Source organism: Sarcophilus harrisii, chromosome 3 (genome assembly GCF_902635505.1).
Source record: "Sarcophilus harrisii chromosome 3, mSarHar1.11, whole genome shotgun sequence".
Classification (NCBI taxonomy): domain Eukaryota; kingdom Metazoa; phylum Chordata; class Mammalia; order Dasyuromorphia; family Dasyuridae; genus Sarcophilus; species Sarcophilus harrisii.
In genome coordinates this window covers 595421627-595487277 of record NC_045428.1, presented here as the reverse complement: position 1 = coordinate 595487277, position 65651 = coordinate 595421627, and the positions used below count along the sequence as shown (strand labels likewise).

General features: G+C 57.5%; 4 protein-coding genes and 1 long non-coding RNA gene across 10 annotated transcripts in view; 3 read left to right on the top strand and 2 right to left on the bottom strand.

Moving 5' to 3' along the window:
* Nucleotides 1–11753: 11753 nt before the first annotated feature.
* LYPD5 (LY6/PLAUR domain containing 5) lies at nt 11754–16051 on the top strand. Its single transcript, XM_012547196.2, has 5 exons — nt 11754–11869; nt 13128–13265; nt 14496–14672; nt 15231–15377; nt 15469–16051. The coding sequence occupies exons 1-5, from the start codon at nt 11800–11802 to the stop codon at nt 15723–15725; spliced, it is 789 nt and encodes a 262-aa protein (XP_012402650.2). The 5' UTR covers nt 11754–11799; the 3' UTR covers nt 15726–16051.
* LOC116422902 lies at nt 15777–18922 on the bottom strand. Its single transcript, XR_004233419.1, has 2 exons — nt 18581–18922; nt 15777–17265 (listed from the first exon to the last, which is right to left on the bottom strand). It is a non-coding gene; the product is annotated as an uncharacterized LOC116422902 (long non-coding RNA).
* A 3560-nt stretch (nt 18923–22482) lies between these two features.
* KCNN4 (potassium calcium-activated channel subfamily N member 4) lies at nt 22483–36053 on the top strand. 2 transcript variants are annotated; one of them, XM_031963280.1, is made up of 9 exons: nt 22493–23475; nt 28790–28885; nt 30259–30674; nt 31404–31539; nt 32004–32114; nt 32250–32368; nt 32537–32606; nt 33032–33196; nt 34103–36053. In XM_031963280.1, exons 1-8 carry the CDS (start codon nt 23323–23325, stop codon nt 33191–33193), a joined length of 1263 nt encoding a protein of 420 aa, XP_031819140.1. In that variant the 5' UTR covers nt 22493–23322; the 3' UTR covers nt 33194–33196; nt 34103–36053. The 2 variants fall into 2 exon arrangements, with proteins under 2 accessions (XP_031819141.1, XP_031819140.1); XM_031963281.1 differs by lacking the exon at nt 33032–33196 and having other exon boundaries at nt 22483–23475.
* A 2812-nt stretch (nt 36054–38865) lies between these two features.
* On the top strand, nt 38866–48277 carry SMG9 (SMG9 nonsense mediated mRNA decay factor). 5 transcript variants are annotated; one of them, XM_031963276.1, is made up of 14 exons: nt 38866–39074; nt 40570–40733; nt 42790–42864; nt 42954–43221; nt 44332–44429; nt 44680–44792; nt 45702–45813; nt 45991–46086; nt 46166–46251; nt 46558–46664; nt 46738–46845; nt 46925–47053; nt 47198–47342; nt 47758–47836. In XM_031963276.1, exons 2-14 carry the CDS (start codon nt 40578–40580, stop codon nt 47834–47836), a joined length of 1572 nt encoding a protein of 523 aa, XP_031819136.1. In that variant the 5' UTR covers nt 38866–39074; nt 40570–40577. The 5 variants fall into 5 exon arrangements, with proteins under 5 accessions (XP_031819136.1, XP_031819138.1, XP_031819139.1 ...); XM_031963278.1 differs by lacking the exon at nt 38866–39074 and adding an exon at nt 39162–39503; XM_031963279.1 differs by lacking the exon at nt 38866–39074 and adding an exon at nt 39912–40060.
* A 10904-nt stretch (nt 48278–59181) lies between these two features.
* LOC100919066 (interferon-inducible GTPase 5) overlaps nt 59182–65651 on the bottom strand; it is a 12615-nt gene continuing 6145 nt past the window's right edge. Inside the window, exons 2-3 of the mRNA XM_031963274.1 lie at nt 64492–65131; nt 59182–59930 (exon numbers count right to left, since the gene is read on the bottom strand). Of these exons, the coding sequence (XP_031819134.1) occupies nt 59314–59930; nt 64492–65089 (1215 nt within the window). The 5' untranslated portion in view covers nt 65090–65131 and the 3' untranslated portion in view covers nt 59182–59313. The remainder of the gene's footprint in view (nt 59931–64491; nt 65132–65651) is intronic.

The window sequence follows — 65651 nt, the reverse complement described above, 5'->3', positions numbered from 1 at the left end:
TCCCAGGGGGCCGCCCTCCCCTCGGCCTCGTTTCCCAGGCCCTGGTCCTGCTCCCTCTCCGCCGGCCTCTGCCCCTCGCCTCCCCACCCTAACCACCTTCCCGCCACCGTCCAGCCACTGTCTCTTCTTTGTCACGGCCGGACTTGGAGAGCATCTGTCCTCGCTCCCTCCCCTTCCTTCCTGCCCATCAGTCAAAGGGCATCTGTTAGCCACAGGTCAGGCCCTGTGCTTGCCAGGAGGGTCAGGAGCACAGCCCAAGGCTGTCAGTGCAGGGAAATACCGTCAGCAAGCCCGGGCTGCGACGGCAGGAGCGGCGAAGCGCTCGGTCACCCAGCGCCGGCCGCGTCCTTCACCACCACACGGGAAGGAGCGCAAGGACAGACGGGCTCCTCGGCCCCTCCGGGGTCAGAGGCCCTGACTCCCCTGGATGGGACCTCCTGGGCCTCGGGAGCTGAGGAGAGAGGCAGGGGACAGAGGTGTCCCCACGGGGGGACAGCCCGGGGTGCCTCGGCTCCCTCACAGGCCGCCCACTGAAAGTGCTTCTGCAGCCCCTCAGGGCCCGCTCCCCGTCCTGGCCCTCACTGACCGCTCTGCGGCACTGACCCCGGCAGTGTTCCCCCTCCTTTGGCACCTTGCCCAGGGCAGGAACACCCATCCCCCCAGCAGCGCTCCCCAAGTTCCCCTCTGTCCCTCAGCCAGTGCAGCCTCAGGTGCCCCGAGCGTGGACACTCCCTGTGGCTCTGTGATCAGAGCTGCTCTGCCCCATTCTCTCCCTCTCCATCTCCCTGGGATTTGTTACCGCCTCTGGCACTGACCAAGCCCAAAGCTGGCACCCAGTAGGCCCTCGGGAAGTGGACTGTGGCTGCCAGATCTCCCTCCCTCCCTCTGTGCCCCGTCTCTGGCTGCTGTGATGTCTGTGCCCACATCCTTCAGGGAGGACTGCTGACAAGGACGGAGGGGCCCCGGGGAGGCCAGGAGGCGGGTCAGCATTCTGGGAGTGACCCAGGAACCTCCGCCTCCACCCACCTCCATTTGCTTTATTCATTTGGGGGGATGGTCACGGGGCCCCAAGAGAGCAGCCTGGGTCTTTGTTCTTTTCTGTTCTAGGGCTGGGGAGCACGGTGCCCACTCAGGCACAAGCAGCAAGCCTTCAGAATAGGGAGTCACACTCTGGGCCAGTCCCATCGATGCCCCCAGGAGCAAGGAGAGATCTGGGGGAGCAAACCACGGGAGGGCTCCTTCAGCAGCGGCGTTAACTGAGAGGGCCCTGAGCTAAGCATTGAGCCCCCTCTCCCAGAGACTGGTAGAGGCTGTGCTGGAGAGCCCAGAGCACTGCCAAGCAAAGGGGGTCAGTGGGGACCTTGGGAAGAGACCCCAAGGGAGGCAAGGAAGACAAGGGGACAGGCAACATTTCCGAGCTATGTCTCGTTCTCAATGGCCCGAAAGTAAAAACCTCTGTCCTCAGCTGGATATTATCATCTCTTGGACGTCCCCTTGTGAGCCCCACCAGCCCTGAGATCACCAGGCAATGATATGACATTCCTCCTTGCCTGGGGAGAAAGGAGGAGTCCACAGCAACTTAGATTGAGCCTGATCTTTTCCCACAATGTGGGTGGTGAGGGAAGCTGCAAGGCTAGAGATACAGGCTATAAGATAAGAATTGTGGCCCAGGTGACTCGAGGTTACCCGAGTAAAACTTACAAAGGAGGAGAATATTAAATCTAACTTGACTAAATCATAACAGAATTAAAATCAGTTCTCTAGTTCCTTCCTACTGTATCTTTAAAGTTAAGAAAAATCACTTTGCAAAAGCCAATTTATGTTAATTTGTTCAATGGAACTGGGATGCTAGTCGCCGGCCCCCTAACAACCGAGGGGGAAAACAGTTTGTGGGGGCTCATGGCGATGGTGATAGAGAAAGACAACGCACCAAGCCTCAGGGTTGCTCTGGCAGCCTGAGGGGGTGTAACAGGTCTGGCTCCTTACAGGATGTCTCCTCTTATGTGTCTCCACAAAGCTACATCTACCTCTAAGTCTGCTTCTCTTCCTGACTCTCCTCATCCTAAACCAGGGGTGTTCCAAACCTAAAAATGCCACATAAATTTTCATCCGAATCCCTTAACTTTTCCCTCTCCATCTCTTCCACTTGTAGTTGTTCAGCTCTATTCTACTCTTTGTGACCCCGTGAACTATGGTTCGTACCAGGCCCTTCTGTGCTCTACTATCCATCCATCGCATCCTTTGCCATCCCCTTCTCCTCTTGCCTTCAATCTTTCTCACCATTAGGATCTTTTCCAGTGAATCCTGTCTTCCATTATGTGGCCAAAGTATAATAGTCTAAATTACTTTCTTTAAGTGATGACTGATTCGATCCCCTTGCTATCCAAGGGACATTGAAAACTAAAGAATTCAGAAGATCCAATGTAAAAACTGGCTTGATACTTAACATAAAAAACTAAGATCTTGGCAACTGGTCCCATTACTACCTGGCAAATTGAGGACAAAGAAATGGAAGCAGTGTCAGATTTTATATTTCTGAGCTCAAAGGTCACTGTAGATGGCACCTGCAGCCACGAAATTAAAACACTTGCTTCTTGAAGGAAAGCTATGGCAAATCTGGGCAGTATCCTGAAAAGCTGCGGCAACACCATGCTGGCAAAGGCCCATATACTCAAAGCTATGATTTTTCCAAAAGTAATGGGTGGCTGTGAGACCTGTCAAAATTTTGTTGTGATCCACACAAAGAATATATATTATAATAGATGAAGCATATCTATATGTGTGTGTGTGTATGTATAGTAAGTGAAGCAGAAGTAGATGCTTTTCTGGAACTCTTGCTTTCTCCATAATCCAGCAAATGTTGGCAATTTGGTTTCTAGTTCCTCTGCCTCTTTGAAAATCATCCTGCTTGGATGAATACAGAGAGGCCTGGAGAGACTTACATGAACTGATGCTGAGTGAAATGAGCAGAACCAGAAGATCATTATATACTTCAACAATGATACTGTTGAGGATCAATTCTGATGGACATGGCCTCTTCAACAATGAGATGAACCAAATCAGTTCCAATAGAGCAGTAATGAACTGAACCAGCTACACCCAGAGAAAGAACATTTGGAAATGAGTCTGGACTCTAAACATAGCATTTCCACTCTCTGTATTGTTTGCTGGCATTTTTGCTTTCCTTCTTAGGTTATTTTTGCCTTTCTAAATTCGATTTTTCTTGGGCAACGAGAGAACTGTATAAATATGTACACATATATTGTATTTAACATATACTTTAACATGTTTCGCATACATGGGACAGCCTGCCATTTAGGGGAGGAGGTGGGGGAAGGAAGGGAAAAATTGGAACAGAAGTTTTTGCAAGGGTCAATGTTGAAAAATTACCCATGCATAAAAAAAATTTAAAAAGAAAAAGAAAATAATCCTGCTTTTCTGGTAATTCTCAGTTCACATATCGCTGCTTACAGAATCTTAAGTATAATCTCACTGTCATGTGAAATGAACCCAATAGTTCTGTAATTTGAATATTCTTGGAATTGTCCTTTCTAGGATTGGGACATAAACTGATCTTTACCAATTTAGTAACCACTGATGAGTTTTCCAGATTTGCTGGCATATTGAATGCAGCACTTTTTTAAAAAATAATTATAATTTTTTATTGACAGAACCCCATGCCTGGGTAATTTTTTACAACATTATCCCTTGCACTCACTTCTGTTCTGACTTTTCCTTTCCCTCCCTCCAGCCCCTCCCCAAGATGGCAAGCAGTAAATATATCACAGTATATCCTAGGTACAATCTATGTGTGCAGAACCGAACAGTTCTCTTGTTGCTCAGGGAGAATTGGATTCAAAAGGTAGAAGTAACCCGGGAAGAAAAACAAAAATGCAAACAGTTTACATTCATTTCCCAGTGTTCTTTCTTTGAGTGTAGCTGCTTCTGTCCATCCTTGATCAATTGAAACTGAGTTAGATCTTCTCTTTGTCGAAGAAATCCACTTCCATCAGAATACATCCTCATACAGTATCGCTGTTGACGTATATAACGATCTCCTGGTTCTGCTCATTTCACTCAGCATCAGTTCATGTAAGTCTCTCCAAGCCTCTCTGTATTCATCCTGCTGATCATTTCTTCTCGAACAATAATATTCCATAACATTCATGTACCACAATTTACCCAGCCATTCTCCAGTTGATGGGCATCCCCTCATTTTCCAGTTTGAATGCGACACTTTCACAGCATCGTCTTTCAGGATTTTAAATTGTTGAGCTGGGATTCCAGCATCTCCACTAGCCCTATTGTTAGCAGTGCTTCCTTAGACTCACTTGACTTCATTCTCCTGGATGGGCTCTAGATCAGTAATCATACATCTTTCCTGTCTCCTTCTTCTGCATATTCTTGCCAGAAAGGGGCAAAGTATAAAATGCAGAATGGGACCAACATGGGAATGTGGGCATTTGTTTTGCTTATAAAAAATATTATATTGTTATGAAAGTCTTTTCTATTTGCTCTTTACTTGGGGAGGGAAGATAAAATAGATGTTTGTCAGTGGATTAGAGACTCCATTTGTTGGGGAATAAGGGATGAGAAGATTGGAAAGGTAGGAGGAGACAGGGCTTTGAAAACATTTTCTATTTGCTCCTGGAGGCAATAGAAAGCCATGAGAGTTTATTGAGAGGTCCTAGGGGACATGATCCGACTTGCACTTTAGGAAAATTACTTTCATGGCTGAATGGAGGAAGGAATGGAGTGGAGAGACTTGAGGTCAGCCGACGCACCCACAAGGCCACCACATGTTCTAGGCTTCTCTCCAGAGAAGCCCCATCCAACCCAGCGAAGACTTATAAAAAGAATGTTATCTCACCAGTCTGAATCACAGGCATGTAATCCTAGGCTTAGCGACAAAGACCCTCTCATTGATTCATTTATTCAGCAGTCAGTTATGAAGCACCTTCTATATTCAGAACACTGAGGTAGAGGCTTTCCCCTTCGGCCTTGCCTTTCCTGAAGAATCCTCAGGGCCCTCTTCTTTAGCTGGGGTCTAATGTTATAATGTCCAGTCTGTGAATCTGTGTTCCTCAGGCCACAGGATCTCAAAGCACCTAACAGGGCTTCTTGGGACTGGTTAAAGGATTATGGAGATGGAAAGGACTCAGGATAATACACTCCAAGACCCTAACTTTACAAAAAAGTAAACTGAGGCTCACAGAGGGCTTGTCCAAGTCACACAGCTGATCAGTAAGAGACCTGGATTAGAATCAGGCCCTCTGACTTTAAAGCCACGTTCTTTCTAGTCTGTCCCTCTGGGACATAGTCAGGGCCACCCAGTGGGGACCTTATGAGGTCCTCCCCCTTCCTTCTGTCCAGCCGGTGTTAGGGGCTGGGCCTGGCTGAGACCAAGTTCAGACTCCAGATTGCGATGAGACACCCGTAGCCCAAGGAGGTTGGCTCAGCCCGGTGCAGAAAGGACGGCCAGCCCGGATTCAGCGTCAGGGCAGCGGCTGCGGCTCCTCTCAGCTCCAGGCATGACCGGCAGTTGGTGGCCCACCCAAGGCCAGGTATCCCTAGTCTCACACACACAGCCCCCTCTCCTCAGGCAGCACCAGTGATTCCCGTGAGAAATGAGTATTCCTCTCCTGTATTAAGAACTAATTATTCCATCAGAACCAAGGATTTTTTTCTTTTTTCTACCTCCTTATCCAGAAATCAAGCCGTGAGGGCGAGCTTTCCTTAGCTAGGTCACCATCTAATCAGACAGTAAGAGAAAGTCTGAGTTTGGACTGATGGGAGGGTTCCTGATCATTACTCTGACAGGTCTGGGAAAATGCGGATCCTCCCTTTTGTCATACAGGCGATAAGGAAATTAATAAATATCATTGACCAAGATTTGGGTGATCCAAGTCACGCACACCAAGATTTTCCTTGTAATACAGCCCGCCTCCCATTATAATCTTCATTCTCTCATTAACTGTTAAGCAACCAGTCGATCACTCCCCTCAAGAATACCTATTCTTCCAAGGGCCTGTAAACTGTGAGCCCACTGCCAGGAGGTTCCCTGACCTTTTGTGAATACACATGGTTACATTATCAATAAAATGATTCAATTACCCAGAAACTACTTCTCTCAAGCTTTTTAAACACTTCCCTCCCATTCACCTCTAGGATAAAGCGTAAAATCATCAGTTTAGCAGGATCCCCCGGGCCTTTCTCAAGTTCTCAGACACGGACCACCATCTCCGGGCTCTAAGCTCCAGCCACACCGGGCTCCTTTTTTCCTCAGACACAACACTATGTCTCCACTCTCTTGGCCACTGGACCGACTGACTCCCGGGCCTGGAATGCTGCTCTTCCTCTTCATCTTTCCCTCTTCCTGCATGATTTAGCTCCGGGCGTTAGCAGGCAGAGGGACCAGGAAAGGCCTCGTGTAAAAATGTCTGCTGGAAACTTCCACCTACTTTGTATATGAGCTGGATGGATGGAGTTATTTGCATGTTGTCTCCCCCATTAAAATATTTGTTGTTTGTTTGTCCTTTTCTGGGGTGACGCCTTGACTTATGCCCAAATGGGATTTAAAAGAGGCAAAGAAAAAGCATTTGTGGCAGCCCTGTTTGTAGTGGCAAGAAACTGGACACTGAGTGGCTGCCCATCAGCTGGGGAATAAACTGTGCTCTATGAGTGTTATGGAATATTATTACAGAAACAACGAGCGGGAGGATTTCAGAGAGGCCTGGAGAGACCTACAGGAACTGATGATGAGTGAAATGAGTGAAACCAGGTGATCATTATACACGGCAACAGCAGGATTATATGATGATCAGTTCTGATGGACATGGCTTTGAGATGATTCAAACCAGTTCCACTTGTTCAGTGATGGAGAGAGCCCTCTACACCCAGAGAGAGCACCGTGGGAACTGAGTGTGGACAGCAGCATTCTCATTCTCTCTGTTGTTATTTGCTTGCATTTTGTTTTCTTTCTCAGTTTCTTTTTCTTCCTTCTTGATCTGATTTTTCTTGTGCAACAAGATAACTGTGTAAATATGTAAACGTATATTGGATCTAACATATATTGGACTACCTGCCAGCTAGAGGAGGGGGTGAGGAGAAGGAAGGGGAAATTTGGAACAAAAGGTTTTGCAAGGGTCAACGTTAGGGAAATCACCCATGCGTATGCTTTGTAAATAAAAAGCTATAATAAAAAAAAAAAAATACAAAGAAAAGAAAGGGGAAAAAAAGAGGCAGAGATACTTGAAATCACCAACTCTGTCTTCCAGAGTCATTGAAGTCCAAAGGCAAGACAAATGTCAGAAGTGTTGGCCCAGGGTGCAGGGGACGGCCTTGGCATCTCCCATGTGTGACCATAATCCCCTTTGCTTTTCTCTTTATCCCCAGAGTTTATCTGGGCACATGGTGAACCCAAGGAATGTTTGTTGACTGACTGACTGCTTTGTAATCAGAGCATAAAGAGATAAATATTTGTGAGGTGGGGGTGGGTTCTTCTGCCAGCCCCTGCAAGTAGAGAAGCATAAATATAGTTGATCGATGAGCCAAGCAATTCTTTCTAATTTGTCAAGTATCCCCTCCTTAGTCCCTGAATACAGAACCCTGGTTACTTTAATGACAGTCATTCAAGATTCTGGAATGAAGAGGTAAACCCCAGCCCCTTGGCTGGCCCTGAGCCGTACTGTGATATGCTGGTTCAGCATGAGCCGGGAGGGCCTTTCCCTCTCTGGGACTCACTTTCACCATCTTCACAGTGACAGGGTTGGCCAGTGCAGGGAGGACCTCATCAGGTCCCCACTGGGTGACCCTAAGTCCCAGAGTGACATACTAGGAAAAAACGTGGCTTTAAAGTCAGAGGGTCTGACTCTAATCCCAGACCTCTTACTGACCGGCTGTGTGACTTGGATAAGCCCTCTGTGGGCCTCAGTTTACTTCTGTGTAAAATTAGGGTCTGGGACTGGATCATCCTGAGTTCTTTCCACCTCCATAATCCTTTAACCAGTTCCAAGAAGCTTTGTTTAGGGCTTTGAAATCTGGTGGCCTGAGGAACAACAGAGTTAGAATGTTAGGCCCCAGCTAAAGAAGAGGGCCCTGGGGAGTTCTCAGGGAGGGTGAGGATGAAGGGGGAAGGAAAACATTTGTCCCTGAATGGGTGATGGCAGTCCCCTTGCAGAGGGACCGGAAATGGCTTCTGAGCTGGCCCAACACCTTGGCGTCTTAGACTCTTTCTTTGACCCTAACCATGACCCAGACTTGGGGGCCCTTAGGCTGAGCACTAACAATACAAGCACCCGAAAAAAGGAAAGGGGAAGGCACTGTCTGGCTTCTGTCAAGGGTGAGAGGCCAGGCTGGAGGCAGGAAGAATGGGGATCCAGACCCAAGCTCTGACCCTTCGGGCCTTTGGGGGAGCAAGGATGAGAAGAGGCTGTAGTGCCCCCAGACACCAGCTGGTCTCCCTCCCCCCCCAAAAAAAAAAGCCTTTGTCAACTCTGGTGGCAGTTGTTTCGGGCAGCCCGTCCTCGGGCTAAGAGAAGCCACGGCTGCTCTGTGGAGGCTGGTCCTGCCATCAGTCTGGAGGATCACTCCTTTCCCTGGGACTTGGTTTCCCTCCTCTGTCAACTGAGGGGGCTGGGCTTGATGAAGCCAAGGGCCCTTCAGTTCTGTATTCATGGCCTTACCAGAAGAGAAGAAGCAGGTCCACTCAAGTCAGCAGACATTTATTAAGCACCTACTATATGCTGGTCCCTGCCCTTAAGAAGTGTACAGTCTCATGGAAGAGATGATATTAGTGCCCCCACCATACACACAAGACCCACTGGAGACCATGCCCAGAAGGAAGACAGTCTATATAGGATGGGAGCTGCTCGGGCCTTGGGAAACCACGTTATCACTGGATCAATGGATTAAGCACCTACTATGTGCTGGTCCCTGCCCTCAAGAAGTGTACAGTCTCATGGGAGAAATGATATCTGTGCCCCCACCATACACAATACAAGACCAACTGGAGACTATCCTCAGAAGGAAGGCAGCCCATGGGATGGGAGCTGCTCGTTCCTTGGGAAAGCACGTTATCACTGAATCAATGGATTAAGCACCTACTATGTGCTGGTCCCTGCCCTCAAGAAGTGTACAGTCTCATGGGAGAGATGATATATGTGCCCCCACCATACACAATACAAGACCAACTGGAGACCATCCTCAGAAGGAAGGCAGTCCGTGGGATGAGAGCTGCTCAGGTCTTGGGAGTGTATGTTATCAATGGATTAAGCACCTACTATGTGCTGGTCCCTGCCCTCAAGAAGTGTACAGTCTCATGGGAGAGATGATCTGTGTGCCCCTACAATACACACAAGACCGGAGACCATCCCCAGAAGGAAGGCAGCCCATGGGATAGGAGCTGCTCCTTGGGAGTGCACGTTATCACTGCATCAATGGATTTTCATAAACACTGGTTAATATTTAAGTAGCCTCGGTTAGTTTCTCAATGCAGTCAGCCGCCGAGCTCTAAAGCCAAAAGGCTACTCCCCAGTGTTCCAGCCCTGCCCAGTCTCCAGAAACTGCTGCCCACGTTTCAGTCGGGAGGGAACAAGTCTTTATTAAGCACTTACTTTGTCCCAGATACCGTGTTGAGAATGTAAACACAAGAGAAACCCCCCAAAACAAAACAGACCCTGCCCTCAGGGAGACCCATCCTAGGGGGAAGGCAGAGGTGCATCCGCCCCCACAGGGTACCAGAGGGCAGCACGCCCAGCATTCAGGCGGAGGTAGCCTGCTCTCCAGGACCAGGATGTCCGCCTATCAATGGACTTCAGGACTTGGGTCCCAGTCCTAGTTTTCAAGGCGTGGACTTATCAGTAGATGTGTCCAACATATGAATAGCATGATGGGTGAAAAGAGAGAGATCCAGACAAAAGTACAGCACTTTACACATTTGAGCTTATTTGGTCTTATAGCTCTGTAAGGAAGATGCTGTTGTCATCCCCGTTTTAAAGGTGGGAAAGCTGAGGCAGGGAGAAGTGATTTGTCAAGGGAGAGATTTTCGTCTGAGGCAGATTTGAATTTCTCTCTTGCATCTGCTGTGCTACCCGGCTGCCAGCAGGCCAAGGAGCCTGGAAAATGAGACGAGGAGAGACCCCTGCTTCCGTTTAGGTGGAAGAGGGTAAGTCCCCAGCCTGGAGCAGCCCCTGGAGCTGAGCTTGGAAGGAAGAGAAGCCCTGTGTTCAGCCATGAGGAGAGCAGGAATTCCAGGCAGGTGAGTCAAGCGAGACCGGATAAAGAATGTTGGCCATCCTGTCGGATGGGTGATGGAGGGATGTGGAACACGCCACGTGGAGTCCTAAAAGATACAGCCAGAAGGGCGAGTGGCAGCAGGTAGCGAAGACCATCGAAGACCATCAGGAATCATCGAGCGTCAAACCTGTGTCTTCGAAGGCTCTGGGAGAGGAATGGATTTGAATGAGAGGATCAGTGCAAGAGTCTGGTCAAGGAGTGATGAAGGCCTGAGCTAGGGCTGTGGCCCTCTGAGTGCAGAGAAGGGAACGAATGAGACAGGGAGGGAAGGAAGAAGAAATGAGAGGGGAGCTCACTGAGTTGCTGTGGTCACGGAGGGAGAGGGAAGCAAAAGACGGCTCTGGGATTTGGGGCCCAAATGTCCAAGAGGAAGCCATCAAGAGAAACAGGAATTCTGGGAAGAGGGGCAGAGTTGGGGCAGAATGAGGGGTTCAGAACCTATTGAATTTTCAGCGCCAACAGGACATGAAGGTGAGCAGTCCCCCGAGCTGCTGGAGACCCAGGACTGGGGCTCGGAGAGAGGACGTGGGGGTGTGGGAGATGCAGTTTGCATCTCTTTGCCCAGCCCCGCTGCCGCCTCCCTAGATCTGTTGCAGATGCCCCTGCCTGGTCCTGGCGGAAGCTCCAGGGACAACGTCCCACCACCGGTGACTTCGGCCTCCGCTCCGGCCCTTCCAGAAGCAGGGAGTCCCTGAGCGACGAGACTCTTCCGGATAGGGAGGGCGCTCTCATCCATCATGGCCCCACTGCTGGACGAGAGCTGCAGGTACCCACTGGGCAGAGAATGAGGGGAGGGACATAAACGCCCCCGGCCAATCGGGCTCAGGCCCCCAAGAGCCGATGTTCTGAGTCAGTGGTCCAGGCAGGTGGTCCTCGGACTTCCCAGTGGCCAGCCCTGAGCCACGTTCCTCCAGAGGATGGGACCTGGTTCCCTGGATCAGCTGGTGGTGATGGAGGGCTTCCTGGAGGAGGCAGGCCCTCAGGTGGGTATCAAAGACCCTGGCTGGGAGGCTGGGATGATGGGACGAGGGGGGACAAGGAGGGAGGTGTCCGGTGAAAGACCATCTGGGTGACCTTTTCTATGAGGATCGTACAGGATCGGGGTTGGCTCGGGCTTTCCTCCCTCCAGATACTGCAGAGGGTGGGCCTAGAGAAAAGGAGGAAAATATGGAGGGGGGCCCGGACAGGGGGAGGGAGAGACGCTGACACTGAGAACGGGAGGGGGCCACGAGTCTTGGAAAGCAAATAAGCCCAGGGACGGCCCCCTTCGGGGGCCTTGCAGGCCTGGGATGGGGGAGACCCGCAAGCCGAGCTGCTCCCCAGGCCAGCTCCCCCTCAGGGACTCCCAGCCCTGTCTCCTCCCTCCTCATGACTATTCAGCATGCTCAGAGGCCCAGAGCACCCCTGGAGGTGCCCAGCCCTGGGGGGGAGGGGAGGGGAGGGGTGGAGGATAAAGGAACAGGGAGGAGGAGAAGAACCTGCTCCCAGAGCTGGAGGAGCATCATGCAGCCACAACCAGCCTCCATCATGGTCCTTCTCTGCTCTCTGTTGAGCCTCTTGCTGACCCTGGCAGGTAGGGGTGGCAGGCGGAGGGACGGGCAGAGAGCGGCACTTCAGGGTCCCACATGGGGCAAGGCAGGGGAGGCAGCTCCCTTCTCATCCCTTCTTCCTCCTCATCCCTCCTTCCTCCTCATCCCTCCTTCTCAGTCACGGTGGGCAGGCGGGGAGGGAGGGCCTGGAACCCAGCAGAGCAGGGGAGGACACAATCGTGTGCCCCTTCTGTGCTGGTTTGAGTCTGGCTGGGAGAAGGATGGGGCGCAGAGGGAGGGAGGGGTCCGAGGTGGGCCTGCCTTGGGTTCCAGAGCCCCTTGTGGGCGAGCTCTCCCATCTCCTGGCCTTGCTTCCTCCCCGAGGCTCCTGAGCTTTGTCCTGTTGCCCGTGGCTGTGGCTCGGAGCCCCCCGGGGGCACCCACTGCTTGGGGCTCTTCTGGAGGACCTCAGACTCCATGTGGCCTCCCTCTATGGGGGAGGGGTATTCCCAGGGCCTGAGCTCCCCCCCCACCCCGAGTCTCCCAGGAGCTTCCTTGGCCAGGGCATAGGATGGAGCCCCTGAGTCAGAGGGGAACTCAAAAGTCCCGGGGTCGGTTCCCCCACCTCACAGATGGGGACACTCGGCTCGGGGACTTTGTCCGGGTCCGGCCAAAAATGTCAGCGCAGAGCTTGGTCTCGAGGCCTCGGAGTCCAGGGCCAAGGCTCTGCTCACTGTTCTACGCTGCCCCGTGCGTCTGGGGATGTGGGTGTGTATGTGTATATATGTGTGCATGTGTGTGCGCTGTGCTATACTTCTCTTCCTTTGTCCCTCTCCATCCCCTCTCTGTCCCTCTCTTTGTCCCCTATGTCCCTCTCTGTCCCTCTCTCTATCCCTCTCTCTGTCCCCTCTCTGTCCCTCTCTCTGTCCCTCTCTCCATCCCCTCTCTGTCCCCTCTCCATCCCCCTCTCTGTCCCTCTCTCCATCCTCTCTATCCCCTTCTCCATCCTCTCTCTGTCCTCTCTGTCCTTCTCTCCATCTCCTCTCTCCGGGTATCCCGGGGGGCCTTCTGCGGGAAGAAGGGGGTTCACCACCAGCCCAAGGGAGGGAGGAAGGGAGAGAAGGGAAAGGCTCCAGAAGAGACTGGATGAGCCCGTGTGGCCAGTTCAGGATTGGGCAAGGAGATGAGATCAGGGACGGGACAGGAGCAGCCGGGCCATCCCTCAGCCAGCGGCGCAGCCTCCGCCTCAGCCCCAGCTCCTTCCCCTTCCCCGCCCTCTCGCCCATCCTCTGTCTCCCACAGGTACCCAGGCTCTCCAGTGCTACAGTTTTGAGCATTCCTTCCACGGTCCTTTTGACCTCTCTAGCATCCGGATGTCCATCGTGGACTGTGTGGAGGGCCAAGAGGCCTGCCTGGAGGCGGTGACTTCCCTGAGTACAGGTAGGGATGGGGGTCCGGGGACAAGGGGAGAGAGAGAAGAGGCCCCCAGAGCTCTCAAGGTGACAGAGGAGCCTCCGAAAGCACCCAGCTAGACGTGTTCCCGAGCAGGAATCCCTCCTTCAGTGTCCCCAACAAAAGGCTCTCTCGGTGGCTTGCACTCCTCCAGAACAGGGAGCTCATTGTCCTATGAAGCTTCTTATTGTTCATTCATCTCAATCACATCCAGTTCGTGACTCTGTTTGATTTTCTTGGCAGAGACCCCCGGGGGGGGGATTGGCCATTTCCTTCTCCAGCTCATTTTACAGATGGGGAAACTGAGGCAGACTGGCTGCCCGGGGTCACCCAGCTAGGAAGTGTCTGGGACCACATTTGAACTCGGCAGCCAGACCTGGTGCTCTGTCCACTGCCCCACCTGGCCATCACCTTCCAAAGCAGCCCATCCCAATCAGTTAAGAGGAGGCAAGATCTTCCTGCTCTGCTCCCCTGCTCCCCCCAACTTCATTCTGCCCAGTGGGGCCCACAAAACCGAGGCTGGCCCCTCTCCCATCCATGCTTCAAGTAGCCAAAGAGCTCTCCTGCCTCACCTAAGTCTGCTCCCCTAAATACCCTTAATGCTTTCAGCCCCCCCATCCCTCAGTCTCCCAGCGGGCGCCCACCCCCGGCCTTTGCTAAAACATGGCCCAGAACAGTCAGAGCCCCGGGGGAAGGCCAAACTGTGCCTTAGTCCTGGACGCTGCTCCCCCACCAGGGGCCACATGAGCTCTGGGCTCCCAAGGCCCCTTGGACTCATGGACTTCCAAGCCCCCCCCCCAGGTCATTTTCAGAGGAGGGGCTCTCTCACTTCATCCTGAACTTGTGGGGGGACTTTTCTGAAAAGTCAAGTGTAAGACCTTGTGTTGACGCTTATTGAATCCTGAAAGGAAAAACCCTTAAGACCCTAGAATGGGGAAGCCCAGAACGGGAGCTATCCCACAGATTACCCAGTCCGGGCCTGGCTGCAGCTGCTAGGGAAAGGGAGTGGTCCCTAAGGTCGCCTATGCTGGGAGAAAGGGCGCTGGGAGGGAGCGGCGACCCCGTGTGAAAGCGGAGAGAAAGTGGTCAGAGCAGCGGGAGGTTGAGACCCCTCCTGGCCAATATGACAGGGAAGATTGCTGATGAAACCTGGGGTGAGGTGGGGGGAGGGGCCAGGACGGAGTCACAGCCGGGCCCTTACCCTCTTCCCATCTCCAGGGTACAGAAATTCAATAACCCTGGTGAAAAAGGGGTGCTCCTACGGCCCAGGCTCCGGGGAGATGATGTCGGGGGGAGATTCGCTGCCCCCCGACTTCACCCTGGTGCGGCGCTGCCACGACGATCTCTGCAACCGACAGATCGAGAACCACGAAAGCGTCCCCAATCTCAGCCCAGGTGAAGTGAAGCAAGGGGCGCGGGGCATCATTGGGGAAGCGGTGGGGGCCCGGGGTGAGCTCTGAGCTCCTTCTGTTCGTCAACAGGGATGCTGACACACTGGGCCGGAGAGCCTCTTACAAGGGAGACCATGGGATGTCAGAGCTAGGAGGGGGCTTAGAACGGGAGGGGGGTGGGGGGGTCATGTCAGAGCTGGGAGGGGCCTTAAAATGGGGGATGTCAGGGCTGGGAGGGGGCTTAGAATAGGGGATGTCAGGGCTGGGAGGGGCCTAGAACAGGGGATGTCAGGGGTGGGAAAGGCTTAGAACAGGGAAGGTGGGACCTGGGCGGGATTTAGAACAGGATATGTCCAAGCTGGGAAGACCCTTAGGGGTTATCTAATTCAATTCCTTCATTTTAAAGAAGGGCAAACTGAGGCCCAGATATGTCGTTCTGGGGCCTGAAGCAGGCCCTCCTCCCCAAGATTTCTGATAGAACTGGGACTCCATGTGGGCAAGGGCCCAGTTTCAGGGGAGGGGAGCCCCACCTGACCTCACAGTGTCCCCTTTCCGCTCTCAGCCCCGAATCCACCTGAGCTCAGTGGGATTGAGTGCTGGGCCTGTGTCAGTAGCACACCGGAGGGCTGTGAACTCCATAACTCCCACAAGGTCAAGTGTCATGGGGGCCAGAGTGTCTGCTTCCAAGGTCACGGCTTCCTGGCCCTTGGTGAGTAGGAATGGTGGAGGCCTTGGGGGGGGGGGGTGCTCTAGGGGAAGCTTTATTCTCCCTGCTCACCGGTGCCCTCCTCCCTGCCCAGAAAATTTCTCCAGCCCTGTCTACATGAGGACGTGTCATGAGCCAGCCTGCACTTTTACCGGGGCTGCCACTCACTGGTCGGACAACTACCTCAAAGGCACGTGCTGTAAGGGGGATCTCTGCAACAACATCTCCAACGTCCCCAAGACCCAGTCCAGCAATCCCGCCCCGTCCGGGGTCGCCAGGCTCCCGTCTGGGGCTCCCCGGCTCCCGGCCGTGCCCCTGCTCCTGGCCATCCCCTTCTTGTTCCTGGTTTGAAAGCTCCCGGCTCTCCTTCAGTCTTGGGGGCTTCCAGTTTTTTACATAGCCTCGTATACGCTGGCAAGAGATCCGGTACCTCTGTATGTCGCTGGGCAGGGTGAGGAGGGAAAACCAGGGCAGCCGAGGCCCGGAGCGGAGAAACCACCAGGATCTCCCCTTTGGGAAGGGCTTTGCGGCTGGCTGGCTCCCCCTTCCCTCGGATGCCATCCCTCAAGATCCCTCCTGCTGCCTCCTGGGAGATGCACCCCAGGAAAGGCAAATGGCCCACTCTGGGCAGCCCGCTGTACTTTGGACACTGCCGACTATTAAAAAGTGCTTCTTTACATCCGTCTGAAGTCATTGTCTCTGCACACACACCCCCAGCCTCCCAAACAGCCCTCAGGATAGCTGATATTAGCTGTCTATCATCCCAAACTTCCCTTCCATAGGCTAAAGAGCCTGGGTTCCTGATCCACTTTGCCCATATTCTTCCCAGTGCTCACCTTGCACTTCCCCCAGCAACTCTCTGGCTCTAAACTGAATATAAGTTGCAGGCTGGGTGGGTGGGGGACATTTCCTCACCCGGGAGTCCCCTAAAACGCCAGGTCCGATACCCATCGTGCCTAGACATTGATCCGTGTTTCAGGACTCGCCATACAATTCGTCGAAATCACATCTGAAAGCAACGTCTAGCACTTAACCTCAATTTTCTTGTTTTTCTTGTAATTGGATCCCAAGGTTGTGGCAAAGACAAAATGAGATAATGTTCGTAATACAACACAAATACCAGCTAGTATTAGTTTTCGCAATCCAGCGACAAGGTAAGAGGAAAGTCGGATTCAAGTCATGCACTCCACAGATGGAGCATTAAAAAAAAAAAGCAAAAGCTTCCAAAATTATAATGTGAAGCAAAGGGAAGCTGGAATTAACATACAGACCATTGACCCGATCATTAAAAAATTCACCAGATATAAGTCGATCGAGGACAAATCTAACTTGCCTGGTAAAACAAGGTCAAGTTAGGATTCAATTTACAGAACCTTCACTCGGACAAAAAAAAAAAATGGATTCTTATTATTTGAGGCTGAAGGAACCTTAGCTGTCATTTCCACTTCATGTTACGTTAACAGAATTTGGCCAAGATTATTCAAATAAAGAATAATAGGACATTTAGGGTTTATGTTTCAGAAGTTGTCCTGTAGTGAAAAACCAGGCTTTGAAATACAAGATGGGGGCAGGGAACTGGGCTCCTGGACACAGGCTCTCGGGAGACCCTTGAAGAATGTCAGAGTGGGACGGGGGGTGTCTGTTCTTTCTCTGATCTGTTTTTTCTTTCTTCTTTCCTTTTCTTTCTTTTTCGGCCCCTGGCAGAACTAAGGCCGAGACACTTTTCCTTTGTAACATGAGGCTCCTCGCAGCTGCTTTTCCGTGACCCATGAGCTGGCGTCCATGCTGTTGACTCGAAGTGACGGGGCAGCGTCTGCTCCCCGGAGACCCGAGGACGCTACTCTCTGGGCTGGGCGCAGCCTTCCCGTGGAACACAAGGGAACTGGGCCGGCTGGGAAGGAAGGGGGCTAGCGTTGGGGAAGTGGGAAACGGGTCGAGATCTGGGAGGAGTGAGCGAGGAGCAGGATAATCCCAGCGTCTGCAGCTTAAGGCGCAAGGTCAGGCCGGGAGGGACCGAGGGGAAAGGGCGGGCGGACGGAACAGTCCCGTCGGAGGGCCTGAGCAGGCCTCTCAGGGTCCAGAGCTTTAAGCGGAGAGGGAGGCGAGGCTAGCTCAGAGCCCAAGGCTCGGGCTCCCACCTGCCGCCCCTCACTCCGCGCCACGCAGAGGGTCCCGCATCAGCACCGGGGACAGAGCCCCGCCCCGCCCTGCCTCAGCACCAGGGACAGCGGCGGGGCGCCCGGAGCGCGGGGCGGGGGGCGGCTGCAGCCACCCGGACGGGCAGACCCGGCCCTGCCCCTCCCCCTGGCCGGCTGGCGGGGGGCGGGGAAAGCCGAGGTACGGACTGAAGCAGTGGCTCCTCCCCGCCCCCATCCCCCGGGCCCGCCCCGATCAAAAGCCCCAGGGAGGGGGAGGAAGTGGGGGCGCCCGCCGAGGAAGGAGCCCCCGGCCCCGGAAGGAGACGGGCCGCAGCGGGCTCCGGGGAGACAGACGGAGGCGCGAAAGCGGGGAGAGCCAGAGCCGGGGAAGGGAGACGTCCGGCTCCCCGCCTCTGGCTGCACTCCCTCACATGGTCGCCAGGGGGCGCCTCCTTCCAGCCTGGAGGCTCCGGGCCCAGGATTCGCCGAGCTCCAGCGCAAAGTTCACCAGGTGCAGGGGAGAGCCTTCCCCACTTTCCGGATGGCCCCGGGCCCGGCCCGCCCTCTCCCGGAGCTTCCGGCGCCGCGTGATGTTTCTGCTCCCGCGCGCGTCAAACGCTCCTTTGTCCCCAGCCCTGGCCGGGGGCCAGTCCCGGAATCGGCCCGCTCTGCGGGGTGGGGGGGGCTGGGCCCCGGCCACGGGAAATCCCGCTCCCGGGCCTCCGAGGCGTCCGGCTCCGCCAGGCCCCCGTTTCTCCGGGGACCCGGCGTCCTTGTCCCCTCCCCATCATCGGGATCGTTGCCCGGCCCGGGCGTTCTCGGTGGCGGGGGCCCCCTTCCGCCTTCTCCCCGGGGGGGGCTTCTCAGGTCCCTCAGCGGGGGTCTGTGACTCAGCCCACCCCCCCCCCCCCCCGATGCAGCGCGTCCCCTCCTCCCCTTCCCAGCCCGGGCGAGGCCCCGGCTGAGTCACGGGAAGAGGCTGACTGAGTCACCGCCCCCTCCCCCCCAGTCCTGCCCCTGGAGGGAAGCGGAGGGGGTCACTCGGGAGCCCCCAGAGGGCGCTATCACCTCCTCGGTCTCTCCCTGCAGCCCAGGTCTCCTTAACGGCCCCTCTCATCTCTCGGGTCTCGCGATCGCTGCTTTGGTTCCCCCGTCTCTCCTAACGGTCTAGTGGCGGCTGCCGGGGTCACGCGTCTGTAGTGGCCTAGATCGGGGACCGACGCACCTCGGGGGTCAAGAAGTTGCATCCCCTCCATTGTCAAGAGGAGGAAACTGAGGCCCGAGAGTTAAGCGGAGTCCCTTGCCCCGGGTCACTCAGCTACTATCTGAGATGGAATTCAAATGGGAGGCCCTGGGGTGGGGGGAGCTTCGGCCCCGAGTCTCCAGCTCCGGAGACGCACAGGGGATCGAGGCCCAGTAGTTCCCCTTTGGGGGGGGTTCTTGTTTGTTGCTTGTTTGTTTTTTTCCCCCTTTGATCTGATTTTCCCCTTTTAGGGGGTGTTCTTGTTTGCTTGTTTGTTTGTTTTTTTCTCTCCTGTTTTTCCCCTTTTGATCTGATTTTCCCCTTTTTGGGGATTTTCTTGTTTGTTTGCTTGTTTGTTTTTTTCCCCCTTTTATCTTATTTTCCCCTTTTAGGGGGTGTTCTTGTTTGTTTGTTTGCTTGTTTTTCCCCCTTTTATCTAATTTTCCCCTTTTGGGGGGTTTTCGTGTTTGCTTGTTTTTTTCCCCTTGGATCTGATTTTCCCTTTTTAGGGGGTGTTCTTGTTTGCTTGTTTGTTTGTTTTTTTCTCTCCTGTTTTTTCCCCTTTTGATCTGATTTTCCCCTTTTGGGGGGTTTTCTTGTTTGTTGCTTGTTTGTTTTTTTCCCCTTGGATCTGATTTTTCCCTTTTAGGGGGTTTTCTTGTTTGTTTGCTTGTTTGTTTGTTTTTTCTCTCTCTCCTGTTTTTTCCCCTTTGGATCTGATTTTTCCCCTGCATCTGGAGGGATGCAGAAATATATTTAGAAGAACTGCACATGTTTAACCGATAGGATCATCTAGGGGAATGGGGGAGGAGAAAAATTTGGAACTCAAGAGTTCTCCAAAGGTGAATATTGACAACTATCTTTGCACGTGTTTGGAAAAAATGAAAAGTTATTATAATTTTAAAACATAAGAACATAGAACGTCCGAGCTGGAAAGAGTCATGGAGTACAGATTATCAGCCCTATATCAGGAGATAGAATGTCAGAGCTAAGAGGAACCTTAGAACAAGATATCACTCCTGCCTCGGCTTTTCCTTTCTCTCCTGAGCTCTTATTCTTCCTCTCTTGCCGTATGTTCCTCTGTTTTTCTGCATCAGTAACTGTTCCTCTCTCTGGGATTCCCATTGTCTCTTTATCTCGTCTCTGGTTCCGACTCCTTGCGGTTTCTCCTGCGTCTCCCTCAGTTTCCCGGGGACCTGGCTTTCTCCGAGGAGAGTCTAGAAGGTGTCAGGGAAGAGAAACAGAGAGCGGGGTGTATCTCAGCATCTCTGCGGTGTCTGAGTAGGTGAGACTTGAAGCAGGAGTTTCTGCGCCTATGCTCGTGAGTATGTGGATTGTGGGAGACTGGGCATGTCTCGGTGGCTCCTGAGCTCCTGCCCAGCATGTGGGCATCTCTCCCAGAGGCTGGGAGATTGGCAGAGGGGCATTTGTGTGTGTGTCTGTCTGTCTGAGCGTGGTGTCACTGTGGCTGTTGTGTTTGCGTGTTGCTGGGTGTGTCCCTCTGTGTGTATCATGTTCCCTGTGTCTGGCTATATGAAGCTGGTGTGTCATTCTGTGTAGGCTGCTATGTGTCATATTTATGTGTTGCTGGGTGTGTAGCATGAAGGAAAGAGCCCTAAATGGATCATCACAAGTCCTGAGTTCCAGTCTCAGTTCTCTGTCTAATTTGCTTTGGGAACTCAAGTCCATCAGTAAGTCAATCATCAAGCAGGAATTTGTTATCATTGATGTTCCAGGCACTGTTAGGTAGGGAAAGGATCCATTTAAGAGATGATTTCTATCAAGAAATACATGTGTAAGCGTGATCAGAATAAGTACAGATAACAAGGTCGTCAGTCCTTTGGGACTCAGTTTCCTCATTTTACAAATGAGGATGATAATAGCACCTACACAAATATATTATTATTGTGAAATCATAAAAATAGAACACGGCATTTAAAGTCAGAGAAACCTGACTTCAAATCCAGTCTTAGACACTCGTGAGCTAACTGACCCTGGGCAAGTCACTTATCGTTTTTGCTTCAGTTTCCTCATATGCAAAATGGGGCTAATAATTATAACCTCGCTCAAAGGATTGTTGTGAGGATTAAATGAGATGACACATGTAAAGTGCTTTGAAAGCCTTTGATTGACCCTATAGATGTCAGATATTATTACTTTTATTATTAAACTTAGAATTTAAGAGCTCCTTAGAAGTCACTTCTTCTAATCTCACTCATATAGGAATTGGGATTTTCCCAATGAGCTGGAAGGGACCTCAATAGCCAGCCCATCCAAGACTCCCTTCCCAGCTTTACAAATAGGGAAACTAAGGCACAGAGAAGTAACATTGCCCGATATCACAATCCAAAGCAGGATTCGAATCCAGTTCTTCTTGATTTCAAGGACAACAGCATTCCAAAAAGAACGAGTCTTTTTGACCCAATCTATCCTGACTGGGTATAATCTCTTTGGTGGAGGATGGAGCAGGCTTTTGGTTAAACTTCCTCCCCTGTGGTCCCAGCATCTCTCCAATCAATCCTCTACTGATCAAGGCCATGGTCAACTGCTTTTTGGAAGAACTGTGCCATTCTTCACCTATTACTGCACTCTAAGTTAAAACCCTGGTCATCCTGTGTTAATTATGGCTCTAGTTCCAAGATTCCTTCCGGTTCTAAGATTCTGCATCCTAAAGTTCCCCCTTACTCCTAGAAATGACATTCTATATTCTAATCAATCACCCAACAAGCATTGATTAAAGATATGCCATGTTCCAGGCCCCCTGCTAGACAATATATGCAACATTTCCTGTAAGCTCTCAGGGAGCTTATGTTCAAGCAAGGCAGAAAATGTGCAAACATGAGTTTATACAGAAAAATATATACAGGTTCTTTAAAGGAAGGAGAAAAAAATGAGAGAGGGAGGGGAAGGGCAGAAACTGGGAGATAAGGAGAGGCTTCAGGCAAAAGGTGATGGTCAAGCTAAGTCTAGAAGGAAGTAAGGGTTCCATGAAGTGAAATATGGGAAGGGGGGTGCTCCAGATTGGGGGCTGCTACGTAAAGTCACCGAGAGGAAATGGAGAGCCATGTGTGAGAAACGCTGAATACCTCATTGTGTCTGGAGAGTAGAATGTGGATGGGGAAGAATACTGTGTGAAAAAATGGCCGAAAAGAGGGTTCGCTTGGGAACACCTTTGGGTGCTAAAAAAGAGTTGACGTCTTATGCTATAAGGACCCCTTTATCTCTGACATTGCTCTTTGGCTACTTTTCCCTCTGAAATTCTGTAGTTTAAGGTCCTTTCAGCTTAAAAGATCCCATAGTTCAAAGTTCTAAGTTTCCTCCCAACTCTGAGGTTCTATGTTCTAAGATACTCCTCAAGTCTGATATTCTTTGTTCTAACTTTCCTTCCAAGGCTGATAGGATCCTTTATAGCTCACACGTTCTTTTGGGGGCTCCCAATCTTCCTTTTAAACATAGCGTTTTTTCTTTCTTGCTTTTCTCTCCTCTCCCCAATGACCTCCTCTCCTTTTTAGTGCCCCCAAAAAGTTCTGGTACACAGTAGGTGCTTAACAAATGCTTCCTGGTTGATTGAGTGATCTGACGATCTATGGTCCAAGTTTTTCCCCGGTTCTAACCTCTGGTTCTGTCCTCTGGTTGACTCTGCGGGTTTGGGGGCACGTGAAAGTACGCTGAGCCATCTGCCTCCACCAGCCTCTGGCACTTCCCTGGTCAGGGGGAAGAGGGAGGGAGGGAGGGAGCGTGTCTGGAGGCGGGGGAGATCGCCCTCAGCCTCTCCTTAGCCCCTCCCTGCCTGGCAGCCACCCGCTCTGGTTAGGTCAGGCCCCTCCCTCCCTGCCTCCCTGCCCTCTGGGTCTCAGCCTCTGGCTGGTACAGAGTACAGATATTGTACTGGCTCCCGGCACCGGACGGTGCTCATTTGCAGCTTTCCGACCAAGCCCCCTCTGTCTGGCGCCCTCCTTGATTCTGCTCCTTCTCCACGCTTTCTCTCTGAACTCTCTCGCCTCTCTCGGACTCCCCGAGCTGCCGTTCTCTCTGAGATGTCTCGGAGCGGTCCCTGGGCTATCTCTGGAGCCATCCCTGGGCGGTCTCTGAGCGGTCCCTGGGCTATCTCTGGAGACGTCCCTGGGCTATCTTTGAGCGGTCCCGGGGCTATCTCTGAGCGGTCCCGGGGCTATCTCTGAGCAGTCTCTGGGCTATCTCCGAGCGGTCCCGGGGCTATCTCTGAGCGGTCCCGGGGCTATCTCTGAGTGACCCCTGGGCTGTCTCTGAGCGGTCCCCGGGCTTGACCTCTGGGCTTCTCGGGAATTCTGGCCGGGCTCTGTCTGAGTTTCTCTAAGCACTGTCGGGCTCTCCCCAAACTTTCTCCGGCTCTTTCCGGAGCGCTCGTGCTCCCGGCCCCCGCCCCCCAGCTCCACCAGACTCCTTGGCTGCGCCTCCCGGCTCCCGCGGCTCCTTCCCCGGCTTTCCGCTAGCCCGGGAGCCAGCTCTGGCGACGCTCTGCGCGCTGGGCGGGGGCAGCTCCGGGCCCTGGGGGCGGGCTCCCCCCGGCCCCAAGGCCCCCAGGCCCATGGAGCGGGTCCCGGGGCTGGGCGCCCTGCGGCGGCGGAAGCGGCTGCTGGAGGAGGAGAAGAGCCTGGCGGGCTGGGCGCTGGCCATGGCCGGAGCGGGGATCGGGCTCATGGTCCTGCACGCCGAGATGCTGTGGTTCGGCCAGTGCCAGGTGAATGGGGGCTGGGCCGGGGACCCCGAGCGGGCGGGGCGGGCGGGCAGCCTCGCGTCCGGGAGCAGGACGCGCGCGGCCCGAGGGCGGCCGGGAGGGAGAGCCAGACTTTGGGAGCCTGGGCAAGGAGAGTAGGGGAGCCCGAGCCCTGCCGTGGAAGGGGCGGCCACCCCCCCCCCTTGCCTTTGTTCCCCGAGATGCTAGAGAGGCGCCACTTGTTTGGAAAGGTTTGAGCTCCTTATCTAACGGTCTGACTGTGGGGCGGGACCGCTGGGCTGGGATGACAAGCCAGAGAGCCGGGAAACTCCCTCCAGAGAGCCCAGACTGGGCTTCCCGGCCGCCCCATCCGTTCTCCAGCTGCCTCAGTGACTTCCCTTCTGGGCAAGGCTCCGGCTTCTCCCAGCAGCTCCCAAGGGGAGGCTGGTCTCCCTCCAGATGGGCAATCCCAAAGCGCTGGGTCAAGGAGGGAATAGAACCCTCCTCATCCCTGCGGGGACTGAGGGATGGTCCCGTCCCGGGTAGGGGTAGGTGGGGCGGGAGTAGCCAGATAAATGGGCTCCTGAGAGGGCAGAAGTGAAGGCTGGGAAGGAAGCCTGGGCATGAGAGGGGTGGGATTAGCGGGATCAGGACGAGGTTCACCAGGGCAGGGGAAGCTGGGACAGGTCCCTGCAAGCCTCGGGCACATTCCCTAGTTCTAGGGGAGGAGAAGAGAGAGGGAGGAATGGATCACAGAATGAACAGATAAATATCAGCAAATAGGAGGTGGGACGATGGGAAAGTAGGGGATGAGTCGGAGGGCACAGCTCTGAAGAAAAGAATAAGGAGAATCCCGGGCAAGTTGGAGGAAGGAAGTGACTGGAGAATAGAGGACATTTAGTGCAGAGTTTAGGAAGGGGTCCAGAGACCAGATTGGGGGGATATGTTGGAAGCAGAATGGGGGACAGGGTTCTAGGAGGGAGCTGAAGATGGGGTCAGGGAGAGACCTGGGGTGTCCACCTGGGGACAGAGCCGGGGATCCGGGTTTCAGCAAAGCATTTGACTGCCTCTTGTTATATTTGTGATTAGCCAGTGAGACGTGGAAACAACAGTATACTTATATAAACTTAGAATTGGTTCAATGACCAGTTCCCAATGAAGGGACTGATATCAGCTTGGAGGGAGGCCCGTCCTGAAGGCTTCGGAGCTCTGGCCTTGGCCCTGTGATGTTTCATCACCGGCTTGGACCAAGTCCTAGATGGCACGCTTATCAATGTGTCCATGGCACGATGCCGGAAAGGATAGACAACACACTGCCTGATAAAATCGGGATCTGAAAAGATCTCAGCAGGACAGATCTGAAAGTCCAAAGAAATCCAGTGAAAGTCAATAGGGGGCGAAGAACTTCGGCTTAAAAGCCATTTTCTCAAGAGTAGACTGGGGTACATAAGGTGGCCGGACTGCAACACAGGGTGTTCTCGGTGGCCTGCAAGCTCCACGTGAATCGTCCATGGGGCACGACACCCCCAAACCACCCGTGTGTCCACAACGAGTGGAGGTGTTTCCTGGCCAAGTCAAAGGTCATCTGGAAGGTGGTTTAGTTCTGGGAGACCAGGAGAAATCAGGGAGGAGCGTGGCCAGAACAAAATGAACCGAGGCTCTTGTCTGTTAAAGACACTAGAGGTGTCTGGAGAAGAAAAGTACAAAGGGAACCAAGGTCACCGCCTTCAAGGTCTCAAAGGACTGTTAGAGATAAGGGGGATGAACCCCGTCCCATTGGATGCCAAAGGGCAGGACTGGAGCGGTGGGGAAAGAAGGAGTTGTGGAGAGCTAGATTCAGCTCCACACCAGGAAACGGGCCTAAGGTCGGAGGTGCTGAAAAGCAGAGTGGTCCGTCTGAGCGGGAATGAGCTCTGGAGAGCTCCTAGCTGGCTGCCCACTTGTTGGCTCTGCTGGAGAGGGGAGGAAGGGAAGCTAAGGGAAGGAGGGGGCTCTTAGGTGAGATCATGGCTGTGGAACAGTCAGACTTCATTCATACCGCAGGAGCTAGCTAGCTATTATTGGTCAGGTGTGGGCCGGAGGGGGCAGCTGACCTCCGAGCTCCTATAATCCTGTGGCCGAAAGGTGGGGGTGGAAACAGGAGACAGAAAGGGAAAACTTAAGGAGGGAGGGAGAGGCAGAGATAATGAGAGGCTGAGCAGGGCCCAGCTCGGGGGGTGGGGGGGCGTATTTGGAGAAGGGAGAGGCAGAAGCTGCACTCCCCCTCCCTGCAAGATGGAGTGACTGGGCTGAGGAGATCCAAGGTTCTCTGGAGTTGGGCATGTCTTCTCTCCAGCCGTGGAGTCCGATAAGAACATCAGGCGGGAGGGTGGGTGGACTGGGGGCCAAGAGGCACTAGGGGGTGGAGCTGGCCCGCCACCGGTGCCAACAGGAAGCAAGGCCTGGAGTCGACCTACCGCTCCCACGCTCTGGCTCCCACACCCTCTGTTTGCGGGGGTAATCCCCCCCCCCGCCACCTCCTCCAGCCCGCCTCCTCTGAGGGGGGACCTCCACAAGCATCAAGAGGAGCCTCTCGCTCCCTACAAGACCCCCCATCTGAGACACCCTCCTCCTCCTCCTCCTCCTCCTCCAGCCCTGTCTCCTGAATCTCCTGGTGAAGGGCTAGGGGCAATTCCCAGGCTGGACCTCAGTTTCTTCATCTATAAATTGGGAACATTAAACCTACATAGGCTCTCTCTCCTTGGAGGACACTGCTTCCCCCTGCCTGAGCTCACTCTGATCCCTTTTAAGGGACTCTAACCCTGTTCTTCAGGGAGGGCCACTCATTCTAGTACATGAAGAGAGGGAGCGAATCTGAAACTGCAGAGGTGCAGGAGGGACAGACAAAACCGGGCCAGTCGGAAAGACGGACGGAGGCAGATGCCCGGATACACAGAGAGACAGACAGAGACCATGACTGAGCCAGCCAGGGCCAGGCCCAGAGAAAGGCTGAGGAGGTGACAGATACAGAAGGAGAAACGGATGTGGCTCCGTCCAGGCGTGAACCAATGAGCATGGTCAGCTGAAGAAGGCTGAAATCCGGAGATGGACAGAGGGAGGCAACCAGAAAGACTTGAAAACCTTGAAGGGAGACAGAGGCTAAGACACAGAGAGATGGTTGGGGGATTGGAGACAGCCACGTGGACAAATACAGATGGAAAGATAATAAATGGAACGTCAAATAAGTGAAAGACAAGGAGATGGAGAGACAGAGACAGAGACAAAGGGAAACAGAGATTGGGGGATTGGAAACAGCCACATGGACAAATACAGATGGAAAAATAATGAATCAAACATCAAATAACTGAAAGACAAGGAGATGGAAAGACACAGAGAGAGGCAGAGACAGAGAGGGAGAGAGACAGAGACAGACAGAGACAGAGAGAGACACAAAGAGATTGGGGGATTGGAAACAACCACATGGACAAATACAGATGAAAAGATAATAAATCAAACATCAAATAACTGAAAGACAAGGAGATGGAGAAACAGAGACAGAGACAGAGAGGGACAGACAGAGACAGAGGCAGAGTCCAAGATTGAAATAGAGCTGGGGAAGGGCTGTGGAGACAGACAGACCCAACTGTGACAGAGAATGGGGTAATCAGAGACATCGAACGGTGGCGGGCTAGGGAAGGGAGCTGGAGACAGGAACATAAACACAGACGCCAAGGGGTGAAAGAGATAGAGAGTTGGTGAGATCCAGTTGAAGGAGAGCAGGAAGAAAACAGGGGGACAAAAGGCAGTCTTGATGACAGGGGAGGGAGCAGAGCCTGTCCTTGGGGAGAGGGGTGTCGGGGGGACAACAGCCTCATTGTTCCCTCGAGGAAGACAGGGAGAGGAAGTTGGCAAAGGTCGATAATCAAGGCAGGGACCAGGGCTGGGCAGCTTGGGAAGAAACAGGTGCTGCTGCCCGGGAGCATGTGCCTGCTTCCCCGAGCGTTTCCCTGAAGTGATTCCCTGGTTCCCTCAGCACCTCGCCCCCTCTCCCAAAAGGACCCGGGACACGATCTCCCCATCCCCCGCAGGGACCCGGACGTCCCGCTCTCCAGCCCTCTCCCTCGGAGAATTTTTCCGATGTGTTGCCAAAGAGAGAAAATATACACTCAGTTGTGGTTACTGGAGGACTCAGGCTTCCGGCCCCTGAGCCCAATCCGGGCCATAAGCCAGGCTGGTGGGATGGGCCTCAGAGTGGGGGGAGGGAGCAGCTCAAGACAGGCCCGGATGAAGTGGGGAGCTGGGGGACAAGCAGGGGAAGAGGGCCGGGGCCCGGGGAGCACCCCGACCCGTGGGGTGCAGGGCGTGTCTCTGGCAAAGCCAGGAACAGAGCGAAGGGTTTAAGGCTTGGAGGGGAGGCCCGTCTGCCTGGGTCTGGGCTCGGGCATTTGTTGCAAGTGACCTGGGAAACCCATTTCCTCACTTCGGGCCTCAGTTGTCCTCATCTCGAGTCTGAGTTTCTTCTTTCCTAAAATAAAGGCATCAGACTAAGACTCTCTGAGACCTCATCTAGAGCCGAGATTCTGAGTCGGGGGGGGGGGGGGAGAGATTTTATTTATTAAGGACAAATGTGCTTTTTCATATCCTTGTTCACTGAAATAATGATTCCCAGGCTCTTGGGGGAGAAGGGAGGTGCTGGAGTCTGATACTGTTTCTCTGGGTCCCTAGAATAAAGGGTGAGGGCTCCTGGATTCTGAGGGACACCTTTAGGAGTCCCTACAACAGGGGCCAGGGAATTAGCAGGAGGCCTGGAAGAGAAGGGGACGGAGTGTCGCTGCTCTCTGGGCATCGAACAGTATATTGGGGCAAGTCTCATCTGGGGGATGGGGCAGAATGGTAGGGATTGGGGAGGAGGGGTCAGGGACAAGGCCTTAACCTTCGGAGCCCCTGGGCAGGGGTTTCACTGAATGGCGGTTTCTGGGGCCTCTGAATCTGAGACACTTCCTCAGGAGGCAAGAGGAAGTAAGATTGAGAAAGGAAGAGAACTGGGGACGTGTGACTGGTGCTGAGGAGGGAAGGGGGGTGTTCTTAACCTATGACACAGAATAGTCACCCACCCACCCACCCACCCAAACACATACACCCAGAGTCCCCTGCACTAGGGGTAGGGGCAGGTGAAAGGATAGATCAGGGATACAGGAGAGGCTACAATAGGAATCCAGCCCCCTAGAGGAATCTAGTTTCCAAGAGCCCCAGAGTGAGGGGTGGAGGGCGGGAGGGAGTAAGGGGGTAATCCCCATCCCTGGGGGATGGACAGTGGCGGCCCCCAGAGCTGGCTTTGACCTTCCCCGTGTCTCCACAGTGGGTTCCCTATCTCTTCCTGGTGAAATGCGGGATCAGCATCTCCACCCTCCTCCTTCTCGGGCTCATCTTGGCCTTCCACGCTAAGGAAGTTCAGGTAGGTGAGCCTGGAGCATCTACGGCCCTGGATCCGCTCCCCTCAGCCCCTCCCAGCCCTGCCTTGGCCACCTCAGTCTTTCCATCCTCCTTCTCTTCTTCCTCCTCCTCTCAGGGGTTTTCCTGCCTGCCCAGACCAGTGACTAATGAGAATGGTGGCAAGGAAGGGTCCACGCCCTGACAGAGACTCCCTTGCCCCCGGGGCCCCAAGTATCCTGTTCTCAGTTTCTCTATCATCTCCCCCCTTCCCCCAAATACACACACCCTCTGTCCTGTACCACAGCCCTCCATCTCTTTCCAAGGACAGGAGAGAGGAGAGGAAAGAAGGGGAGGGGAGAGAAAAGATGAGAGGAGGGGAGAGGAGGGAAGAGGGGAAGAAAGAAAAGAGGGGAGAGGAGAGAAAGGGGGAGAAGAGAGGAGGGAGGAGGAGAGAAAAGGGGAAGGAAGGGAAGGGGAGAGGAAGAAAGAGGAGAGTGGAGAGGAGGGAAAGGGAAAGGAGAGGAGAGGAGGGGAAGAGTAAGAAGAGCGAGGCAGCTAGTTGGCGCAGTAGATAGAACAACAGCCCTGAAGTCAGGAGGATCTGAACAAATCTGGCCTCAGACACTGCTTCCTAACAGACACTGTGTGACCCTAGGGAAGTCATTTAATCCCAATTGCCAGAGAGAGAGAGACAGAGACAGAGAGACAGAGACAGAAACAGGGACAGAGAGAGAGACACAGAGACAGAGACAGAGAGACACAGAGAAAGGAAGGAAAGGGAAGTGGGGAGGGAAGGGCAGGGGAAAGGAGGGGAAGGGAGAAAAAACAAGAGGGAAGGGAAGAGGAGGGAAGGAAGGGAGAAGCGAAAGGGGAAAAAGAGGGAGGAAAAGGCCAGAGATACAGGGTGGGGGAGAGAGGAAAAGGGGAGCAGGTTAAAAAGAAGAGAGATAGAAAGGGAGAAGGGAGAGAAGAAGAGAAGGGAGGGCTGAAGGGGAGGGGGACACAGCCAAACGGAGAAGAACAGGGGAGAGGGGAATAGAGACCTGAAGGACAAGAAGAAAAAGAGGACGAGGGAGAAAGAAGAAAGGAGAGGAGGAGACTGGGAGAAGGGAGGAGAGGGCTGACAAGAGCGAAAAGGGCTGAAGGGCTTGAAGGAAGAGGCTGGGAGAAGAGAAAGGGCTCTCGGCTCCCGAGGGACGTATCTAGAGCTGAAGGGGGGGAAACTGAGGCCCGGGGAGGGAAGGCTCCTAGTCCGAGCGCCCCTCCCCCGCCGCAGTGACTTCGGAACCGCGCGCCCGGGGCTCCCCCGCCCCCCACCCTGGGCCCCCGAGATAAGCCCGACCCCGGCCGTTATCGCGGCCGGCGTCACCTCCCGGCCCCTTCCCCCCCCCCCAGCTCTTCATGACGGACAACGGGCTTCGCGACTGGCGGGTGGCGCTGACCGGGCGCCAGGTGGCGCAGATGGCGCTGGAGCTGCTGGTGTGCGGCGCGCACCCGCCCCCGCTGGGGGCCTGGGACCCCCCCCCGTGCCAGGCGCCGGCGCGCCCCCGGCCGGCCTTCCTGAGCCAGGAGGAGGCGCTGCTGTCGCTGGCCATGCTGCTGCGCCTGTACCTGGTGCCCCGCGCGGTGCTGCTGCGCAGCGGCGTGCTGCTCAACGCCTCCTACCGCAGCATCGGCGCGCTCAACCGCGTGCGCTTCCGCCACTGGTTCGTGGCCAAGCTGTACATGAACACGCACCCGGGCCGGCTGCTGCTGGCGCTCACGCTCGGCCTCTGGCTCACCACGGCCTGGGTGCTCTCCGTGGCCGAGAGGTGAGCCGCTCCCGCGCCGCCGGGGGTCTCCCGGGAGGCGCGCCCCGGACAGGCAGCAGCGTCGGGGACCCCGGAGCCCTCCCGGCCCGCGCCCTCCGCCGGCGTCACCCGCGGGCCCCATGAGTCCCGGGGCCCCGCGGGGTCACGCCCGCCCCCCCCCCGCAGGGTTTGGGGCAGCGGGACAGGAAGGGGGCTACAGAGACCCGGGAGGGCGGCCTCTCCGCCAGACCCCGCGGGCAGGGGCGCCAGCAACGTCCGAGAGGGGTCCCCGGCCAGCTTTCAGGGAGGCCTTCTCCTCTCATCCCCCTCAATCCATAAAATGGGGGCAAGGAGGAACGTGGCTCACACCTGGGAGTGCTAAGGGAGACACAGGCGGCCCCGCCCGCAGGTGACGGGTTTCTAGTCCGGTGGGGAAGGGGCCAGGGCATTAGCGGTGGCGGCCTCTGAGGAGGGAGCCCCGGCCGGCTGTGACAGGAAGCGGGAAGAGCAGCTTCAGGGGACCTTGAAGCCCCTCGGTCCCACCGGAGAAAGGCTAGAGGCGCCCAGCAGCCCCTCGCCCAGGCCACTGAGGAGGAGGCAGAGCCCAGAGTGGGGGGAACAGGGCTCTGGGAAGGAGCTAGGGACATGCCCCATGTGGAAGGTGGAGGAGGGGAGGCTCCCCCAAGGCATCATGGGAGCCAGGGCTCCAAACTCACCTTCCCCTCCCTGCTCCCCCAACCCCCTCCCCAGGCAGGCCATCAACGCCACCGGGCACCTGACAGACACCCTGTGGCTCATCCCCATCACCTTCCTGACCATCGGCTACGGGGATGTGGTTCCAGGCACCGTGTGGGGGAAGATTGTCTGTCTTTGCACAGGGGTGATGGTGAGTTCCCTTGGGGACCATCGGGCCTCTCGCTCCTTAGCCCCCCGCTCTCCCAGGAGCCCAGGCCTTTGCTCATTGGCCTGGCTGTCTGAGCCGGAAGGGACCGGGACAGAGGCTGTCGGGAGGGAGGGAGGGAGGGAGGGAGGGAGCTGTCCTCAAGTCAGCACGTCACAGAGAAATAGACTCAAAGGGGAACCGGCAGGAGAAACTGAGGCTAGAAGCCATTCAGACACCTTGTCCCCGGCTCTGCTAGAAAATCAGCCTGCCCCTACCTCCCCACACACATACTCACACTCACACACACACACACACACATGGTCACACACACTCGCACACACATTCACAAACACAATCACACACACATTCACACACACTCACAATCACACCCTCACACACAATCACACTCACACACATACTGACACACACGTGCCCCAGTGCACCCCTGACCTTCCCCCTGCGTACAGGGGGTGTGCTGCACGGCTCTGCTGGTGGCCGTAGTTGCCCGAAAACTGGAATTCAATAAAGCCGAGAAGCATGTCCACAACTTCATGATGGACATCCAGTACTCCAAAGAGGTGAGAGCACCAGGGCTCCCGCCCCCAGCTCCCCCCAAACCCCCTGGGTCCGGCTGCCCCATCCTCCTGACCGACCCCCCAGCTCCCAGTGCCCGTAGGGACCCCGCACCCGCTGAGGCTGTGCTTTCCCCAAAGATGAGGGACTCTGCGGCGCGAGTGCTTCAGGAGGCCTGGATGTTCTACAAACACAGCAGGAGGAAGGAGTCTGGAGCCGTCAGAAGGCACCAGCGCAAACTGCTCGCGGCCATCCACATGTGAGGGGGGGGCAACGGGGCCAGGAGTGAGTGGGGGTGGGGGGGGTGAGCCTGTGTCTGTGTCTGTAACTTCCGGGACCAGGTCGGGGCTGGGGCCGCAGCCAGGACTGCCGGGTTTGCCCAGGGCCCAGGCCCGGGCACAGCCGCCAGCTGCTCCTCTGCCTGCAGATTCCGCCAGGTCCGCTTAAAGCACCGCAAGCTCCGGGAACAAGTGAACTCCATGGTGGACATCTCCAAGGTGAGGCGGGGGCAGAAGGGGGGGGCAGCCGGGTGAGGGCAGGAGAGACCAGGAGGCACAGGGACGGGGACGGAGGCCGAGAAGCCGGGACGGAGGGAGGGCCGAGGCCGGAGGCTGCGCCGGGCTGCAGTGACAGGGCAGATAGTGCCTAAGGAGCGCTTTATTCGGGGAACAATGGGTTGGGAAGAGAGAGGGAGGACCATGGGACAAAGGGTCCGGCGCCGATGGCTGGGACTGGAGGGACCGACCCCGAGGGGGGGAGGGAGGAGGGACCCGACCCCGAGGGGGGGAGGGAGGAGGGACCAACCCCGAGGGGGGGAGGGAGGAGGGACCCGACCCCGAGGGACCGCCGGGCTCCGAGGCCAGGATCCTGGGAAAGCTTTCTGGGCCCGCGCCTCCGGCCCAGCGCTCGCTGCCTCCCCCAGATGCACATGATCCTGTGCGACCTGCAGTCCGGCCTCAGCGCCTCCCACAGGGACCTGGAGAAGAGAATGGACGCGCTGGGGGGGAAGCTCGACGCCCTGACGCAGCTGCTCAGCTCGGCCCTGGAATCCAGGCAGCCCCCAGAAGCCGGGGAGGCCACCTAGTGGGTGAGGGGTCCTGCCTCCGCAGCGGGGAGCCCCCGGTTGGGGGCGTGGCTCAGAGAGGGAGGCGGCCTCAGCCCCGCTCCCGAGGGGCAGCGAGAAGGCGGATGGGGCTCAGGGCCGGGCCGGGAGCGACCTCTGCCCCGGGATCCCCCAGCCGTGACCCCTCCGCCGGCCCTTCCTCCTGGTCAGCTCCGGCCCGAAGGCTGGGGGTGGTGACCGGGGAGGGGAGGTCCTCTGGGTGGCCCAGCGAGCGGGGCTCCTCCCGGCCTCCGGGTCACTCCAAGGCAGCCCGGCCCCGGGGCAGCTCCGGCTGGGTCTGGCTGCGCTTCTGCTGAGGAGCCGGACTCCTCGTCTCTGTCCAAGCGGGATTTTCTGTTTGAGAGTGTGTGTGCGCCTAACGCCTCTCTTTCTCTCTCTCTGTCTCTGTCTCCCTCTCCCTCTCTCTCCTCTCCTCCTCCTCCTCCTCTCTGTCTCTTTCTTCCCCTCCCTCTCCCTCCCTTCCCCCTCTCCCTCTCCTCCTTTCCCTCTTCCCCCTTCTCTCTCGGTTCCTCCTTCTCTCTGTTTCTCTCTCTTCTCTTTCTGTCTCTCTCTTTCTTCCCCTCCCTCTCCCTCTCCTCCTCTCCCTCTTCCTCCTTCTCCCCTCTCCTCCTCTCCCTCTTCCTCCTTTCCTTCTTCCTCCTTCTCTCTGTTTCTCTCTCTTCTCTTTCTGTCTCTCTCTTTCTTCCCCTCCCTCTCCCTCTCCTCCTCTTCCTCTTCCTCCTTCTCTCTGTTTCTCTCTCTTCTCTTTCTGTCTCTCTCTTTCTTCCCCTCCCTCTCCTCCTTTCCCTCTTCCCTTCTCTCTCTCACTTCCTCCTTCTCTCTGTTTCTCTTCTCTTTCTCTCTGTCTCTGCCCCCCCTCCCCCCCCCCAGGGACTGTGGAAGGGGAATCTTGGCTCCTTTGGCCCCAGGGGACAAGGCTGAAGTTATCCCCTTTCACTTCATCAAAAGCATTGAAGAGGAACCCAGATCCAGGAGTTCCTCTCTCGCCAGCTGCTGGGGGAGTCCCTGGCTGGGCCAGGGGTACCCCTATTCACCCAAGCAATGGAAGGGGTGGATTTCGAAGCTGCTACAGGGCTGGGGAGTCAAGGAACCCGGGAGCTACAGACCACAGGCCTCCTCCAAGTCACACCAGCAACTAAGGAGCAGAAGGAAGAGGAGATTCTGGGGAGGGGGAGGAGCTGGGAGCCAGGTTCTTGGATCCCTGGAAGGACGGGGGATGGAGTTGTGCCCTGGAGGCCCAGATGCCTGGTCTGTGGAGCAGGAGGCTGGATGTCCTGCTAGGGACAGGAAGCTGAGAGAACTGGTTCTTCAAGCTGCACAAGAACTGAGAAGACTGGGCACGGACATCCCTGTCCTCAGCAGCTGCTGGACAGTAGAACAGCCAAAGGGATCCGGTGTTAGAGGTGGAGAGAGGCCCTTGGGACGGACAAGCCTGCGGGTACCCAGAGGCCCAGAACTCCCCCTAGTGGGGACAGCCAGGGGGAAGTGGGCAGCCTGGGATCTTGCAGGGGAGTCTGGCCTGAGCTTCCCAGCTACTCCCTCCTCCCCCACTTTGTAATAAAAGTTAATATTATAGAACAGGGAAATGTTGTTCCTTCCTTTAAAACACTTCCAGCCTCCCGGTGCCCACCGGGGCCTCGTGCCTAAGGGCAGAGGCAGACCCAGAGAGAGGATCCCTAGTTTCAGGCCGCCACTGCCACTGACTCACCGAGTGACTTGGAGGAGATCCCTTGGGACCTCAGTTCCCTTCCCTGTGAGCGGAAAGGGTTGGACTCTGCAACCTCCAAGGTCCCTTCCACTGTGTGATCCTGTGACACTTAGCAACATTAAAACGGCCAATTAGCTCTCAACGGAGCATTTGAGCTCAGGCTGGACAATGATCAGGATTGCACAACATCAGCACAGGAAGGTCCTGTTGCCATCCTCCTGCTCGCTCACAGAAACGTCAGGAAAACGAGACCGAGGGAGAGGCACCTGGCCAAGCTCACACACCAGATGTGCCTCAGATATGGGAATGCTCCCCCATGTCCCTTCAGCTCTATGAAATTATGGGGAGGGAGAGAGTTGGACAATCACAAAGTACTAAAAATGAGTGACTCCTGTGCAATATCACCAGCACATTATAGCCCATTGGGAACGGGCAGGGGCCAACCATGATGGTCAAATTCCCTCCCAATGGAGACTACCATGAAATCAAAGTTCCTGAGAAAGGAATGAATGAAACAGACCACGTCCCTTCTTCCTCTGCTCTCCGGGGCCAAACTCTTCTCTACAGGTCTCCCTTCTAATACTAAAAAACAGGGATCACATAAATCTCCCCCTTCCCCAGATGTCTCCTCTCCAAGATAAAACTTCTCCAGTTCCGACACAAGATTGGGAAGAGACCATCCAGTCCAAGCCTTTCATTTTACAGGTAAAAAAATCTCTGAAGCTGAGATCAAAACTCACTTTCCTGAGGTCAACCTGTCGCTGAAGGCCAGAACTGAGCTCAAGGAACAATCACCCCACCTCATCCCACCCCTTTGTTTTTCTTGGCCCCAAGTAACAGTTTAAGGTATTCCAAGTAAACATGGGCTTGCTGTTACGGAACGGTTCCTCACAAGGAACCTGGGAGTGATGGGCTGCCTCAGAAGGGCCGGTTCTTCCTCATTGGAGGTCTTGTCAGCAAGGCTTAAGGACTTCTTGTTAACCCGTTGGGCTGTCGCGCGGGGTGTCGGATGTCGGCCTCCAGACTGCATGGGGCCGACTGGATCAGAACAAAATGTAACTGAGAAACGTTCAGCAAAATAAATAAAAATAGAGTGTGTGTTTTTCTAAGTCAGGGTTGCCTCCGGGGCCCTCGTGTGGGGCCCAGCGGCCCATTTCTCTTTTGAGTTCGACGCTCAGATTGGCCGACGATGACCAGATCCTGCTGGTCACGCGTGAAGTCCTAGGACACAGAGCTTCCCTGTAATTCTTCCCGCTGGGCTCCTCATTGGGCCCTGGAGGCCCAGCAGAACAAATCTAATCTCTTCAGGTGACAGCCCTGTATCCGAAGCCTGGGTTCCCAACCCTGCCCAAGTCTCCTCCTCTCCAAACCAAACAGCCTCAGTTCCTATACAAAATCAATCAATTCACAAGCATTTATTAAGTGCCTGTTATGAGCCAGACATGTGTGATAAGGGCCAGAGATAAAAGTAAAATAAAGAAGAGATTTAAGAACATAGATTGCAGAGCAGGAAGGGCGTTTTGTGGACAGAAAACATAAGATGTCAACACAAAGGAAGCTTGAGGCTGACTGGCCCAATCTCTCCTTTTTACAAGTGAGAAATCTGAGAAATGGGCTTTCCCAAGGTCACTCAGTAAATCAGTGACAGAAAGAAATGCACCCTCCTCCATAGCCAAGATTCTCCCTCTTCCCTGGAAATGTTTGCTCTGCCCCACCCGATCAGCTGGGTATCGCTAGGACACACTCAGAGGCAGCCCAGGGACAGGATCTGAAGGATTACCGACTGCCACGCTGGCCCCCCAGCAAACGCCACCTCCCGCGGAGGACTCTGCTCCCAGTGGCTGCCCCTCCGGCTCCGACAGTCCGCACTCTAAAGCCCCTTTCAAAGCTGACCTCTCTATTGCCAAATCCCTCAGCCTTTTCTCAATCCTCATTCTGTCTGCAGTCCTCGACACCGCTGGTCACTCTCCCTGACCTCTTTGCAGCACTTGACACACTACTGGTCAATCTTCCTGACCTCTCTGTAGCCCTTGACACTGCTGGATATTCTCCCTGACCTCTGCAACCATCAACACTACTGGTCACTCTCCCTGACCTCTCGGCAGTCCTTGACACTGCTGGTCACTCTCCCTGACCTCTCTGCAGCCATCGACACTTCTGGTCACTTTCCTTCCCAGATGGACTCTCTTCTCTAGGAGAAAACTCTCTAGGTTTTTCTGATCCCTATCTCTCTGGGTTCCCCAGGCTTTCTGAGCACCCCATAAGAGAGACTCTTTTGCTTATTCTCATTCCATGTGATGACCACTCACCAGGAATATCCACAAGGGGCATGCTGGAGCCAGTTTGAACTGGAAAGAGCTAATTGTTAAATTTGTTTTAAGAGTATGAGCAAACACTATAAAATCAGGGCTTGATTTGTTGTGTTCATTTCTATACTCAAGGAAGTGAGGGGAAAATGCTATAATACAAATTAAACTTAAAAAGTAAGTTCCTTCATGCGTTTCCCCTCCCCACAAATTTTCCTAGCACATTCCTAGTTTGGCTTTATCCCGGGCCCTCTTCTCTATTTTTTCCCCTTGGTGATCTCACCTCCCAAAGGTTCAATCATTACCTCTGGGGACCCTCCTCAATTCTAGATGTGTAGTCCTAGTTTCTGAGATGCATTCACACACCATGTGCCTCTTGGACATCTTAGAACATTCCCTGTTCTAAGGGCCCTCCCAGGTCTGACATACTGGGCCCTATGCTCCTTTCCCTAACACTCACATTACTTATGTAATCTTTTCCTCTGGATTCTAAGCAACTTAAACTGTCTTTGTATCTCCAATGTTAAGCATGGGCCTCAACCAGAAAGGGACCCATCTCATATTTCTTGAATGTATGACAGACTATCAGGGCTGGGAGGGGCCTTAGAACAGGGGGTGTCAGAGCTGGGAGGGGCCTTAGAACAGGGGGGTCAGAGCTGGGAGGGGCTTAGAACAGGGGTGTCAGGGTGGGAGGGGGCTTAGAACAGGGAGTGTCAGGGCTGGGAGGGGCCTTAGAACAGGGTGTCAGAGCTGGGAGGGGCCTTAGAACAGGGAGGTCAGAGCTGGAGGGGCTTAGAACAGGGGTGTCAGGGTGGGAGGGGCTTAGAACAGGGTGTCAGGGCTGGGAGGGCCTTAGAACAGGTGTCAGGGGTGGGAGGGGCTTAGAACAGGGGTGTCAGGGCTGGGAGGGCCTTAGAACAGGGGTGTCAGGGTGGGAGGGACCTAGAACAGGGAGGTCAGGAGCTGGGAGGGCCTTAGAACAGGGAGGTCAGAGCTGGGAGGGAGCCTTAGAACAGGGAGGTCAGGGCTGGGAGGGCCTTAGAACAGGGGATGTCAGGGCTGGGAGGGCCTTAGAACAGGGGATGTCAGGGCTGGGAGGGGCTTAGAACAGGGGGTGTCAGGGCTGGGAGGGGACTTAGAACAGGGGGTGTCAGGGCTGGGAGGGCCTTAGAACAGGGGGTGTCAGGGCTGGGAGGGGCCTTAGAACAGGGGATGTCAGGGCTGGGAGGGCCTTAGAACAGGGGATGTCGGGACTCGGAGCTTCCTTCTAGATGCCCATTTGACAGATGAGGGAAGGAAGAGTGCACTTGAGAAGCCATTCCCCGGCCACGGGCCAGTGACCCGGAAGACCTCCATGCTTAAGCGCAGAGGTTTCATTCAGAACCTACAGGCCTTAGTATGGCCTGATAATTTTACTCGGTGGCCCCCCAGAAGAGGAATTTGAACACGCAACCATCAGCGCGGACCACCTCCCGGGCCCAGCCCCGCGCCCTCTGAAGCGCAGGCGTAGTGGGGCCAGATGAGAACAGAGCCGAGAAAGGGCGGGGAGCAGCACCCGGCAGGAGCCCAAGTTAACGCATGCGCAGTTTCTCATGCTCCGCACACCCGGCACCCTCAGCGCACGCGCGATGACATCACTCTAGCGACAATCCTCTTTGCCGTAGCTCCCCTTCTTCCCCCCTCCCTCTTCTCCCGCCCCCCGATTCCGGGAGCCCAGAAGCATCGCTCTCCATCGTTTTCCGTTGATTTGCCGGTGACGGGCCCTTCAGTAGCTCGACGCGGGAGAAGCGCGCGCCTCGGTCGCGGCGCTACTCAGCCACCAGCTCAGGTAAGGGTCAGGCGGCGCGCGGGCAAAAGGGCTCCTCCCACCGCGGGCGCGCGCCAGTGCCCTCCTCCCTCTTTGGGAGACCCGTGCGCTGCTGTCGCGGCCAATCAGACGTCATCTTAGAGAAGCGGGCCCCTCCCCTTCCCTGGTCGCGCCGGGGCCAAAGGACCAATCAGAGGCCAGCTCAGGGAAGGCCGCGCCCCTATCCCGCGCGCGCGAGGCCGCCGCGCCAGCGAGCCAATCAGGATTCAGTTCAGAGCAAGGCGCGCGGACGAGCGAACTCCACCCTCCTCCTGCACGTGCCTGATTCTGCCCTTCCACCCCCCTTAGCTTTCCTCCCCCACCATTGCTGGCAGCCCAACCCGGAAGTGGTTGAGAAAGGGCCCCCTGCCACCGTATTGCCCCCTCTTGCCAGGCGTCTCAGGAGCTGAGGTGCGGGCGGGAGTCCCGCTCCCGACACCCCCCGGGGCCGAGTCCCGCTCCCGACACCCCCAGAGGCCGAGTCCCGCTCCCGACACTCCGGGCCAGAGTCCGGCTCCCACCCCACCCCCGGGGCCGGTCCCGCTTCCCGACACCCCCCCCCACCCCCAGGCCGAGTCCCCTCCCGACACCCCGGGCCGAGTCCCGCTCCGACACCCGGCGAGTCCCCTCCCGCACCCCACCCACCCCGGGGCCGGTCCCGCTCCCGCCCCCCGGGGCCGAGTCCCGCTCCCGACACCCCCCGGGGCCGAGTCCCGCTCCCGACACCCCCCCCCACCCCGAGGCCGAGTCCCGCTCCCGACACCCCCGGGGCCGGAGTCCCGCTCCCGACACCCCCCGGGGCCAAGTCCCGCTCCCGACACCCCCCGGGGCCAAGTCCCGCTCCCGACACCCCCCGGGGCCAAGTCCGGCTCCCGACACCCCCCGGGGGGCCTTGGGCAAGTTCCTCAATGGCCTTGTCTGTGAAACCCGTGAGGGAGGGTGGCCGAGGAAGGGTCAAGGCCACAGGCGTTGGTTGAGCCTTCTCTGTGCCCGCGGCGGGAAGGAAGCGGGCTCTGCCCTGGGGAACCCCAGGCGGCCCTGAAAGGGGGAAGGGCGCCCGGCGGGCCCAGCCTTGTGCCGTGGGACCCGCGCCGAGGCCCCGCAGCCTAGAGCTAGGGTCCGCGCCCCTGGGGGTGGGGGTGGGGGCAGAGACCCGCGTCCCGGCTTGGAGTCACGTGAGCGCGTGAGCAGGCCCCCAGGGGCCCGCCCCGGGAACTCTCCTCCCTCACTGAGGGCCCCGGGGAGCTCCTCCCTCACCAATGGGCCCGGTGCCCTCCCCAGAGAGCTTTCCATCCAAACAGGGAGCCCCGGTGCCCACCCCGGGGGGCTCCTCCCTCAGCAGGGGCCCCGGTGCCCACCAGGGATCTGTCCATTCAAGCAGGGCCCCCTCCATCCGCCTGGAGCCGGGAGAGCCCCCCATGGGGAGCCCCTCCTTGCTCCCTCAGGGAGGACCCCGGTTTTGCTTCTTCCTCCCCAGGTAGCGCCATGTCCGAGTCTGGGCACAGCCAGCCCGGGCTCTACGGGATAGAGCGGCGACGCCGATGGAAGGAGCCGGGTTCCGGGGGCCCCCAGAACCTGTCGGGGCCGGGGGGCCGGGAGCGAGACTATGGCGCGCCCTGGGACCGGGAGCGAGAGCGGCGGGTGAGTGGGGCCTGCGCGGCCCTGGGTCCCAGGGGAGGCATCCCCGCACTCCAGGTGGCAGCAGGGCAGGAGCTCCCGCCTGGGCACCTTGCGCCCTGGCTACAAGGCCGTCCCCCTGGCCCATCCCCCCGCCCCGGCCAAGAGCTAGGCTGAGAAGCGGGGGCGGGGCCGAGGGCACGGGGCTGTCAGTCTGGGGAGGGGTCTGAAGGCAGGATGCCACGGGGCACAGCGCTGGGCCTGGGGGGAGGGAGGCAGCCGACGCTGCAGAGAAGGCCGCAGTGGGGGGGCCGCAGGCCGGGGCTGGGCCTGAAGAAGCTGCCCCTCACTCAGGTGGTGCCCCCGTGCCAGCCACACCCACCCGCGCCCTCCTCTGCTGGCTGGCCTCCCCGCAGGCCCCCCTGTGGCCGGCAGCGTCCTTGTCCCCTGCCCGGCTTGTCGGAGCTGCTCCTCTGGCCATGCGGCCGCATGCCGAGGGACAATCTGAGCCCCCAACCCAGCCCCCTCCTCCTTTTCCCTCCTTGGCTTTGCAGGGCCCACCCTCCCTGGTTGGGGTCCTGAGCCTCTGCCTTGTGTCGGGGGCGTCACCCTGGCCTGGCAGGCTCCCTCCTGGCCACTTGTGCTTCTGTTCTGGGCTGGGTCCCCTGAGCTCGGTCCCTCTGGCCTGGGTCCTGCTGCCCTCTGGTCTCTTTGGGCTCGGTCCCTCTAGGTTGGGTCCCCCAGGGGGTCCTGGCTGTGCCCCTGGCGTCCGGCCACCGCCCACGTAGGATCTTAGCGAGTCGGTGTCCAGCCGCTTTGGGAGCGTGGTTGGGGTGCCCAGGGACCCGCGAGCTCTGCCTCCCCCGTCCCCCTCATCCTCCGCCCCTGGATTCCCGACCCTCCTTTGATTCCATCCCACTCCTTGCGGTGCTGGCGGATCTGCTACATCCTGGCTGGCCGGGGGCCCGCATCCGGGGCAGCTTGCGGACTCTCTTCTGCTTCTTCCGGCAGCACGTTGGTTTTTCCCCCTTGCCCCAGTTTTCTGGGCGCCTGTGCTCTGGAAGCTCCGTTTTCCTTGGCGTCTCTGCCCACAGCCTGGTTAACGAGTGTTCGTGCCGAAGGCTCTGGGGCCTCATCCCCCGGCCGGACACTGCCCCCTGCTCTCTCTGGGACCGCAGTGCTCCCCCTGGGCTCGGTTCTGGTGCGGGCTCGGGCCCACTTCCCCCGCGCTCGGTTCTGGTGCGGGCTCGGGCCCACTTCCCCCGGGCTCGGTTCCGGTGCGGGCTCGGGCCCACTTCCCCCTGGCTCGGTTCCGGTGCGGGCTCGGGCCCACTTCCCCCGGGCTCGGTTCCGGTGCGGGCTCGGGCCCACTTCCCCCGCGCTCGGTTCTGGTGCGGGCTCGGGCCCACTTCCCCCGGGCTCGGTTCTGGTGCGGGCTCGGGCCCACTCCGGGCCCGGCAGGGCCTCTTGGGACGAGCCTTCGGGCCTGAGCAACCCCAGCGGGCGCCTTGAGGCTCCCGGCCCCTCGGCGCCCTTGGTCACCATGGCCCGGGTTCCTGGCTGACCCTGGGCACTCCTGGGCTGGAAGGGGTCGCTCCCTCCAGTCTCACATTGAGTTTCTCGGTGGTTATTCAGGCTCCACTTTTGGCTGGGTGGGGGCCAGGGGACTGGGGGGGCTGGGAGGCTCAGGAGGCTGGGGGCTGGGGGCCAGGATCTGCCTGCATTCAGAAGTCAGGCGCCTCTCCAGTGGGGGAGGCCACACCGAGGGGAGTCATGATGCTGCCATCCCCTGGGGAGGGAGGACTAAAGCACCCCCGGTGATCTGATTACAGTCCTCCAGGAGGACGGGGTGGCTCTTCCCTGCCCTGACCTCTGGGAGTGCGGTGGGGGGATGGAACCCCAGGGCAGAAGGAAGTAACTCTCCCCCCTCCTCTCCTTCAGTCTTCTCTGGGGGGAGGGGAGGATGGCCCCCGGGGCCTGGCGGGGCGAAGGAGAGCTGGGGCGGGGGGCCTTGCCAGGGCAGTACTGGGGAGCCGCCCCAAGCCCTTGAGCTCTGGCACCCCCTCCTTCCCTTCCACAGGATGGCAACGAGGAGGCAGGGACGTCAATCATCCAGAAAACGCCCATCATCCTCTCCAAGCCTCCAGCAGAGAGGGTAGGGCAGTGGGCAAGTCCTGGGGGCCCCGGGGCATTCTGGGGCTGCAGTGGGGGCTGCAGGGACTGAAGCTTCTTTTTCCTCCTCAGTCCAAACTTCCACCCCCGACCGCCCCGGCTCCCACCACTCTGCAGGCCCCGGCTCCTCTGGACAAACCCATTGTTCTGATGAAGCCTCGGGAGGAAGCCAAGGGCCCGGCCGGGGGGGCAGGGGCCCCGGCCCTTGAAGGGGCCACGCCACCCCCCCCAGTGGTCCCCGCCCCTCCCAAGGGGGAGAAGGAAGGCCAGCGGCCCACCCAGCCCGTCTACCAGATACAGAACCGGGGCATGGGCACCACGACGCCCGCCGCCTTGGACCGTAAGTGGGGGCGCACAGAGACGGGCTGAGACTAGGGGTGCTCGGAGCAAAGTGGGTGAACAGGGGCACGACAGGTCAGTAGGCGGCCCTGGAGGTTGCCCTCCATCCCCCCGCCGGGCCTGCTCCCCTGGAAGATGCTCGAATCGGGGGGGGGGGGTGGCCCTGTCAGCACAGCGAGGGAACCTGGAACACGCTCGGGGCCGCCGCTGCCTCCAATAAAAGGCACAGGGAAGGACCCTCTGTGCGACGTGTCTGCGTGCAGGTGCATGATGGGAGGCCGAGAGTCCCAGGGAGAGGCCGGGCCCCCGCACACCCAGGGCCGTCACTCCCCACGTTCTCAATGTGAGAAGCAGCCCCCGAGCCTGGGGCCTCCCCAGGGACTCAAAGCACAGACAGACCCGGATCCCAAAGGAGGGAGATCCTGAAAGGGGGGGGTGATTCTGGCACAAGGCCGGGGGTCCGGCCAGGGAGGCTCATCCGGGGCCTGGCCTCAACATGGGCGCCATGGGGGACAGTGCCCAGCAGGAGACCCACCAAGGTAGACATTTACAGAGAACGGAGCTCCACCGGGTCCTGGGGGAGACAGGCAGCCCCCTGAGACTTGGGCACTGCTGGCTGGCCCTTGGGAGGCAGGGGGAGGGGGCAAGTGGGCCCATGGAGCAGCCGACAAGAGGGATCTGGGAGGTCTCATCCCAGCCCATCCTTCTGGGAGACCCCCTAGGACCTGCTCACAGGTAAGGGAGAGGCTGGGGGAGGGTGCTGCAGTTAGAGCTGCTGGGGGGCAGCCTCCCAACAAACCTCCCCCCAGGGCACCTGCCCAGCTGCTGCCCAGGCTCACTGCCCCAGGGGCTGGGGCTTCCCCCCAGAAGGGGAAGGAGGTGGGGAAGAGGCGAACCTCTCAGCAGCCCATCCTGGAAGGAGCAAAGGCCGCCCTCTCTGCAGTCGGCTCGGCCTCCCCTTGGGACGCGGCCTCCCCTTTATTGGCCACCAGTGCGCATTTATTAAGTGCCTGCTGTGTGCGGCGCTGTGCCAAGCCATGCAGATACGCAGGAAGGCAGAACCAGCCCCTGGTCCGGGTGACAGGCGGCCCCCTTCTCTCTCCCTTCCCAGCCGTGGTGGGCCAGGCCAAGCTGCTGCCCCCCGAGCGCATGAAGCACAGCATCAAGTTGGTGGATGACCAGATGAACTGGTGCGACAGTGCCATCGAGGTGAGCCCTGGGAGGGGCCGGGGCCTGGGTGGGGCCGGGAGCGCCGGGGGGAGGCTGCCCGCCAGAGAACCCGCCTGCTGGGGGGGAAGCACTCCCGCTGGGGGGGCCTGCCTGCCGTTGGGGGGGGAGAACCCACCCGCTGGGGGGCTGCCCAGGCGGCTCTTGCAGCAGCACCCCTGCCTGCGGCGGGACGAGCGGCGCCTCTGCAGTCGGGGGAGGGGGCTGACGACCTGCGCTGCACTCTCCTCAGTACCTGCTGGATCAGACGGACGTGCTGGTGGTCGGGGTCCTGGGTCTGCAAGGAACGGGCAAGTCAATGGTCATGTCCCTGCTGTCGGCCAACACCCCCGAGGAGGACCAGAGGTAGGCGGGGCCCGGGCCCCTCTGCTGCTCCTCTGCCCCCCCACCCCCCGCCCATGAGGCCCCGTCACAGAGCTCCCTCCACCGCCTCCCCCCGTGGGCGACCCAGGGTCACAGCTCTCAGTGTCCTCAGCTGTGAAATGGGGAGATCTGTCCCCTGGGGCCCAGCTGCCGGAAGTGAAACGCAGGCCTGTTACCCGGGGGGGGTGAGTCAGTAAAAGGGCAGGGCCGGCCCAGATCTGAGCCCAGAGCCCAAACCTCCGCCCAGAAGCAGCCCTGATCCCAGCAGTCCGGCCCCTGTGGTCGGAGCCCCACCCTCCTGTGGCCCCCAGCGCGCACTTAGTCATAGGCCAGGGTGAGCTAAGCTTGAGGTTTCTCAGGCCAGTCACAGGGTTGGGCACACAGTAGGCACTAAATAAGCGCTGCTTGAGTCAGTAAAAGGGCAGGGCCGGCCCAGATCTGAGCCCAGGACCTCCCTCTGTGGTTAGTCCCTAAGGGGGGAGGGGGGCAGGGGGACGGTCACCTTCCAGAGGCCCCCTGCACTGGCTCCACGTCGGGCCGTGTCTCAGACAGGGTCAGGAAGAGCCGAGGCAGGCCCCCTGCCCCGGCCCATGACGTCTGCACGAGGTAGCATGAGAGGAGCCCAGGGAGGCCCGCGCTCATCTGGAGCTGGGGGTCCACTAGCGCCCCCAGCTTTTCCTGCCCATCCCCCTGGCACCGGAAGGCTGACCCAGCATTCCCTCCCCCCCTCGATCCCTCGCGGCAGACACGTGCCGTCACCCCCATTTCAGACGAGGGGCCGGCCTCCGAGGCTGCTCCCCTGGGCCGGGCCCCTGAGGGCCCCTGAGCAGCCCCCGGCCCCTTGGGAGGGGGCACGGAATCTGACGGGAGGAACCCGCGCTGCCCCCCCAGAGCCTACGTGTTCCGGGCCCAGAGCGCCGAGATGAAGGAGCGTGGGGGGAACCAGACCAGCGGCATCGACTTCTTCATCACCCAGGAGCGCATTGTCTTCCTGGACACCCAGGTGGGCTGGGCCTCTGCAGGCCAGCAGGGGGCAGTCACGGGCCCAGGGGCTGCCCGCGCCCAAGGCATCATTAAGCGCCCACTGTATGCAGTGCACGGCTGGGGCCACCAAGTCCTCCTCACCTGCCGGCAGTGCTCCCCTGGCCTCAGCCCTGACACCCCTTCCTTCTTCCCTCAGCCCATCCTGAGCCCGTCCATCCTGGACCACCTCATCAACAATGACCGCAAACTGCCCCCCGAGTACAACCTCCCCCACACCTACGTGGAGATGCAGGTGAGGGGTCGGGGGTCAAGTGGGGGGAAGGGGGAGAAGATGGGGCCATGGCCCCCTGAGTGATGTCTCTCCTGTCCAGTCCCTGCAGATCGCGGCCTTCCTCTTCACTGTCTGCCACGTGGTCATCGTGGTGCAGGACTGGTTCACTGACCTCAGTCTGTACCGGTGAGCGGCAGGGGGACCCCGGGCCTGGGCTCAGGGCACCAGATTCGAATCCCAACTCAGGTGCTTCTATCTGAGGGCAAGCACGGGCCGTGGCTGCCTAGGCTATGGAGGCGGCAGCGGGGGCTGGAGCTTGCGGCCGAGAAGACCCAGAGCCTCTGTGGGCTACTCTGAAAAATGGGGCTCAGGGAGGCAGCGTTGGGATGGGCAGGGCACGGGGCTCCACAGACACTGGGGGGCTTCCTGCAGGCAGGTCTTGCTTGGTGGGGGCCACAGGCAAGGCAGCAAGCCTCCCGTGCCCCCACCCAGGTTCCTGCAGACGGCCGAGATGGTGAAGCCCTCCACCCCCTCCCCCAGCCACGAGGCCAGCAGCTCCTCTGGCTCGGACGAAGGCACCGAGTACTACCCCCACCTGGGTGAGGCACCGCTCCTGGGGGGGCGGGGTGCTGCTCCTGCCCAGCCCAGGCTCACCCACCCCCCTTCCCCCAGTCTTCCTGCAGAACAAGGCCCGGCGGGAGGACTTCTGCCCCCAGAAGCTGCGGCAGATGCACCTGGTGATTGACCAGCTGATGGCCCACTCCCACCTGCGCTACAAGGGTAAGGGGCCGCCCCCGGGCCCGCCCCGAGGCCGCCTCCCCGCCTCGCCCTCACCACGGCCCCCTCTCCTCTTCCACAGGCACCTTGTCCATGCTGCAGTGCAATGTCTTCCCGGGCCTGCCCCCTGACTTCCTGGACTCGGAGGTGAACCTCTTCCTGGTGCCCTTCATGGACACTGAGGGGGACAGCGAGAGCCTGCCCCGGGCAGGTACCAGCCGGGGGGCCCGGGGTGGGGGGTGGGTGGCTCCCTGTGGGCGTGGGGTGGGCGTGGGACTGCTCGGGTGGGGGCGGGCACCCGAGGGGAGGGCAAAGGCACCGGGCCGAGGTTCTCACCCTGTCCCTCCATCCCCAGGCCCGGGCTCCAGCCCGCTCTTTTCCCTTCTCCCGGGCTACCGGGGCCACCCCAGCTTCCAGTCCTTAGTGACCAAACTCCGGAGCCAGGTGATGTCCATGGCCCGGCCGCAGCTCTCGCACACCATCCTCACGGAGAAGAACTGGTACGGCCCTGGGGGGAGGGGCCGGCGGGCAGGGGGGGCACAGGGTGGAGGGGGGCCCAGGAAAGGGGGAGAACTGGTGGACAAGGGGCTCACCTTCCACCCTTGGCAAAGCTCAGAACCCAGGATATGTGAACTGGGGAGGGGGATGTCTGGGCCGATTTCAAAGGAAAGGCATCTCTGGGTGGTCCTGAGCCGTCTGAGATACTTGGGCATCAGTGAGGTCCCAGTGAGATCCGGAGTTCTCAAGGAGGGCCCAGAGAGGTTCTGGTGAGGTCCTGGAGGTCCCAGAGTTCTCAAGGAAGGCCTGGAGGTCTCAGGGAGGGCCCAGAAGTTCTCTGACGGCTCTCCCCGGCCCACTCTCTGACAGTGGCTCTCCCCGGCCCTCTCTCTGACGCCCGCCCTCCCCTTGGCCTAGGTTCCACTATGCTGCCCGGATCTGGGATGGGGTCAAGAAGTCCTCCGCGCTGGCTGAGTACAGCCGCCTGCTGGCGTGAGGTGTGCGAGGAGGGCGGCGCGCAGGGCTTGCAAAGTTCCCGGAGGACCAGGGGTCCCTTTCCCCACCTCCAGCTGCTGTGTGTGAGTTCGCGCACACCAGGCCCCTTGGGGGTGCAGACAGCAGCGGCAGGAGAGCCAGTGGGGGGATTCAGCTGCTCGGACGTCCCGGGGCCAGCGGAAGGTTCTCGGGGGTCAGAGCCTGGGGCTCATCCATCCCCACAGATTGAGGGAGAAAGGTGATCGATTTTCAAGACCCAGCGAGAAGCGGGGCCCCTCTCCCAGCCCCCCGTTCTCGGGCCAGACAGCCAGACAAGTGGGGAGCTCGGAGCTCCCGTCTTCCCCGGGTGGTCCCTCTGAGAGCTGGGGCCAGGGATGCCCCTGTCCTCGAGGGCGCCTCTTCTGGGTCCGATTTGTTGGTTAATAAAGATGGTAACTCAGCACCACATCGGTCCTTGTTCTGAGACGCCACCCTCCTCCCTCTCGCTCAGCCTTGGCACGTGGCCCGGGGCCGCTGCCCCGGAAGGGCCTATCCCTGCCGCTCACTGCCGGGGAGAGACCCCATGGACCCCGGGGGGCTGGGGGTGCGGGGCAGCAAGGGGCTCGGCGCACCGTAAGCTCCTCCTAAGTGTTTATGGGATTGGCCGGGCCCTGGTTGTACAGACGGGCCAGTGTAGACGCGGACTGGTGGTGCTGTCTCCTGTGTGACTGCCGAGTTCCTCTCCCAGGGACTCCCTGGTCCTGCCTGAGGGTGGGGGGGTCGGACAGGGTCTCCTGAGAGGGCTCCGGGCTGGCTTCATAGCTGTGCTCCCCCAGGGGTCCCTGGGCTGGGAGGTGGCCATTTGGGTTCCAGCCACTCTTCCTGTCTGGCTCAGTCTTTCTCCTCCCCCGAGTCGCATGGACGCACCCTCACCCTAACCCCCCAAACCCTCCCTTATTCCCTGAGACATCTGGGGGCACGCCCTTCATCTCGCCATCACCCACACGTGCCCCCCCCCCCCAGGTCACGGACTCTGACATCCCTTTGTCCGATGACCATCTTGTCCGTGTGCCTCCACCCCTCGCCCCTCACTTCTTTCCCAGTTGATCCCCCTTGTAAACCCCTGGGACATGCCACGTTCCTCACTCCCCTTGGCTCTTGTCTAAAACCTTCCAGCCCCCGCCCTTGGCTACGCCCGCCTGCTGCTCCTGCTGCGGGCCTGACCCCGGGGGTGATGTCATCCCAAGGGGCCCCTCCCTGCTGCCCCACAGTCCGTGAGATGGCCCCGGGCTGCCAGCTGCTGCCTTGGTGCACAGAGCACTGGCTGGGAATGGAGAGGACTCGTCCTCAGGGTCTAACCCGGCCCTTCCTGGCGCGGGACCCCGGCGGGCCCTTCCCCAGACCCTCTGCCCCAGAGAGCCCACATGGGGTCACAAAGTGACTGAAAGGGAGGAGCCAGCCCTGCCCTGTCCTCATCTCCATAGTGGCTCGGGAGCTTTCCATCCCTCCTCCAGCTCCCCTCCTCCCTCACCCCCTCCGCTGAGGAGCTGCCCTGATACTCTGCTGAGGGAAGGAAAGCCCTTCACCGAGCGCTTCCTCTCCCTGTTCTCCGTCCCCCACCGTATAAACGCCTCTGTCCCTGCTTCCCAGGAGAGCTGGGCCCCCTGGCCAAGGCTGGTAGTCCTGCGGGGGACCTCACTCCGCTACCCCCTCCTCCGCCTCATCTTCCCTCCTCCGTCTCCCTTGTTATTAGCACCTCACTGCCTACAAACATGACCACGGCTCCCCACCCTCAAGGATCTGTGTCCCCAATAACGATTATCCGCTCTGGAAAAGCCTTGGACGACGGAAGCTTCCGTTTCCTCTCATCTCGCCCTCTTCGCTCCTTGAAATCTGACTTCTGAACCCCTGGGTCACTGACACTGCTTCTCTCCAAAGCGCCATTGCTCTCCTCGGGGCCAGACCCAGCGTCCCTGGCTCAGGCCTCATCCTCCTTTCCCTCTGCGGCCTCTAACGCGGTTCATTGTTCTCTTCTTTCAGAAAAAAAATATATTTTTTGTAAATCGAATTTTACTTTTTTAATTACCCGGAGCAGGAAATCGCAGGAAACATTCGTTCCTTAGATTTTGAACTTGAGATTTGTCCCCCCCCCTTCCCATTCTCCCCTCCCCCAAATAGCAAACAGTCTGGTGTAGGTTATACACGTGCAATGAGGGAAACGTGTTTCTCCGGCGGTCGGGCTGTGAAAGAAGAATCGGAATAAAAGGGCAAAACCCCGAGGGAAAAAAGCGAAAATGGCCCGCTTCGGGCTGGCCTGGACTCAGCAGCTTTCTCCGGATGGGGCCCCTTCTCCGTGGGCCCCGCCCTCTCTTTAGTGGCCACGCCCTCTCTTCCATAGGCCCCGCCCCCTCCCCGTGGGTCCTGCCCTCTCCTCCGTCGATCCCGCCCTCTCTTCCATAGGCCCACCCCTCTCCCCGTGGGTCCCGCCCTCTCCTCTGTCGGCCCCGCCCCTCTCCTCTGTCGGCCCCGCCCTCTCCCTGTCGGCCCCGCCCCTCTCCCCGTCGGCCCCGCCCCCTCCCCTGTCGGCCCCGCCCTCTCCCCTGTCGGCCCCGCCCCTCTCCTCCGTCGGCCCCGCCCCCTCCCCGTGGGTCCTGCCCTCTCCTCCGTCGGCCCCGCCCTCTCCCTGTGGGTCCCGCCCCCTCCTCAGTGGGCCCGCCCTCTCCCGGCGATCCCCGGACGCCCTGTCTGGCCGCCCCCTGCCTCCTTGGTCCTCCCCACCTAGTCATCCCCACCGCTAACCCCTCATCTCCCTGCTCTCCCGGTGACGTCATCCACCTCCAGGGTTTCACTTCTCTCTGCCCAGATGACTCAGGCCCGCTTAGCGAACCTCTGGGCGGACCTCCCGGCCCGCATTTCCTCCAGGCACCCCCCCAGTTCCCCCTGCACATCCCAAACTCCGCTCCTCGGCTCTTCCCAGACCTGACCTGGCTGCCCCCGGGCTCGCGCCCTCCTCCCTCCCGGGCCGGGCCCGCCCCGTCAGTTCCCGCTGTGTGCCCCCGGGCGCCGCCCCTTTGGGCTCTCCCCTCGCCGCTCCGAGGTCAGGGCCCTCCCCCACTCAGGATCCTCCGGGATCAAGAATAACATCCCCCCGCCTGCAGAACCCTCCGGAACCTCCCCTCCCCCTGCCCCCCCCCCCCGTGGGTCACACGTCGTCTTCCCCCCTGGCTTTCTGGACGTGACGCTTCGAATCCCGACTCCAGAGATCTCCCCCTCCCCCCTCCGACCCCTCCCACCCCCATCTCTGAGCCCGGAGCGCTCTCCTTGGTTGTGGCTCCCTTCAGCGCCCCCCCCCCCAGGATAACTTGGGAGGGGGGCAGGGGACAGAGCACTGGCCCTGGAGTCAGGAGGAGCTGCCCTTCCCCCACTCCCTCAGCGTCTTCCCTCTCAGACGGGGGAGGGGAGGGGGCCGACATTTAGAGTATTTCTCATAGGCCCCCCAGCAGGGAGAGCTGTCTCAGCTCGCCGGAATGAGTGCGGGGGGTGGGGGGGGGGAGGGGCTGTCCGATCCCCACCCCCAGCCCCCAGCTGTGGGCCCCTGATAGTTCACACATGCCCGGCATGCAGTAGGTGCTTAATTAATGCTTGTTGGCTGACTCAGTGGCTGATTCATGGCCATCGGTATCTCTGCTCTGGACAGGAAGCAAGAGACTCCAGGTAAATACGGGTCTCCCACCGGCAGGTAAACGCCGCGTCGTTACCACAGGAGTCCGATATGCCCTTGCATTAGCAGTGAGCACTTGCAGAGGCGCTTCAGTCCCGGCCCACTCTTCGGGGCCCATTTGGAGTTTCCTTTTCTTTCTCCAGCTCCTTTTACAGATGAGTAAACTGAGGCAAACAGGGTCAAGTGACTTGTCCACAGTCACACTTTGCGTGTCCCAGGCTGGATTTGAACTCGGGTCCTGCTGACTCCAGGGCCAGTTGTCTCCACTGCCGCCTCGCTGTCTTAGCATCGAGCGCATCTCCTCTTTCTAAAAACGACTTCATTTGTTCCCAGTTATATGTAAGGAGCTTTTAACATTCCTTTTAGAAAGCTGCCGATTTCCAGTTTCTGGCTTCCACTGCCCGCAAGCAGCTTAACGGAGCTCACACTAAGGTCACACAGCTCTCTGAAGCCCCTCACGGGAACGTCCACCCGCTGCCTTTGGTTATCACGGGAGTGAATGGCGCCTCGGCGGTTAGGAAATAACACCGGTTCTGCCCATTACAGGCCAGGAGACGGAGGCCGCCTCCCGGTGCCCGGCAGTCCCGGCTTGCTCGGGCCCCCAGCTGGAGGGGCCTGGAACCGAGCCCCCACCGCGGACAGGCTGGCCACCCCACGGGATGACCACACACAGCGGAGAAGCCGCCACAGAAGGCCTCCGGGCAGCTGGTGGCACACTGGCCCTGGAGTCCGGAGGTCTGAGGTCCAATGGGATGTGTGATCCTGGGCAAGGCGGGGAGGGAGGAAGAAGGAAGGAGGGAGGAAAGGAGAGAAGAAAGGAGTGAAGAGGGAAAGAAAGCAGGGAGGGAGGGACGAAGGAAAGGAAGGAGGAAAAGAAGGAATGAAGAGGGAAAGAAAGAGGAAGGAAAGAAGAAAAAAAAGAAAACAAAATCTCAGCCTTGGAAGGATCCTTGCTTTGGCAGGTTGCCATCTACATCAGAGAGAGGAGCTGACAGGGAAATAAATCCAGTAGCTTGGGTGAAGCTGCACCCACAGCATCAGAGGTGACATGGCAGGGAGGGGCCAGCCTGGAGGCAGGGAGATCTGGGTTCAAACCCCCCTCCCCCTGTGCAGCTAGAATTTAATGATGTTTATAGAGAGCACAACATCGGGCACATAGTGGGCACCTAATAAATGCTGCTTCCCTTCCCCTGGCACAACAACAGGAACATGGACAGAGCGCTCTGCAGTGCCACCCACCAGAGCCGGGTCTGTGGTCCTGTGACTGGTTCTTACCCCATAATAGGCCCAGCCTTTCCCACAAGTACGTCTCCTTCTCTGAGGAAACCTCCCCACTTCCTTTGCGTAACCCCCGTTGGGTCCTGTGCGGTGGCGTAAGTCAGGCCTTTCCCTTCGAATGACCGTCAGCTCGAGCCCCGAGACACACCCGCCCAACACCCCCAAGGACAATAGTTTAACAAGTGGTGAGCCCTTGTTTGTGGCGTGACTCAGTTTCCCAGATGATCCAGCCCAGTTTCCTCCTCCTGTTTCCTTCGGGACCGGGCTTGTCACGGAGGCCCCTCCGTAGCTGTCCATGCGGGCTCACAGCCCCCTCTGACCACAGGCCTTTTCTCGGGGAGGGCCATTAGACCAAATTGTTTTTGAGTGCCGTCAGTGGTCAGCGGTCTGGGATTGGCTCCCAGCCACCACACCTCCCAGGCTTGGGGAACCTTTCCATGTGTAATGGAGAGTTTGGGCTGCGTGTGTGGGCCCTGGTCCTAGCACCGAGCCGTGGGGGACACAGCCGGTGGCAAGTTCCAGCTTTGTGGGCAACATCCAAGGGACCCGGACCCCCTTTCTCTACATCAGACTGAGGTCGCCATTGGTGTCCACAGCTCCTTTGCAGCCTGTCTGATTGATGATCTCCCTCTTCATGGAGCGGCGACTCAATCTCACAAAATACGATAACAAAGGTCAAACTTGCTTCTCCTGGAGGACTTGGGCTTTCCTTAAAGTTGAAGTGTCGAGAGGTGGGACCAAGATGGCGGAGTAAAGGCAGGAGCTCACCCAAGCTCTCCCCCAACCTCTCCAAATTCCCTTAAATAATGATTCTAAACAAAATAGAGCATCAGAAAGACAGAGTAGAACATTTTCCAGCCAAGGACAACTTGGGTCAGCAGAAAGGGTCTGTGACAATAGTCCAGTACGCAGTTCTGGCACAGATTGCGCCAACCGGCCCAGCCCTGACCCCAGCAAAGCAGGGCTCTGGCTTCAGCACACTGGCTCTTCCAGCGACAGAGGGGTAGGGCAGAGAAGAGGGCTTGTGATCGGGTCCCGAAAAGGGTCTCTGAAAACAGCTTGGGACAGTGCACCCTCCACCCTGGAGACAGAGCCCTACTTTACCAGAAAGTTAAAAGCCAAGTAATAGTCTACGAAAAATGAGCGAACAGCAAAAAAAGTTTCTGATCATAGAAAGTTACTACTGGGCCAAGGAGAAGATGACAAAGTCAAAGCTCCCACAGCCAAAGCTTCCAAGAAAAATCAGAATTTGGCTCGGGCCATGGAAGAGTTTAAAGGGGACTTTGAAAATCAAGAAAGAAAAATCAGGAAAAGAATTGAGAGTGGTGCAAAAGGGAATTTAAGAAAAAACTAATAGGAATGCCTTAGAAAGAAAAATTGGGCAATTGGGAAAGGAGGAAAAGCTCTCTAAAGAAATTAATTCCTTAAAAATTAGAATTGAACAAATGGAAACTAATGACATTATGAGAAATCAAGATACAATAAAAGAAATCCCTCCCCGCCAAAAAAATTTGTGAAATATTTCATTGGAAAATTGACCTGGACAACAGATCCAGGAGAGATCATTTAAAAATTATTGGTCTACCTGAAAGTCATGATCAGAAAAAGAACCTGGATGTCACCTTTCAAGAAATTATCATGGAAAACTGTTCTGATATTCTAGAACCAGAGGTAAAATAGAAATTGAAAGAATCCACCAATCACCTCCTGAAAGAGATCCCGAAATGAAAACTCCCAGGAATATTATAGCCAAATTCCAGAACTCCAAGGCCAAGGAGAAAATATTGCAAGCATCCAGAAAGAAACAATTCATGTATAGTGGAGCCAGTCAGGATACCACAAGATTTAGCAGCTTCTGCATTTCCCAGAGGGATCAATCTGCCTCTTGCTCTTCTCTAGACCCAGGGCAATCACTTCGTCTACCCAACTTCCCAATCTGCCTGCCCGGTTCTCCAGGTCACTGAATCCATCTGTCAAGTCTCCCTAAATCACTAATCTCCTACAGATATGACCTTGGACAAATGACTTCCCTCCTGGGCACTCAGTTTCCCCATCTGTAAAACAAATGGATGGAGAGGGATGTGGAGTCAGAGTTGGCCACAGTCAGCAAGACCTGAGTTCAAGTGACACGCACTGGCTATGTGAAGTTCCTTAACCACTTGGGTCTCTATTTACCTACTGGAGTAGATGGCTTCTGCTGTTCCAACTTTTAGCCCTACATTGCTATGACCTTATGATTCGATCTCAGGTCCCTTTCATATCCAAGTCCATAAAACACTGATCAGGAGGCACGATACTTTCAAAATAAGGGGCTGTCACCCAGAAGGAGGGCTAGCTTTGTTCTGTTCAGCCTCAGAGGACAAAACCCAAAGCTATGGTGGGATGGCAGAAGGAAGGGACAAGGAAGGAAACGGAGGCTTAAAATTGGGCCCCCTGATAGAAGTGTCCAAAAGTGAAATGGGCTGCCCCATTAGGTAGTGAGCTTCCTATCGCCGTAGGACTCCAAGCAAAGGCTTCTCAGGGCTGGAGAAGAGGGTATCTCTGCTCAGGTGCAGGGTAATGACCTCAAAGGTCCCTTTCACCTCAGAACCGGTGCTTGTACCTCAGGTACGCTGTCAAGCCAACACAGCTACAGTGGAAGCCCATTCTCTCTTGTAACACCCTTCTGTGCGGGGTCCCCCGGACCCAAGGCCTGATCCTTGGTCCTTCCCTTTCTTCACCTTCTTGTCCTGTCTTCTCGCCACTCTGAGCCTCTCCAGTCCTTCCCCCTGGGGGAAGGCTCCCACCTGCACTTTCCAGCCTCCCAGCAGCTGCCAGGAGCCGCTTCCTAGAATACAGGATGGAGCAGTCACCCTCCTCTGCTCAAACCCTCCAGGAGCTCACCCGTCACCAGGAAAAAAACAAACCCATTAGCCAGCACTCCCTCACACTGGCTCCCAGCTTTCCAGCTCTCTTCTCCTTCCTATTTTCTCATTCTCTTCCTTTCTTTTTCTTTCTCTTCTTCTCTCCCTTTTTCTACTTTCCTAACTTTCCTCCCTCTCTTCCCTTTTCTTTGCTTCTTTCAATTTTTTCCTTCTTTTCTCACTTTCCTTCATCTTCCTGTTTCTATGTTTCTGTCTCTGTCTCTGTCTCTCCCCCCCAATTAGGAATTGTCTCCATTCTCTGCACATCACGCCCGGGCCCTCTATGACTAGAACCCTCCCTTGGAACTTCTCCTTCCTGAGGGCAGCCTCCCTCTCTAACCCACTGTGCTTTCTTCAGTCCCCCCTCAGTCGGACTGACTTGGACTCTGCACCCGCCTCCCTATCCCCGTCCCCCCCCCAGTAAAATAAAAGCCGGAATCATCTCATTCTTACCCTTGTACCCCAGCGCTCTGCCCACACTCCGTGTTCTCAAGTTGTGCTTAATCTGTCATCTCCGTGTCTCAGTGAATGGGCTCCAACTTTTCTCGGAGTTTCTAATTCTACCCGTTAAGGCCGGGAGGCAGCGAGGGCCCCGATCTGGGGCTTCAGAAAGCACTCGCCAGCCATCCCAGGACCACAGGGTCAGAGCTGGACAGGAAGCCGGGTCCCACCCAGGAAACCCCTCACGGCATTGGAAGTGGCGCTTCTCAGACCTGACTTGGGGATTCTGGGCCTGAAGGGAACTCGAGTCTTCAGGCCTTCCAGGGACCGGCATGTGGAGGGGGGGGGTCCAATCTGCTCGGCCCCAGAGAGAGGGAGAGCGCCAAGCAGGAGGGGTCCTTCTTCCTTCCGGAGCACCCCAGGGGAAGGGGCCTCTGGGCAGGATGTTGGGAGGGGGGGTTCCACAGCTGAAGCTGAACTTGGGAACTTGGAGAGGGCCCTTCTCTGTGACCCTGGGGGTCCAGGAAGAGGGGCTTAGACCCTCAGATCTTCCCAGACCATGCTTGGAGGCCACTCAAGTCCCCTAGACTCTTCTCCCATCCTCTCTTCTCTCCATCCCCTTCTCCCTCCTCCTCCTTCCTTCCCCTCTCTCCCTTTCTCTCTTTTCCTCTCCATCTCCTGTTTTTCTCTCCATGTTCTCTTTCTCCCTCTCTTCCCTCTCCCCTCTCCTTCCCTCCCTTTTCTCTCTCTCTCTCCTTCCCTCTCCCTCTGCCTCCTGTTTCTCTCTCCATGTTCATTCTTTTTCTCCCTCCCTTCCCTCTCCCTCCTTCCCTTCCTCTTCCCTCTCCTCCTCCTCTCCCTCCCCGCCTTTTTCCTTCCCACTCTGTCTCCCTCCCTTCCTTCCTCCTCCTCCCCCCGCCTCCCTACCACTCTCCTCTCTCCCCCTTCCCTCCCTCTTCTATCCTCCTCCTCCTCTCCACTCACTTTCCAACTCCACCAAGTCTGAATTTCACTTTTCCCCTCCCCCGTCTCCAAGGCTGCCTGGGAGCCCCAACCAGTAAGACCCCGGGGCCTTTCTCAGTGTTCCCCTTCCAGTGTTGCTTCTTTCTTACACAGTGCCCTCCCCCCTTCCTGGTCCCCTCAGGTCCCCCTCAATGTCCTGGCCCCTCCCCCTCTCAGGTTCCTTACTGGAACCTTCCCCTCCCTCTGCAATGACCCAGTCCTGGGTTCTCACCCTAAGACCTCATTTGCTCCCAGGGATTGTTTTCTTCTCCCCACAGAAAACTCTGGGCTCCCGGAGCCTCTGGCCGCCCCCTGGACAGCTCCCCAGGACGTCCCACCAGCGTTTCAAGCCCAGCATGTTCAGGACAGCTCATCAGCTTTGCCTCTGGGCCCGGCCCCCAATTTCTGGGGGGTTGCACCCTCCTCATCGCCAGCCTGTCCCAATATCTAGCCTTGGCCAGATAATTTTCCCTCTGGGCCTCAGTTTCCCTGTGTGTAAACTATGATTGTTGGACTCAATGGCCTTGGGTTGGAATTCTGACGTGGGTCCATGGATCCTTCCGCGTTCCAGGCCTTGGAGAACCCCCTGTCCACCCTCCTCCCGCCCCCACATCTTGCATTGCCAAAGCCCTGAGACAAGTGATTTGCCCGACGCCACACAAACGTGGCTTTGCGTGATCCACCCCCCCTTTCATTGCTCCCGAATGCCCGTCCCTGATCCATCCCAGAGCACCCCAGGGCAACGCATCCTTTCCAAGGCTGCCTGTCCCATCTCTCTCCCGCCAGCTCAGTCCTGCCTCCCGCTGTGGGGACCCCGACTGGGGCTGGGGGTGTGTGAAAGCCGGCTCCCCGTTTCTGCTGGTGTGACCCCAAGACCCCCCCCCATCTCCCTCGGCAACGAGACGGCCAATCCCGGCTCCAAGGCTTAAGGTTGAGGGTTAGGCTGCCCCGATGGCGTCGGCACTGTCCAGACTGGGTCCCTGAGCACAAAACGGGCAGCAAGGAGCGGGAATGAGGCCCGAAGCCGGACTGACCAGGAAAGGCTCTTGCACCGGCCATCCTTGTGGTCAGGGCGGCCTCCGGCCCCGAGAGCAGAACCCGGCACACAGTAGGTGCTCAGTAAAGTCACTGTCTGAAAGTGAGAACAGGCTGAAGAGCCAGCAGGGAATTCCTGGTCCAGAATCCACGCGACTCAATGCCCTCTGAGACTCCTGGCTCTGAAACGCTGGGGTTCTGAGAGGGAAACCCCTGAAAAAGGGCACCCAGAAAAAATCCAGCATCTGGGGTCTTTCGGTACAGACGAGCCGCTGGTTGTGAGGGTGGCTGGAGGCTTGGGCTACATGGGGGGCAGGGCTATTACAACTGGGAAAACCTGTAAAATTGTGTGTGAGAGACAGAGACAAGTGACAAAGAGAGAGAAACAGACAGAGACAGGGAGAGAAAGAGACAGAGACACAGAGAGACAAAGATGGAGAGAGAGAAAGAGACACAGAGACAAGAGATTCTAAAGCCGGTGATGGTGAGTGCCCCCGTGGGAGATCCTAAGCAGGGTGCAATGATCCTTTGCCAGGCGGGCTCCCTCAGGGAAGGGTTTGGCTCCTCTCATTCTTGGGACCCCTTATTCTATGAGGGCGAACCCCAGCATGGAGAAGACTGAAGGAGAGAGCGTGGGCCCCGGGCCTTTGGCAGCCCCGGGAGACCCTGGGGTGGTGGTCAGTTCCCGGAGCAGGAAGGCCCAGGATTCGAGCCTTGTTCCTGGCCCCCGAGCTCCATGTGCCCCTCAGACCCTCAGCCCGTGTAAGGGAGGTAGCTGTCCCACGGGAGGAAGTTTCTCTACAGGGAGCCCCCGGCCCTGGGAAAGCTTCCCCAGGCTCAGAAAGAGAAGCCCCCGTTACTGCCTCCTCCCCCAGACCCGGGCTTGGGGCCCTGTGAGCGCTGTTGCCCAAGGTCCTGTCCTGCAGCTGGGGGTGAGTGTTTGCTGACCGGTGCAGCCGGCCGCAGGGCGGCTGAGACGGGACACAAAGAACCACAAAGCGGTTTTCTGGAGGTGAGAGTTTCTTGGTCCTCCCGACCGCCCGGCCCACTCCCATAGGGCTGGGCAGGGCTGCCTGGCCACAGAGCGGGGGGAGGGGGGGTTCCCGGCCGTCGCCCCGCTCACTGGCCCGTGGGCAAGGCCTGGCTCAGGGTTTTCTTGGCCTCCGCCGTGGCCTTGTCCAGGTAGGCGCGGAGCATCTGGTACACGGTGGCGAAGGAGAAGCTGCAGGAGGCCAGCACGCCCAGCATGGGCAGGGACGCCAGCTCCTGCGCGAAGGTGGCCGTGGTGCTCCCGCAGGCGCGGCCCAGGAAGTCGATCACCTGCCGAGGGCTGGCCTCGCACAGCGGCCCGCACACCCTGCTCTGCATGGCCTGCAGGGAGCCGCCGGTGCGCTGGGCCAGCCGCTGCAGGCCGCCCGCCTCCAGCCCCAGGCCGCGGCGGTAGCCGGACAGGGCGCGCACCAGCAGCCCCAGGTCGCAGGCCACCTCGGGCACCCCGGGCACCGGCAGCGGGTTCACGGTGCAGGCCACGGTGGCCACGAGCCAAATGTGCTGGAGCATGGAGCCGGCCTTCTTCTCCAGGACGGCGTTGGACACGTTGGGCAGGGCCAGCAGGAAGGCGTGGCGCTTGGAGCTCTCCAGGTCTCTCACTATGACCTCGCTGAGCAGCTGGAAGTCGAACTTGTCCAGCTCGAACGTGGACAGCAGGAAGACCTTGGGCTTGGCGACCCCCTCCGCTGAGGAAGACAAGGACCCTGCGTCTGCCCGGGCCCTCCCAGGGCTCCCCGCTCCCCGGGCCCTGGCTTCTGGCCGCCCCCAGCTGCCTCCTGGAGGCTCAGCCCAGGGGCTCCCCGACCAGAGCTTGAGCCCCTCCAAAGCCCCCCCTAGGAAGCCCAGCTTCCCCCACCCCCGTCCTGGACGGTCTCCCGGGATGCTCTGGGCCACGGGGTGCTCTCTCGCTGCACCCCGATTTGAGAATCCTCAAATTCTGGGGGACAGGAACGACAGAATCACACTCCTGGCCGGAACTTCGGGGGGAGGAGAGGAGGTATCTAAGGGAACCCTTTCCTGACCGGGGCCTCCATCCACCTCCCAGGATGGGACACTCACTACCTGCTTTCTGAATCACTAAATCCTGGAATAGGAGGGATGTGGAGGCCCCTGACTGTGCACAAATCCAAAATCGGAAATGAGTGATCACCTGGCTTGGATACCTCCCACGGTGGGGAACTCACCCCCTGACCAGACATTCTACATCCGGAAAGCGATTATCAGGATCCTGGATTTAAAACTGGAAAATACCTCAGAGGCAACGACCCCCTCATGTTGCTGAGAAGGAAACTGACCAGCAGAACGTGTGTGATTTATTCACGTGGCAGAGCAGGACTAGAACCCAGGACCTCCAACTTGGAATCCTCCCTCTTTCCCCCAGCATGAAGCTGAAATCCACCTTTCTGGCCCTTCAGCTCCCGGTTCTGCCCTCAGAACCATCACTCACACTCTGTAAACTAAGAATCCCGAGTTCAAATTCAGCCCTGTGCCCTTGGTAACTAAGTGTTTCCTCATCCCTGACGGTCCACAAACCTCTGCCTGGTAGAGCTGTCTCTGGGGGACTGAGAACTCCCCTGAAAGCCTCCATCCCACCTGCCGTGTACCAAGAGCATCTTGTCCATAATTGATAACATGCACAGAACAGAACCTGCTCTCCCGCTCCCACCTACCCCATGAAACCCCCTAAAGCTGAGCATGAAGGAGGAGCTAACCATTGGTCTCTCCAGAGGAAGTTTCTACACAGGAAGCCCCTGCACTGATGAAATCCCATGTCTGAACCACCTCCAGACAACAAAAAATAAAAACAAACACCCAGCGCTATTTAGCAAGTTGTTTCCCCTTCATGTCAAGGCTTCTGATCAGACTGTGACTAAGGCAGGGTGAAGGGGGCTTTTTCCGGGGCACTTAAACGTAAAGTACAGAAATAGAACGCTTGCTCTCCTGCTGCTGTGTGGAGACTCCTAGTTACTAAACTGGCAACTCTGTACTTCGATAAAAAGAATAATTAGTCAGCATGGGAAGCCACCAGATCTCTTGCTGTGTTAATAACATCCATCTCCGAACCACTAGAGTAGCTAATGGTTCCTCCCGCTCATCTCCATTTCTCCAAATGACATCGGGAATCGTTTCCACAGGAAGAACCATTAAGTCGCTCTGAGGGTCTGCTTTGCTGCTGCCTCAGGTGCCCATTTTGCCCTTTCTGCCCTCAGACTCTTCCTCCTTCCCCCATCTCCACTAGTGACTGGGCCCTTCTGGGGTTTCCATTTTCCAACCATGTTGTAATTCAGAGCCATGGACTTGTGGGAAGAGCCACAAGTTTGGGAGAGAAGGGCTCCGGAGTCCAGTCGCAGTCCTGCCACCTAACTCAGCGGGTGGGCGCCCTCTCTGGATCTCAGTTTCTTCCTCTTTCCGCCGCCGGAGAGACCCTCCCTACCTTGCTGCCCACACTGCCCCCCCCCATGACCTCACTGAACCATCTCAAGGTTGGAAAACTCAAAGCCACCGATTCATAAGTGCCATGTCCAATATGGTGGCCTTATGGCAGCAGGCTTGGACTGAGGCTTGGAGCTCACAGGAATATCGGAAAATCCATTCATCTTCAAGAGAGAAGGGGAATGTGGTTTGGGAATCGAGAGAATGGAGCCCCCAGACCCCCAAAAGCCTTGGCAAGGAGGGGGGCGGCTTCTATAGCAATTTTTGGCTGAAATACAGCTTAGTGCGGGATTTGCTGACGCGAAATATGAAGGAACAGAGATACGGGATTCAGTGATTACTAAATAAAAAACGACAGAAATAAAGCTGAGGCAGAAAGCTGCCTGGGACGGACCCATTTCTGTATCCCAGATGGCGTGACCACAGCTGAAGATTCTCAGAAGATTCTGAGAAATGGAAAGGGCTTTTCTCAAGAAGAGGTTGTGCAAGTCTTACGCAAAGACATCTGCTTTTTTTTTTTTTTTCCCTGAGGTAACTTGGGTTAACTGACTTGCCCAGGATCACACGGGACATCTACTTTCTAGTAAACTGCAGCAGGAAAAGTGTTGACCCTTTTCCCAGGAAGAAAAAAAGTTCTCCCCCCCAACTAAGGATTCCAACTGAGGCCCGAAATTGGAAAGTGAGAGAAACTCCCACAATTCCCATGGCCCTACCTGCTCATGAGCAGCCGGTACTGGCCACAGGTCGGCCACAAGAGGCCGGTAGCGAGCAAAGCATTTTGTCACTGGTACCCTGCTCCCTGTGTTGCCTAGCTACAGGAGCACATATTGGTGCCCCTCAGCCGCACTTGTGTTATCTGCGTGCGCCCTTTCACAAGTGCATCTTCTCCTCTCCCACTGCAGATGCAACTTGTGGGAGCCTGATCTGGATCTGTGGGGACTTTCCTTACCATGTGACTCATCAAATGACTTTGCTTTGGACCCGTGGCCTCCCCGGCTGCTTTTACAAAGTAAACACACCTGTGGGGGCTCATGAGCCATCCTGTGGAACACGACATCACGTGCAAACCCAGGCCACTTCCTAGTGCTCCAAGGAAGCATTTTCTAATAATCAGAGCGCACCCAAAATATATATCGCCCTGGGAAATTTCTCACCCCCAGCCCATCTCCAAGATGGGAATAATAGAACCTTCTTCCCAGGGTTGGCATAAGAATAAAATGAATTTTTTTCCCTGAGGCAGTTGGGGTTAAGTGACTTGCCCAGGGTCACACAACTAGGACGTGTTAAGTGTTTGGGACCAAATTTGAATTCAGGTCCTCCTGACTCTGGAGCTGCTGCTCTCCCCACTGCACCACCCAGCTGCCCCAAAATATTTCTAAAACGTGTTGTGAGCCTTGCTTTAAGCAGCATATAAATGTTGGCTGTTTTACATTAGATGTCAACAGATGAGATCTCTTGCCCTGAGGAGACCTGTTTCTCTTTCTGTACAATGAGGAGACTGGTTTAGATGGACTTGGCGGTCCCTTCCAGCTTCAAAGGGATGAACCCATGATCCTCTGAAGACTTTTTTTCCTTTCTCTCGCCTGTAGCGGAGTCAGTGAAAGGAAGACATAAAGAGTGGGCTCAACACAGAGATGTATGCTGTCAAGAGATCTTCAAAAGTGAAAGGGGCTCTCTTGAGGAAAGCTAGATGGTGCAGTGGGTATTGTGCTGGCCCTGAAGTCAGGGAGAACTGAGTCCAAATCTCAGACACTTAACACTTTCTAGCTCTGTGACCCTGGGCAAGTCATTTAACCCCAATTGCCTCACCAAAAAAAAAAAGAAAAGAAAAGAAAAGAAAAGAAAAGAAAAAGAAAAGAAAAAAAGAAAGAAAAAAAAAGAAAAAAGAAATGGGCTCCCTTGGCAGGTAGTGAGCTCCCTATCGCCATCAGTCTTCAAGCAGAGGCTAGATCATTTGTCCGTTGTTTTCTGGGGGTACAGGAATAAAGGTCTCCATCGGGGTCCCTTAGGGGATTTTTAGTTCAATGTTCCTTTTTTTTTTTTTTTTTTTTTTTTTTTTTTAACAAATGAGGAAATTGAGTTCCAGAGAAACAGAATGACCTGCCTAAAGCTGAGGGCAGGGAGGAGTATTGCTGTTCATGTATGAACCGGGCTAGTAATGTCGGGGAGCTCCAGGCTTGAGATTTCCTATTCTGGGATATTGAGGATATCGACATCCTTCCTAAGGAGACTCCGAGACCTTAAAGGAGGCTCAGCTGAGCGTTTGTCACTGAGGCTGCAGGAGTTCCTGTTCGAATCCTTTGGGGGCCCATTTGAAATTAGAGTATGAAGGTAGTGAGTTCCCTGTCCCTAGAGGTTCCAGGTGCGGGCTAGCTGTCCAACTGTCACTGAATCTGCAGGGCGGTTTCTACTGGGTCCGCCTCAGTCCTGAGTGCTTGTGGGCTCCCCTAGCTCTATGAGTGACCACGGAAGGCAAAAGTGGGGGGGCCCAGCTTTGGGATCATGATCCTGGGGCCCTTGCTCCCCGTGTCCCCAGGCCCTCACACGTCCCCGGGCTCTCACGTTCCTCCCTGCGCCCCCGGCCCCCACGTCGCTCCCCGCTCCCCGCGCCCCCACGTTCCTCCCCGCGCCCCCCGGGCCCCACGTTGCTCCCCGCGTCCCTGGCCCCCACGCCGCTCCCCGCGCCCCCGGCCCCCACGTCGCTCCCTGCTCCCCGCGCCCCCACGTTCCTCCCCGCGCCCCCCGGGCCCCACGTTGCTCCCCGCTCCCCGCGTCCCCGGCCCCCACGCCGCTCCCCGCGCCCCCGGGCCTCACCTTGCAGGTAGGAACGGCAGTTTTCCCGGATGTCCATGAGCACGCCTTCCTCAGAGAAGGTGCTGGGTCTGCGCTGGCGGGAGGCGGCCACGTCCACGTCCACCTTGGAGCGGACCAGGTAGCAGGGCTTGTCCCGGGCCTGGAGGGCGCGCGCGAGCCTTGCGTGGCCGGGGCTGAAGCGCTCGGCGCTGAGCAGGATGAAGAGATCGTAGCGGCCCATGAGGACCTTCTCGAGGTACTGCTCGGGTTGCAGGGAGGCTGCCCCCAAGTCGGGCAGCTCCCAGACGATGACGTTGGGGTACTTGGGGTGCGGGTACGGCGTGGGGGCCGACGTGGCCCCGGCCAGCCCGGTCTGCGCCGAGCCCTGGTCCTCGTCGCCCAGGCCCCGCAGCGAGTTGACGAAGGTGGACCTGCCCGAGCCCGCCCCGCCCGTGATGGCGATGTCCAGCCGCACGTTCTCCAGGGACTGGAGGGTGGAGCGCAGCTTGGTGGAGGTGGCGGACAGGCTGTCTCCCTGGAAGACCTCTCCGATGGACGCCATCTTCTCTGGGCTCAGAGACAGGGTGGTCTTAGATTCCTGGGTCGTCGGGGCAGCCATCGCGGGGAAAGATGGAGGTGTCAACGTGGGGAGGATGGTGACCTTCGGAGCAAGGAGGGGGGCGGCCGTCAGCGCCGCCCTGCTGGGAGGGGCTCCCGGAAAGCCTCTTCCCCCTCCGGGTCTGCAGCGGGCAGAGGGTGAGCGAGGGCCCCCTCCCACCCCCGTGATCCAGGTCCCCCTCGTGCGTTCCCCTTATGCTCACCTGCTCAGGTCCACATCCCATGTTGTAGATCCCCGTTTTGGTGGGCACCCCATGTTCTAAGTCCCATTTCCACTCTGACATCTCGCCTAGGTTCCCCTTGTGTGTTCCCTTTGTGCTTACATCCCATGTTCCCTCCTCAGGTCCACATCCCATGTTCTAGATCCCCGTTTGGTCTGCACCCCATGTTCTAGGTTCCCTCAAGCCTACATCATATGTTCTAGACTCCCGCTTAGATCTACATCCCATGTTCTAGGTTCCCTCAAGCCTACATCATATGTTCTAGACTCCCGCTTCGATCTACATCCCATGTTCTAGGTTTCCCCTCCCCATTCTGACATTCCAAATTCTAGGTCCCCCCAT

Bases quoted from the DNA above. Each gene is read 5' to 3' on its own strand.
- SMG9 (XM_031963275.1), top strand. From the start codon at position 40,578: ATGTCCGAGTCTGGGCACAGCCAGCCCGGGCTCTACGGGATAGAGCGG. The intron at 44,430-44,679 runs GTGAGCCCTGGG...CACTCTCCTCAG, and splicing joins GGTGCGACAGTGCCATCGAG to TACCTGCTGGATCAGACGGA. The intron at 46,846-46,924 runs GTAAGGGGCCGC...CCTCTTCCACAG, and splicing joins CTCCCACCTGCGCTACAAGG to GCACCTTGTCCATGCTGCAG.
- KCNN4 (XM_031963280.1), top strand. From the start codon at position 23,323: ATGGAGCGGGTCCCGGGGCTGGGCGCCCTGCGGCGGCGGAAGCGGCTG. The intron at 32,115-32,249 runs GTGAGAGCACCA...CTTTCCCCAAAG, and splicing joins ACATCCAGTACTCCAAAGAG to ATGAGGGACTCTGCGGCGCG. The intron at 32,369-32,536 runs GTGAGGGGGGGG...CTCTGCCTGCAG, and splicing joins CTGCTCGCGGCCATCCACAT to ATTCCGCCAGGTCCGCTTAA.
- LYPD5 (XM_012547196.2), top strand. From the start codon at position 11,800: ATGCAGCCACAACCAGCCTCCATCATGGTCCTTCTCTGCTCTCTGTTG. The intron at 13,266-14,495 runs GTAGGGATGGGG...TCCCATCTCCAG, and splicing joins GGTGACTTCCCTGAGTACAG to GGTACAGAAATTCAATAACC. The intron at 15,378-15,468 runs GTGAGTAGGAAT...CTCCCTGCCCAG, and splicing joins TCACGGCTTCCTGGCCCTTG to AAAATTTCTCCAGCCCTGTC.